General features: G+C 35.4%; 1 protein-coding gene across 1 annotated transcript; it reads left to right on the forward strand.

The window, feature by feature from the left end:
• The first annotated feature begins 9,192 nt into the window (after positions 1-9,192).
• On the forward strand, positions 9,193-59,742 carry LOC145672064 (aromatic-L-amino-acid decarboxylase-like). The gene is made up of 8 exons (XM_081741297.1): positions 9,193-9,350; positions 25,512-25,855; positions 32,655-32,706; positions 35,379-35,449; positions 38,200-38,436; positions 48,373-48,909; positions 55,672-55,837; positions 56,916-59,742. The coding sequence occupies exons 2-8, from the start codon at positions 25,541-25,543 to the stop codon at positions 57,251-57,253; spliced, it is 1,716 nt and encodes a 571-aa protein (XP_081597423.1). The 5' UTR covers positions 9,193-9,350; positions 25,512-25,540; the 3' UTR covers positions 57,254-59,742.
• The last annotated feature ends 12,347 nt before the right edge of the window (positions 59,743-72,089 follow it).

Genomic DNA, 72,089 nt, shown 5'->3' on the forward strand with positions numbered 1-72,089 from the left:
AGACTGAAATTGCAATTTGTGTTCCACAGATGCATAATGATTATAGTTAAAGACGTACCTGCGGGTAGGGAGATTTACGGAAACATTTTATCGCCCCTTTCCCACCTGAAAAATTTGACAATCTAAGTAAATAAAAAATGAAAGCGACTATGTTTGTGATTTTATAACTCTTGAACCACCCGCCCGATCTCGATTAAATTTTCAACATAGATGGGGTTCCGGCCTGGGATGGCTTTTATCATTTTACTTTGACAATGCAACAAAGGGGACGGGGAGGAGGTGATGTATAAAATGATCGAAAGAGACCGATATTAGTGTTGAATTCATAGTTTTCGGGGTCGCTGAGACGAACAGTGACACCTCCGATGCCAAAAATACATGTTTCAGAATACATGTTTCAGTGTACTATAAAGAAATACACGTTTCACAATTCTAAGGTACTCATGAAGCAATTTTTATAGAGGAAGCTTGGTTACGGTCATATAATTTGAAATACTCCCCAACTGCCTCTATAAAAATTGCTGTGGAACAATCGCAGGATTCTGAAACATGGATATTTGGATAGGGCACATATTACTTCCTAAGTAAAGTCTTTAATGACCGATTTCAGAAAGTGCTTTAGTAATAATAAAAAATGATTCACAAACGGAATATATTACTTTTTTTTTAACCCAGCGAAGAGGGAAATTAACGCTTGTGGAAATATAATAAATACAATTTTATGATATATAAATTCAGTAGATTACTAACAAAGCTAGACAGTGCATAGAATCACTGGCGTCTCTGGCATGTAAAATTTGGGGGGTTGGGGAATCGAAGAAAGTTTATTCGTTATTCTGTCGTTAGGAAATAAATTAAATTAGAATGAAATACTGAATATTTTGTACTTCAAAATATTGGGGGGGACGCGACCCCCTCGTCCCCCCGCCAGAGACGCCTATGCATAGAATCATGAATTTCGGTGTCTATAATTTACAAAATTCAATATTATCAAAATAGATTGTATCAGAAATGAAGACTGATGGAGCAATGACAAAGACATCAAAGAAGACCATAAAATTGTACATTTCTTTATAATTTACAAAATCTGTATTTATTTTTGAATTATCGAAACCGTAAATTTTTGTTTCATTTTGTGTGCTTAATACGAGCGTGCCCCCTCGTATTAATACTACAGCTTATTAATATTCACAACTAACGTTGTGGACTATGATACTGTTGTTTGGAAGTGCACCTGGTATGCTTGGATGACTGACATGGTTGCAGTAATAGGGTATTGTTTGAAATTGTTGAAATGGATAAAAGCAATGGAAGATGTTTGGTGCATCTAGCAAGAAACATATAATTTTACACAGAAATGAGTAGAATTCGTAAAGTTGAATTTAATTTAGTAAATATAATTGCAAGAATCTCAATGGTTTTGAGTCATTTTGGAAATTCTCTTCGGCGTTATTTTTTTAGAGAGGGTAAGCAAAATTTGGGGGAGCAGAGCCCCCTCTAGCCCCTCCTTGGCTACGGGGCTGAAATGTAGTGTTTCCTGGTCATGTTGCTAAACAAAATAAACAAAGAATATAGGAATGTGAGAAGCAGTTTATATAGTGGGGGAAGAATAATGTTTTAGCACTACAGCTGCAATAAGTAGGTAAACTCCATACGAGGTAATTGTTCTTACGCAATTCAGTAAGCAAATCTTTTCCGGTAGTCTAGTGCCAAACTCCCGGCTGGTCCAGTGGTTAGCGCATGGGCCTTCGTGGTGCGTGGTGGAGGGTTCGAGTCTGGATGGGAGAGCCTTTGAAATTTTAGCTGCCCTCGATGTTTCTCTGTTCTTGAAGAGTTAGTGTAAAAACTGTAAAACGAGTAATACGGCAATAGGAAAATTAAGTTTTTGAGTTAATGTAAAAACTCAAAAACGAGTAATATTGCAAATAGGAAAATTAAATTTTTGAGTTAGTGTAAAAACTGTAAAACGAGTAATACGGCAAATAGGATAATTAAATTTTTGAGTTAATGTAAAAACTGTAAAACGAGTAATATTGCAAATAAGAAAATTAAATTTTTGAGTTAATGTAAAAACTGTAAAACGAGTAATACGGCAAATAGGAAAATTAGATTTTTGAGTTAATGTAAAAACTGTAAAACGAGTAATATTGCAAATAGGAAAATTAAATTTTTGAATTAATGTAAAAACTGTAAAACGAGTAATACGGCAAATAAGAAAATTAAATTTTTGAGTTAATGTAAAAACTGTAAAACGAGTAATACGACAAATAAGAAAATTAAATTTTTGAGTTAATGTAAAAACTGGAAAACGAGAAATACGACAAATAGGAAAATTAAGTATTTGAGGAACGTTCAATAAATCGGTTATTTTTTTAAAAAAAAAAAGTGGTTAGAGCGTACGCTTTTAGTATACCTGGACTTCGGTTCGATTCTTGGTGCGAGAGCACAAAAAAATTAACTTCAGAATCATTCACTTTCATTAATCACCTGTCTCCTTTATCCTAAAGGCCGTAATCGTGGGAAGTTAAACTAAAATAAATTATATTTCATTTACTAGCCGTGACCGAGAAGAAAGACCGAGAACAGTTGGACCAGAGCATTATAGCAGTAACTGATGACATAAGCAATATGTTAAAATGTAGTATAACTTACACTATAATGGCCTACACTTCGCCTCATAGGCCTACTCAATTTGCCACCACTATTGGAACGAAGTTAGTAATTTCCACATTTCCTTTGTAATTTGCACTACACGTTAATTCCTGTACTATTTCACTTGTAACAATTAATAATAATGGAATGGACATACTGCCTGTATCAAAATATCTAAGTACCCATTAGACACCACTTGCCAAGAAAACGTAGGTTCTGGTTAAATATACTCAAGTCATTCTGTACGGATTGTAATCTAATTTCCGGCAGGAGTTCATGTAGTTCGGATGCCACGTTAAGCTGTGGGTCCACGTCTCATACAGCCTCGCTGCTGAACGGAAAGTTAAAATGAAAATCTTTTAGTTTAACGACCCACGATTATGTCCTTTATACTAAGGAAGAGGCTGATTAAAGCAAGTGAATGATGATGAAAAATTAGTGGAATGTGAATGTGGAAGGAAATGTGGGTTATCCTGAGAAAACCCACGGGCACGATATTGTCTATCACAAATTTACTTGTCCGGGGATCGAATAAGGAACTCCACGCACCATTGGTGAGCGCTCTTCCACTTAGTCACCGTGCCCCAGCTAAACTAAAATCCCAATTCGATCCAATCTAATATGTCTAAATTGGAAACACTATAACGACAAAGTTGATCAAGACTTAGGCGAGGGAGAAGTTCCCATTTGAATACAGACTTATCATTCGGTCCAGGATCAAAGGTTACAACATTTTAAGATAAGTCTCTGAACCACGAATGACCGTCGGCGTCCTTTATTTGTAACGTGCAGATTTTTGGTAAACTTAATTAAGACCACTATTTATCAATGATCCACTTTCAACTCATGTTTTGTCTGAGCAAAATAACAGAGCATAAAAACATAATTGTACACAGAAATTACACAGTTTGGAGATACTATTTTTTTTTCCTTTTTACACTCTAATTATATTTTTTTTTTTTAAAAAGGAAGACACATTGAAATACTACAGAATACAGTGGTGTATCGTGAAAACTTTTTATCTAAAATATTGCGTTTAGTATTGCCCACGAGACGAGACCAAAATAAAGGTTCCTTGCCTCGTCTTGACTCGTTCTCTCTTTAGTTCAAGCATAGCGAACATATTGTAATTTTTATCTTGGTATTGTTCATTTGACACTTCCAGCGGCCATTTTCCAATATGGCGGTGAAGGTCAGGTGGGATTTCAGGAGACTTTTAATATGTTGTTTACAACATCATTCCAAACTTCTGTACCAATTTTCAGCTTGTTACTAATTTGTTTCTTTCTTCATTAAAATTTGAGCTTCGTTTACTGGACTACACGGTAATCTCTATATGGATGACAACACTGAAAATTCTTCATGTTCATATTTTCTGGAATAACGTTTTCTATCACCATGGTAAGTTACATTTCATTATCTCCTTTCACTTACGAAAAACAAGCAAAATAGTAAATTTTGTATTATTTTTAGTATGTCAGGCTATTAACATTTGTACTACATTGAGATATGTACACAAAGATTTTCGCTTGGGACATGAACTTGGGAATTTGAACCGCTCTTGTAGAACTTGCTGCGTACGCCACTGCATACATTTAATGGTTTCTGAAAAGATATTTATAAAATCTGAGACTGAAGGAAGAGAGAAGGAAGATAAGGAGAACTTGTACAGTAGACATTTAAAAAAAAAATCCAACCATTCACGTAAAAAGCACCATCTATACTGGTTGTAAGTATCGCAAGGCGTGGTAAATTTCCTACAGGAGTACAAAAAACTCAAGGACAAAAATACGAGAAAAAGAAACAAGAAAAGCTTTAGGGAAGAATGTGGTGTAACTATAAAACATATTTGAGGTACTTATTACTAGCCGTTTTTGCTTGATGCTGTGTTAATCATTTTGCATCGTTTATCTTTTTTTTTTTTTTTTTAAAGGTGGGTCATTGTATTTTTTTGCTCTACTTGTGACCACCATAAATGGCAATTTTGCACTGGGCTCGCTCGGGCTTGCGCTCACTTCTTGCAGCTAGGCTCGAGCTCGCGATCACTTCTCGCAACTGGGGTTACACGTACTCGGGCTCGCGATCATTTCTCTCAACTGGTTTCGCCCTCACTCGGGCTCGCACTCATTAATCTTAATTGAGCTTGCACTCATTTGGGTTCGCACTCACTTCCCTCAACTGGGCTCGCGTCTCACCCAAATTACCGCTCACCTGTCTCAACTGGACTCGCGCTCATTCGAATTCCCACTCACCTGCCTCAACTGGGCTCGAATTCACTGAGACTCGGGATCACTTCTCTCAACAGGACTCGCGCTCACTTCTCAAAACTAGACTCGCGCTCACCCGCTCGCGATCACGTCTCTCAACTGAGTTCGAGCTTACTCGGGCTCGCGATTACTTCTCTCAACTGAGATCGCGATCAGTCGGGCTCATGATCGCTTCTCACAACTGGGCTCGCAATCACTTCTTACATCTGGGCTCGCTCGAGCTAGAACTCGCTTCTCTCGAGTGGGCTCGCCATCACTAATCTCAAGTGAGCTCGTGCTCACTCGAACTCTCTCACTTCTTTCAACTGGGCTCGCGCTCACTCGGGCTTGCGCTCAATTATTGAGCAAAAAACCCGGTTGAGAGCGAAGTTGGACACCTATGGTAATCACTCGTTTAGACGCGATTAGGATATTAGTAATTCTCGTGAATCAATCTAGCCCCTTAATTTTTTTGAGTGAAAAAATAATTTAAGCCATCATTTATATATTTTTGAAATTTTATAATAAACTCGTAGTGTACCTATCATAGTTTGAGTTCTGACTTTCCCTAGTGTTTACTTTATAGATCCGCCTCTGTCGTGAATGACCGTATTTCATCTGTCATACACACACAGTAACAATACGGTTAAATACGAAACGAGACATTATGTGCACGACTGTTCTCGAGATAAGCTAATCTCAAATCTTGTCTTGAAGGTAACTCAAATTTACACAGTTAACATTTTACGCCATGTTTCATCCAATAAGATACAACTGACATTTTTGTTAATTGATTAATCTTAAGTTAGCCAAGGAACTGTATGACTTAGAAAAACCCAAGGTTCATCGCCACAGAAACAAAAGCTTACCGCCCTGTGCAAATCCAATCTCATTTATAGAACCACCTACCTAAAATGCATCCCAAAACACTCAATATTGAATCGTATACTACTCATTGAAAATAAAAATCTGATATTTTATTTCTACATAAAATAAAAAAAAATAGAAAATTAAACACATTTAATTTCAGAGTATTTATCCGTGTAACACGGAATACGAATATTTTCTATGTATATTCCGAAACCTAGACTCCCTTTGGTCGAAATGTCGGGTGTTCTAAAAATGGCGTCCATGGACTACAGAGGATTATTCTACAAGTCAAAATAAAGTGAAAATATATATGTAATTGTATACCTTTGTTTTCGGGTCCTCGTCTGGAGCGCAAATTGCACAATGTGGCAACGTCGCAGATAAAGAACTATAGAGTACACAGAGATCCCACTATGTAATTCATTAAATAGTCACTTAGATTCTTTCCAGTTGGTGCACTGAGAAATATCCGGACAGTGGTATATTGTACAAATATACGGTATCCTTATGTTTACTACATAAATCAGTATGGTGCATATGTTATCCATATACTACATATGTACTGAACTTAGATGTTACATCATGGCGTGCAGGGTGTCTGACATCTAGCAGTCTTCCAGATATTACGTACATATACGTATGTTGCATATCAGCTATATGTTACATAAGTCCATCTGTATCTGAGATTCTGACCGTCGATATACAGTTTTTTCGTTCGTACGGATAGTACACTTATTCGAAACACTTATACGGAAAGCACGTATAAAATATACTTTTTCAGTTATATACGTTTGCTGTACGTTAAGTCCAAAAACTACAGGATTTACACATGTAACCTACGTTTTTAAGTATGCCACTTACAATTTTATTCTCAGTGCGGTTAAAGTCGATAGATGTTGACACTAGCACCAGTTATTAGAGTAACAATCGATGTAACTGCCTGATGGATTCGTATAACAATGCTAATGGTTCTATGTGAATCTATAACGTTGCTACATAGTGAAGTATTTTTATTCTCCTTAGCGGCTGAAGGAGGCATCAGTAGTTAAACTATCATAAAGCATTTTCGATTTATTTTGATCTGAAGAACAGCACTATGTTGTCTAAACCTCCGGTAGTATACCAAAAGTTTTAGCGTTATAACTCTGAAGAGTAGTGATCATTGCCACACTTACCAGTGGAATACACTCTACACTCCCAGGAAAGTGTAAATACATATTAAAAACTGTTTATCGACGGGCCTTTGTCATGTAGTGAACAGCACAAAAGCAGCAATGACTTGTAAAACAAAGGTTTTCTCTTTTTTGTCAAAATTTCCTGAGAAACAAATGATTATGGTGATCAATATGTTTTGTATAAGTGCTTTTGGTTGATATGTAAAATCCTCAAACGTGCACCCAAAAATATTTGCTGGGAGAGCTCCAAAGATTTTTTTGAGGGGGACGTGCATGCAATATTGAACTTTCTATATTAAGTAATTGCTATAAGAAGTCTACAAATGTTAGTAGAGTTACTAAATTTGGGGGGTCGAGCCTGGCGGCCCCCCATGGGTATGCCTCTGGAAAGTCTCCCTGTATTTATTTCACCATAGACATCGCAAAACAAAAACACAACATGCACCATAGTTGGACAAGGAAGTATACAATCGTACGTGTTTATACACGGAATACTTATATTATTCCATTATGCTCAGTTGATTCCAGTATTATTTAATTACTATGTCGTTATTGCCTCTAATTATAGAACCTTATTTTTGTATGCTCAATTTTATAGTAAAACTAGCCTTTGGTTACCTGGGGGCTTCGCTCCCAGACCACCGCATTTACTCGGCCTATGGTCTCGTATCTCTTAAGTATCAGCCTTTGCATCAATAGTGAATTTTGTGCATTCGCTCTTTACTTACATTTCCTGAATTTGGCACAGCTGGGGGTTTCTCCCCCTGACCCTTACGTTTGCTCGACATACGGCCTCGTGCCTCTTAAATCCACAATTCTACCAACTTGCAAGTTTTTTTTTTCCTATTTCAATTATCTAAAAGATAAGATATTGTATCCCCAAAAAACGCCCATTTAAATAACATGGGAATTTCTTCATTCCCCCTTTAGCATCCTTAGAAACTAAAATTATTAACTTTTGGCAATTTTCCTCTAGGTTAGTTCCGGAAGGCTACAATCATTCGAAATTTCATCATTCTAATCCTGCCGGAAGTGCCTAAACATTTTGGGGTGTAGAAGATGCTCCATATAAATAACACGGGAAAGATTTTTCAGTTCCCCATAAAACCACTTTAAAGTTGGAAATTTTTATTTTTACTTATTTACTTAGTTAACGCTAACAAAAACGTACAAGCATATTGAATTTCAAGTTTTTATTCCAATTCCAAGTACCTAAAACATGAGATTATAAGTCCAAATAAACACCCATTTAAATAACATGGGGAAATTTTTCATCCCTTCTTTAGACCCCCTAAAAATTAAAAATATTCACTTTTGTGAATATAGAATTGTCACCCTAATCACAACACGTTAACAAGGACAAATCTGGAATCCCATATGGCTCGGATTTGTCACATGAAAAACGACTTGCCACTGTCAAAATAGTTTGTCTCCCAGTGTTTGCTGTTCTTTCTATATTACAACATTCTCTCTCGCTGCCTGTCTCTCGATTTGTGTATTTAATGCGGAACTATTTCAAACAAAATCACGGAAGAAAACTGGCGTTATGCCACACTGAATCATGATTATGCTACATTGCAGACATTGCATCTGGGTGGAATCTCTCTGCGAAAGACGCATTGAATGGATGTCATGTCTCTTTATTTGATTACATAACGTTATTCCAGTGACTTCTTCTTGCCTTTTTTCCCTAACATATTTAGTGTGTGTGAGCTTGTGTGTCCGAACAGCGCTTTTGGTGCGGTGGGTTATCGCGAGCACATACATACAGACTTCGCAGAACACATTCTTTAGTTGCAACTTCAGTCCTCGCGGGCACTAACTTTCTCATAGGGAAAGAGCAAGATTTGTTACAGAAGAACATATTTAAGGTAGGCCTATTGTTTTGTGTTTACTAATTATTTGACCATTATCAAGTTCAAAAGTATGTAAGCTTCTTGGTGCTGTGTCATGCACGTGGACGCTTCGTTATTACCCAAGGTTACCACTGGCCTACGGCAAAACCTGCATCTCTCAAGACGCTGAATTTCTTTCATTTTTTCTTATTTTATTCTGTTTTTTCCTCTTATTCTCCGAAGAAAGAAAGAAAGAAAGAAAAAGAATAAGGGAACCAAAATTTACGTCAGAAGAAACAACCAAAGATCTCTCGAGGTCTGTGCGGGGCTTTCCTTACGGACAAGAACCCGTCAACCAATGAGGGCGTTTGAAAGGCGTTGATCACTGAGAGCTGTTATCTCTTTTCTTTGTATAAGTTCATTAACAATAACAGACTTCCGTGAGGTTGGTTAAGCCAGCCGGATGTCTCTAAGATCTTGTGCTCGGCTCTTATAAGTGCATCGCAAATAAACTTGCTTAATAACATTGCAAATCAGTGCCTCTAATTGAGTATCCTTTTGAACTCTATAAGGTAAGGGTTTCTTTTTTTGTTTGTCATGCTTAATTATACGTAATTAACTTCAGTAATTATTTGATCGGTGGCGCTAAAAGGGGTTAGGTAAATAATCCGGATTCGATTACAGGGTTCATTTAAAGAGACAATAAACTTCGAGACCACCGAAACCACATACGGACATCGAATACAGTCCTAGCAATTTTGGTAATTAACTTATGTAAAAATAGTTCAGAATCATAACAGTAGCTGCTTGGCTTATGTACAGGACACACTGAACCATCGACTATATTCGCCAATAAATTTAAAGACTACCCCTATGAGAGAGAAATTTTGATGTTCGATTTCACAAATCTCATTGTACTTTTTTTTGGTAAACCAAATGAAATTTCTAGTGTTACGTTCTATTTTCGGAAATATTATAAATACATTTCTGAATTGTGCTATTCTTCCTCGCGAGTAGACAACCAAAATAATTTAAGTGGTGTTGCATACAGAAAAGGGGTTATTTTTAAATACAAATACTACACTATTACTATTATTATTATTATTATTAATAATAATAATAATAATAATAATAATATCATTATTATTATTATCATTATTATTATTATTATTCCTTGCTAAACGGACATTTCAGCTCATTAGATATATTTCTGAAATTCAGAATGATATTCACATATTTCTGCAAAGGTGTTTAAGCGTAACAAACTAGTAAAAATTCCTCTCCAGCAATTAACATAATGATATCCTATACAGTTGCTGTATAGCGCTACGGCACGTATGTTTGATGAGAATTACATCTTTAAAGTGATTTTGATTTCTTGCCCGTTTTTTTAAAAAATAAAAATAACAACTAATATTCAACCTGTCTTTAGAAAGTCATATTCAACAGAAGCTGGTTATCAATGTCTCGTTGGATATTAATAATAATAATGAATATTAACATTAATAATAACAATATACTTTAATATCTTTAACGGTAGTTATCTATATCCCGTTGAATATTAATAATAACATTCCCTAGCTTTTATGCAACCTGCACAGTAGCAATGAAGTGTCGGTTGCCTATATGCAAAGATAAGCGGCCTTTCTTATTGCATTATCTCGGCCGAATTCGTTAATGGTGTCAATCTGTTAATATCTTTAACGGTTTTAACCATATCCCGTTGAATATTAATAATAAAATTCAATAGCTTCTATGCAACGTGCACAGTAGCAATGAAATGTTGGTTGCCTGCCATGTAAGGATAAGTAGCTTTTCTTATTGCCATTATCTTGGCCGAGTTCGTTAGTGGAGTCAATCCGTTAACATTTTAACGGAAGTTATCCATATTCCGTCGAATATTAATAACATCCCCTAGCTGCTATGCAACCTGCACAGTAACAAAGAAATGTTGGTTGCCTATGATGCAAGGATAAGTAAATTTTCTTAATGCAAAATAACCCTTCGAAAATCCCATTCATGGAAGCATGTGTTCCCCCGTACCGCCTTTACCAAAATTTATTGATTTCTATTTATGATCTTCAAAAGTGAGGTAATTAAGGTTAACACCTACAGTTTAAAGGTAACCATTGTAACGCGTGCTATTCTCTCCTACCAGGAAGTCGTACACCAAAAAATGCATCCACTCTAGCCACTGGACTAGCAATAATGGTTCTTGAAGCAAAAGACAGTTCGTCGAACTCCAGTTCATAATGGCTTTTGGATTTGATCCACTGACCACCCATCAGCCAGACCTCAAAATAAATTCCTCTGCTATCATTCGCGAATAGAAGCAGACAAATTTTGACTTTGGATTTTAAAGGTATGTTTTCAGCGTTGAGTTACAGTATATTAATGGCTCTGCCAAGAAGAGTTTTAAAATTATAGAAAATGTAAACATCGCGTGCCGTGACATTCCAGCTATGTCGAAAAAGTGATTAAAAAAAAAAAAGAAACGTAAATACGTATTACAGAGGTTTCTAAATTGAACTGTACGTATAACAACATTCTGCTTAACGTATTGTGTGTTGCATATCCATAAAGGGGTTTGCATTTTTAATCATTCTCTGTTAATCGCTTTGCTTGCTATGAGAGAAGAAATATTTCTCGTTGAAATTTTATCGTAAAAGAAACGATATTCTCTCTTTTATCTATACATTTTGAACGGTATAGATCTTCTATCTATTATTCTGCATCACCCATTTATTTTCAAATTGCAGAAAATATTTTCTGTGTGTTAACTACATATGAAGTAAAACTACTCCGGGTCTGTTGTAAGGATTTTACTGAAAATGCTGTTCGTATGATGTAGATATAAGTTACATTCATATGTGTACATTAAGGAAGGTTTCACTGTACATATTTTTAATGTTGAAACATTATTTTTAAAAAAATAACGTTTTCTAGTAGTTTTGTGTACCACCAAAGTATAAAAAGTTGCATCAACAAAGAATTTTAATATTATATATATAGTGCGTTCCACGAATAACACTAAGGCCTGTCTCCTGAAGAAACCAAGGTAGATAGAAACATGAAACCTTTTGTAACCTTCAAGGGACATAAAAGGCAACATTATGCTGATAAGAAGAATCCCCCATGAGGTAGATCTAAGGGAGTTATCGGGGGGGGGGCAACTATAAAACTTTAAATAACATCCCGCGACGTGTTGTACCTCGTTTGAAAGCTAATGACGTGTAGAGACCAGTTCTGGAAACTGCTTGTCGCTATCGTGTCTCTATCCACCATGGTGGCCATCCGTAAGTACGGTCGAAATACTCGTAGTTACCCTTCCTAACCCCCTTAGGCCCCCTCATGAGGGGTTCTCCTTATCAGCATAATGTTGTCTTCTATGTCCCTTCAAGGTTACAAAAGGTTTCATGCTTCTATCTGCCTTGGTATCTTCAGGAGACGGGCCTTAGTGTTATTCGTGGAACGCACTGTGTATCTATATGTATTGAAATTAAGAAATGAAATGAAATGAAAGTTTTACGTTCTACGGTTATGCCGGTTAGGCTAAAGGAGACGGTGATGATGAGTGATGAATGAAATGGTCGAATGAAGAAAGTGGGAGGAAACGGGAGAACCCCGAGAAAACCCACGCACACGGTGTTTGTCCACCACAAAGTTTACTTGGCGGGGGCTGGGATCGAACCGGGACCCCAAGCACCAGAGGTGAACTCTCTACCACTGAGCCACCGCGGCCCTGAAATTAATATATACTTCTCTTATCATTTTCAAATTGCAGAATCTCCTTTCATGTTCGCACACCCAATTATAGGATACCATAGTTTTTCTTCCATACTAATGGTTTGACCATAACATTTGATCTTCCAAAATAAAATTCTAGTATTTTTCTGTTTTTATTTTTAAACTACATAAAAATCACTTCTTCTTAATATTGTTATGCCTACTGCAAAGTTTCAATTGCAGAAATCAAGTAACACGTGCCTGTCCAACCTTGGCCTTGAACTCACAGATGCGCTTGGTATGGCAACATTTCTTTTTCAACTACAAGCATGCGGAGCAAATACCAGGAAAAACGACTAAGGAAATGATAGTCTTGAGTTACACACGTTTCAGAACCATAAAAGAACTCAGGATTACTATCTTACATACAATAAATACTAACTGCTACAAAACTATTTTGATGCGCAGAAATATTGTGTTTCTTCATACCAGTTTCTTTTTTTCTTTCGAAGTCACAATTATGCAAACAGAAACAGAATTGAGATTGCAATGAATCTACTATTCATTCCCCCCTAAGTTGATAGCTAATCAAAACAAACTTTCCTATACTCCTCCTCTTTGCAATTTCGAAAAGGAGTAAACAAATCGCTGACCTTGTCAGGGAGGAAAACATTTGGTAAGATATAGTATCGTCGTACTAAATCAAGATTTCCACTTCAATTGAGTCGTATTTGATGTTATTTAAGAAGACATTTCCTGTTCCTTTTATCCATTATCAGCAACAATCACAATATTATTAATTTTCCACGTTTTTTTTAAAAAAAAGTATTATTATTATTATCTATGTATTAAATATTTGATTTTTGTCAATTAAAATTCAATATGTAGAAAGAACAACTCATTCCATATAAATTAATTTCAACAATGCTTTCAATTAAGAATCAGAGGAAATTGTGAGGCAAACCAATCCTGTCAAGATTTTAACTTTTGTTTCAAATTTCGTAAAAGTTTATCTTCTGTACAATAGGGTAATCGAATACGTAGAGTATTAAAATAGCGTATGAATTTAGCTCTACGAATATTGTACACAATATCGTTTGTAACACACACACATAAATATATAATAGTGCATATTAATATATATTAATATATATATTATATATAATAGTGCATATTAATTCGTAGCACATTGCATATTTAATGCTTTGTGAAGCGAGAATACAACGGAACTTGTATTTGCTTCTGGATTGCATATTGATATGAATTTATCGTATGAATATACGATAGTGCCCTTTCATTTCCAAACCTTTTTCTGACTTGCGAATCCAATATCATCTCACAGTCCTCGATTATTCGCTTAAATTTATAAGTACAATTTTAAAAAAGTGTTACTTATCTTATTAATACAGATTAAGTACGCGCCTTTGGGTGGGAGTCCCGGGTTCGATTCCCAGTGGGAGCTCATGTGGTTCGGATTCCACGTTAGACAGTAGGTCCACGTCTCATATAGCCTCGCTGCTGCACGGAAAGTTAAAATGAACTCAACTCAATACAGATTAATGTAATAAAGTTATAAAAATATATACATATTATTATGGAAGCTATAGTTAACTCTGTGTACATATTTACATACATTCTATTGACGATGGAATCATCGTGTTTGGAAGTTGATGATGGAAATCGGTACAGCAAACATGGATCAAGCAAGGGAGGGGTGGGAAGAAAGTTTGTTTCGATCTACTATCAAGTTAAATGGAATAAATAATAGACGCTCCACCGTCCCAACATGTCGAAGAAGTGCTTTGTAAATTTTTTGCCTGTCTTCATTCTATACACAGCATCCCTGTGGACGACTTTGGGCGCGTCTACGACCGGTCCCACGAGTCCTGTTCTGTAAGCTAAAGTAGACAGACGATTAACGAAAGTGATTTTTTTATGAAAGAGTTAGTGAAATGAAAATGAAGAGGGAGACGGGAGAACCCCGAAGAAAACAAACCAAACAATGTTGTTCACTACAATCTCATATGGCCTGGAATCCAATCAGTGAGCCCTCGCACTAAAGGTAAGCGCTCTACCACTGAGACACAATATTCCTTTTCCACTTGAACTTGTATTTCCACGTCTCATATAGCGTCAATGTTGAAAAGGAACATTAAAGGGAAGTTTCACGCAAACGTGACTCAGCGGTAGAGCACTCACCTCTGTTGCAAGGGGTCCGATCCCAGGTACCTTGAGTTTCTGGTAGACTGCAATGTGTCTGTGTGTTTTGCTAGGAATCTACAGCTCCTCCCTCTCAGGCCTCTCTAATTTTTTCCCACTTTCTCATTCCAGACGTCATTTGGAACTTCGGGAGAAGGCAATTGCCTTATCTAAGTTTGGGATTTATATATATTTATACATTGTATATCCCACATGGTTGGGTTTACAAGCAACCGGCATGTGCTTCTAATTATAATCATCAACCATGTGCGCCTTACTACGGAATACTATACCTGCGGACTATACCTCGACACCACTGATCATGTGATGACAAAAGAACCGCAGTGCCACCGCCTCACCTGGAACACATATATAACCAAGAGGTATTCAGCGACAAGCATCAGTCTGCGACGTGTCACCCTTCCTTTAGCTTGCTTTGGAGCTCTAGGAGATACCTACCCAACGCCTCTAGTTTGCTCGGAATCTCGACTTCCTCTGTTTTCACTCAGCTTGCTCGGAACTTTGTTGGGACTTCTAAACCTTAATCACCTAGTTTGATTCAGGGCTCTGTAACTCCTAACCTCCTCTCTGATTGCATGGAGCATTGAGGATCCTAAATCTACTCCAAGTAGCTTGCTTCGGAGCTCTATAGAGATTCTGCCCTAGGCTACTCGGACCTTGGGCCACCTTTCTTTACCAGTAGAGAGAATTTACATATAGTGATATTTGTAATACACTGTTTATAGTAGATTTTGTAATAAAAGCCGGTAATGGGAAAACGGTTCCGGACTGTAATTTGTTCTACCTATTCCTGTACAAGCATATCATTTACAATATGATATAGTAATGAAATACGTAAAACTTTACGTATATCGAAAAGTCTTTCCTTGCTCTTAAGTAACAGCCGAAATGACACTGCAGTTTCATTCCGTCAATTCTTTAATACTAATCAACTTTCATTAATTATCCGCTCGTTAAGCCTAAATGACATAATCGTGGGACGTTAATGTTTTTAAAAAAAATCATTTTCAGCTTCAAGTGAATACTGACAAGCTTGTGACACAACAAAAACATGCCTCTCCTAGTAAAATGTTCTCTCTTATCATTTTAATGCCAATATAAGTATCGCGAAAAAAAAAATGTTTTTAATTTATCATTTCTAGCTCTGTGATTCCTGTTTATTAGTTGACATAAATTAAACTGTATTTAAAGGAAACCACAGATGATATCTAACATCCGCTTCCAGGAGGTACCAAGTTAACCTAATTGGCCATTTAATTTTGTTTACCTTAAGAGAAAATATTTACTAAAAGATAAGGCATTCTCCTTGCAAAAGTGAGTTTAAAACACACAGAAAACACGGTTACGGTAGGTGTTACATTTGTCTTAATAATAGGGTACTAATTACAAATTATTTATTGTAGAGTATGATAATTTTTGAAAGAAGTTCAGAATTAATTAAGTCTTTATAGTATATATTCTTTATACGTCTTAGGACAACCACACCCTTCTACACTTCTACAGTAATACTTCTTAACTTGGCCATCTTTCTAAATTGGCCAACTAATTTAGGCTTATTTCTATGAACTTACATTTTCTCATTACACATGCGTTAATGCAGTAAAATTTGTTAAATTGACCACCTACTTAATTTGGCCTCACTTCAATTAACCTGCATTTTCTCATAAAACATGCGTTAATTCAGTAAAAATTTCTTAATCTAGCAACCTTTCTAAGTTGACCGACTGCCTTTTTGTGAACTTGCATTTTTCCATTACGCGTGCATTAATTCCGTACATTTTCTCATAAGACAAACATTATTTATTACTCCTTAGTTGGCCACATTGAAGCAGTGTTATTTAGTTAGAACAAAAATGCTAATTTTATCTATGTACGTTGGACACTTGAAACTCCGACAGTAGAAGTGATCATTTTTAATTCTTCAGAAACGCTTACAGAACATCTTTGTCTGTTGTTGTGTTTTGAAATGAAATGGGGGGAGGCCCGGTGGCTCAGTGGTAGAGTGTTCACCTCCGGTACTTGGGGTCCCTGGTTCGATCCCAGTTCGCGCCATGTGGACTTTGTGGTGGATAAACACCGTGCTCGTGGGTTTTCTCGGGGTTCTCCCGTTTCCTCCCACTTTCTTCATAAAAGATTTCATTTCACTCATTTCTCATTATCATCGTCCCCTTTAGCCTAACCGGCATAACCGTGGGACGTTAAACTTACAGATTTGAGATTTCATTTCATTTTTTGAAATGAAATCTTTTAGTTTAACGTCCCACGCTTATGCCCTTTAGGCTAAGGGATACGATGATTAAAGCAAGTGAATGATAATGGAAGATTTGGTGGAAGGAGAATGTGGGAGGAAAAGGGAGAACCCCGAGAAAACACACAGACACGATGTTGTCCACCACAAAGTTACTTAGCCGGTGATCGCACTGGGAACCCCACGTGTCAGAGGTAAAAACTCTATCACTGAGCCACCGTGCCCAAGTGTTGTATGGTGGAAGGTGAACGAAAGGGACGAAAGAATGGTAAAAATATTTCCATTGAAAAGAACTTTTCCAAAGATGCAGGAGCTGGAGGTGCTGTCAGGCCGGTAGCCACCCCAAAAATGTAGGGGGGCCCAGTAGAAGTTAGGAGGGGCCCGATCCAACTATATTATAGTTCATCACCGTATTATAGTACATTTTGAAGCCTACCGTGAAAATTTTAGGAAGGGCAGCAAAATTTATGGGGGCGGCCCCCCTAGACCCCCCTGGATACGGGCCTGGGTGTTGTTTATTGTTTAAGTCTGTCGTTGGAGAGTGTTGTAAAGATATGGACGCCTTATTAAGGCTTTTGATTTATTACACTATTCCAAGACTTTGGTAGTCTAGTCCAGATGAATTAATTAAGCTGTCAATGTCTTTTGTAATCGTCACATGTTGGAAACCATTACCTTCTTGAAGAACTTGCTGAAAAGCCTATTAATGTTGCAAAGCGAAAAGAAAAAGAAACAAAACAGATCACAGCACAAGTTTCTGCTGGCCAACACTCGTGAACAAGATGAATGTAATTATCTGTAGCTATAAATCCATAATCAAGGGCTGTTTTTTTACCGTCTCGCTAGTTAAAGGAATAACAAAGGCTAGTTAGCTATAAATCCATAATCAAGGGCTGTTTTTACCGTTTCGCTAGTTAAAGGAATAACAAAGGCTAATTAGCTATAAATACATAATTAAGGGCTGTTTTTACCGTTTCGCTAGTTAAAGGAATAACAAAAGCTAGTTGAATATCTTCAGAATTTCCTTATACTGACGATACTATCTGCATCTATCGTCATAGACGGAACAAATGAAACAATCAATAAACTTTGCTAGAGACAGTACAAAGGATCACGCGAGGTTTCAATTTCGCCCAGTAGATGTCAGCTGCTGGAGGACGTTTGCTGCCATCTAACGGCACAGCGTGTAACTTCTAAATTCTACAACTATACGCCTTTGTTTCATACACAGTAGACAATAGGATGTGCATGTTCACCATCAGTGGCGGATCCAGGATATCATCAAGGGACGGGCTAAACCATAGTTTGCCGCTTTATCCAATGTAAAAGGCAGGATTTAAGCCCATTTTATCCAGTGTATACTTGAGCGTCAAGGGGGAAGCTATAGCCCCTATAGCCTCCCTTGGATCCGCCGCTATCCAGTATTAAAATCATCATTATCGTGGGGATGTTAACGGGTTTATTCCATTAACAAATTTGACCAAGATAATCGCTCTAGCTATGGCTCGCGAACAGTGTTTCTTCCAGACACTTTTTTGGAGGGGCACTGCCCCTGGGAGCTATGAAATTGCCCACAGAGGAGACCAAAATAATACGTCTATAATATAATAATAAGTAGAATAGTACCGTGTGAAAATAATATGTGTCCCTCCGAATATTAAGTGTAATATGTGCCCCCGAAAGATTTTTTCTGAAAGAAACAGTGGTCGCGAAAACAGAATTTAAAAATTCGTTCTTTCAATAATTGTTGTGTGCAGTAACGGCCACCGTTAAAGTCAAATAACCGTTAAGGTGCCAACAGATTGATTCCATTAATAAAATCGACTGAGATAATAGTTATTTCTATCTATTTCAAAAACAGAATTCAAAAATTCGCTTTCGTCCAAGAGTTATCGTGTGAAGTAACGCGCACCGTTAAAGTTATTAATACCCATTAAGGTGTTAATGGATTAACTCCAATAACAACCTCGACCGAGATTATCCGTTCTATCTATTGAAAATAACAGAATTGGACAATTCACTCTCGTTCAGGAGTAACGGACGCCCGTAAGTCACAGTTATCCTTTAAGACAGCGTTTCCGAACCTCTTTCAACTAGCGGCACATACGGGTGATACTTGCATTATCGCGGCACACTTTTAGATATTATTATTTGTAAATATAAAACACAGTGGTGTTTTTTCTGTGATTATTGATCTTCTTCTCACAGAGAAGAAAGCTTGATCACTGGTTTTTCCCCGTGCTAAATCATTATGCTTATTTTTCATTCAAATTTAAAAATAGAAAGCAATTGCAATGAAATATTGGATTCAGGTTTTTAAAAATACGCTTTTTTTAAAGAACTGTATCCAACCTTTTACTAAGAAGGAAGATCACTAAATAACGAACGAACAAACAAATCTTTTTTACTTTTAAAACACAAATGTAGGTAATTTGTCGAAAGAATTGAATGATATTTTAAATTTTCAAGTTACGAAATAGTCTACAACAATAAAGAAGCAATAATGGTCATAACAATGACAACAAATACTTTTTTCAACATTAGAAATGTACAGAAAACTAACCCGGTATGGAACTTATAATTGTAGATTCATAGTAGAGGTTCATAGTAATGTGAAATACAAATATACATTTTTCCCTACGTTTTGCAATTTGATTGCTATAAAATTAATAATTTTGTTTCGATTCCTCGCGGCACACCAGCGACCCATTCACGGCACACCGGTTGGGAAACGCTGCTTTAAGATATTAGCGGATTGACTCTAACTTTCGCTCAAGAGTAAACTTGTGAAGTAAAGGACAAAGGTAAGTCGTCGTTACTCTTTAATTTCTTAACGGATTGATTGCATTAGTGAAATTCGGCCGAGCTAATCGCTCTATCTATCTTGTGTAGAAACAGATTTCAAAAATTCGCATTCGTTCAAAATGATCTGTTATATGAGTCCCATTTACATTATCCTAATATACAGTACAGTGCGCCTTAGTGTTTTGTAGGTACATAGCGCACTAAAATTACACTTAAATCTTGGTGCGCAAATAGCCAATTAAACATGTATTACAGGCGATGTTTCTATATTCCAGAAATAATATTTATTGTGTATTATTTATAAAATACGTACTACACACGTAATTCAACAACATTGTTAGTGATTAACGAAAAAAATATCTAAAAACCAAACATATACCAATCAATTAATCTTATTGAGCTGAAGATAATGGTAAGCGTGATTTTAAAACCTCATGCGTAGTTTCTGAGAATGTGGCAAAAAAAACTAATATGTAAATCTAAAGAAAAATAATACTGTACGACAACGGTGCTTGTTGAGGGTGAAAGTGATAATTGAAATACACCCTTTCATTACACACTTTCATGCGACACCAGCAAGACGAAATGAAATGAAATACTTTAAAGTTTTACGTCCCACGGTTATGCCGGTTAGGCTAAAGGAGACGGTGATGATGAGAGATGAGTGAAATGGTGGAATGAAGAAAGTGAGAGGAAACGGGAGAACCTCGAGAACACCCACGCACACGGTGTTTGTCCACCACAAAGTTCACTTGGCGGGGGCTGGGATCTAAATCGGGACCCCAAGCACCAGAGGTGAACGCTCTACCACTGAGCCACCGCGGCCCCACCAGCAAGACGACTGGAGAGACTATTCTTAACGGGATATAGCCTAAAATTATCACTAATTCTAAAATTTTAATTTATGTTTAACTAAAGTATTGTACAGTCAGCGAAAAAAATTCTGTCCGTTTGATAAAATTATTTTCATAAATAACTTCAGAATGGAAGAACAATTTGAGTACAGTTTTCAGTAAATTAAAAAAATAATAATATAATTTTCTGTTCGTTCCAACCATACCACCATCATTCCCAAAATAATTTTACCAAACGTAAAGAATTTTTGTCGCTAACTGTACAAATAGAGGACAAATATCAATTCGTACCGAGCTGAGCAAATTAACAAAGTTGAGGGTAAATCCTCACGCGCAGTTTACGGAACGATTAGAAAACGAGTTTTTGTGGGAGCAAAAAAAAGTATGACGTTCGTTACCAATAATAATGATTGTCAGCTTGTATTAACTGACTGCAAGAAAAGATCAGATTCTGCGTATGTTGTCCCATAACTTCAACATAGGTGCGCAATCTTTGATAGGTGTTTTATTGCTTGAAAGAGTATAACTTTCTGGTGCTCTCATATAAATTTCTTTAGTATCTGATGGTAATATTTGTAGCTAGACTATAAAATACATCAACGGGTGCTGGGCTAATTAGGGCAAAGTAATATACCTGTAGGCAACCATACATTCTTTGGCGTAATTATGGTTGCATAACAACACAGGGGTTATTCTGCAAAGTTTCTCATCACTTTCATAGTACATTATACTGTTTCCGTTTTTTGTAACATTTCAAACAAGAGTCGCGGTGACTCAGTGGTAGAGCGTTCACCTCTGGTGCGTGGAGTCCCTGATTCGATCCCGGCTCGCAGCAAGTGAACTTTGTGGTGGATAAACAGGCCGTGCTTGGTTTTCCTCGGGATTCTCCTATTTCCTCCCACTTTCTTTATTACATCATTTCATTCATTTCTCATCATCACTGTATCCTTTAGCCTATCTGGCATAATCGTGGGACCTAAAACTAAAATATTCCATTTAATTTCAAACTAGTGGGTTTCTTTTGTGAAATCGGTTAAGAATTTTTTAAAACAAGTTTTGTAATGATTTGACTGGAAGAAAATGTTATTTATTTAAGTACCACATAGTGCGTATGTAGCAAAATACCATACTATAACCAGCAGATTTTATATATTGTTCATCTTCTCCCTAACGCTGTCGCACTTGTAACTACTTCCTTCATTGAAATGAATATATTTCAATGTATAATAGTTTCAAACCTAAAATACACTTATTTCCTGTAAATTGACTACTTGCCTATGTTGGCCAATTTTCAATGTGACCGATGATCGCCGACATACAGATTTCATTATATTTCCGTTAGACAACTTTAGACAACAGAATGCATAACACATTTTTCCTATTTCCAATCTTCCTCTGGTATTTGTATGGATTGAAGTAACAACTCATTGGAACTGATTTTATTTGGAACATTAAGCGTGGTCACCCAATAATCGAAATAAAGCACTTCCGATATTTGCGGAGGTTTGTTGTTCTTCCGGTAACTCATCTTGGATTGAACAACACCAAAAAATATCAACCTTTACTATTACATCCAACCAACTAGGGTGCTTATGATATAAAAATTGAGACTGTGCCCTCCCGAAAATGTATCGTGAAAGTGATATCTCATCTCGAAAGCTGTATGTTTCTATTAAAAGAGCGCAGGGACGTATTCAAGAGGTGGGTCCGATGGGTTCGGATCCTCCCTCCCCGAAATCCCTACTTTCTGTAAATGTAGTTTAATTGTAAAAGTTATTTCACGAATTTTAATATAATTTATATTCATATTCAATTTGGGCACCCCCAAAAGCTTTGGACCTCTTCCGAAATAAATTCCTGCGTACGTGCCTGGAAGAGTGCCTCGTATCGAATCTCAATGCGAAAATTTTATCTCGTCTCTTGTGCAAGCAACCATAACTCAAATTTTATGATATTTGAACCTTTCCGTTTTGAATAAATAGAAACTATTTTTTAAAAGGAGGTTTACCAATATTTCTATATTAAAAGGCACATTTTAGGCATTTCTCATGTGATACTCATACGATGGGTTCGAACCTGAGAATATTAACTTTTACTTTTGCCCGCTAAGAAAATAGTGAAAAATATGTCGTTAATTTCTGTGAACGGAACGCAGTGCCCTTCTACTAAAGGTAACTGTGCTAAAGCAGGATGTTTTCTAAGTTGTCACGTTTGGACAAACAATCGTGTTAAGGAAATATGGCAATTTCATGAATTTGTATCATTGGCAATCTGCTAACCCTTACTTACACAATCTTGTGATTTTCTCTAATTCATTAGAGCTCCCCCTTGGCTAAGTGGTTAGCGTACGCGCCTTTGGCGTGGGAGACCTGGGTTCGATTCCTGGCGGGAACTCATGTGGTTCGTACTCCACGTTAGTCCGGAGGTTCACGTCTCATATAAAGGGACACTAAACTGAAGTCAAATCAAATCAAACTCTCTAATTCATTAAGCAAAGTACAAATATATTTTCACAAACACCACCCCTAACCAGAAGAATTTGACAACACAGGAATCATTCAATCAAACTTTGTCCCGTGATAAGTTCTACTAACTAGCATAACTTGTTTCTTTATTGGTCACAGCTTCATATCAAACTTAGTGACAAAAAAAGCGATATATTTAATGATTAGATTTGGTTAATTTACGTTATGTTTGATTCCCTTTTCATTATTTCGCTCCCTACTGAGACCAAAACCTCATGTTAGACACTGCGTTACGCTATAACTAGAATTGCTTTAGTTAGAACGATAGTCTCTTATCTTATCGTTGCATTCGTTATTACACTACTCCATTTTTACGTACAAAGCAAGGTACCCCGGTGTAACACACCGTATTGTGATAAGATTGCACAGACATAGAGAACATTGAAGCGACACGTATATATATATATATATATATATATATATATATATATATATATATATATATATATATATATATATATATATATATATATATATATATATATATATATATCGGCCAACAAGCGCGTTTAAAGAGTCAAATAGGGGCACAAAAATGGGGTCAAAATGAGAGTATGGAATATACCGAGAACTAGAAGAGATATCTTAAAAGGTTAAATGTACGAAATACTACCCATAGTCGACGCAAGGCAATCATTTAGAACATACCCACACGAAGAAAGCAGAACTTCCAGAAATGGACCAATCAGTGAGTGATATTGTCATAACGTGTTACGGTAAAGAGCAAAAAGGATGATAAGGAACAAGAAGAAAGAAGAAATGAAAACAGAAAGTACGTGTTTTTGCTTTGGGTGCATACATCACCCGTATGCGAAAGAGACGCAGATTCATCTCAATGCATGAAGATGGAAGAACACGTAGGAAGGATGCAAACGCCATTCATATAGGCAGCCAGCGAGACAGTACTGCGCAGTGGGTTGCATATATCGCGCAATAAGAACAAAAATTCATAACACTGTAGGTAGAATGTAATAGCATGTGGTGCACATATGTAAGATAAACAGTAACAGTAATATCAGTACCACGCATGAGTATCAACATTACATCACTACGAAAACACGCGTACCTACGTAACAGTAATATTAACATTTTTGTTTTTGGGTTAGTACTTCTTACACACATTTTCGTTTCCAACATCCTCCTTATTGTTGTTCCCACATCTTTGTATGCTGTACGGCTGAATTTGGATCTATGCTGCATTCTAAGTATCAGTGTTTATCTTACTGACCCCGAAAAAATTATTAACACTGAGATTGCTCATTTCGATCATCTCATTCATTTTTAATGTATGTCACCCCTCCTCATCCCCCAAGAATCGGTGCTGAAAATGGATTTAAACAGCATCAGAAGTGTCACTGTTTCTCTCATCGAACCCGAAAACTATGCATTCAACACTAATATCGGTCATTTTTGATCATTTTTAAATTACTCTCCCTCTCCCCTAACCCTACGTTGCATCGTCAAAGTGAATAGCCTAAAGTAATCCCTGCTCCTAAACTCATGTATGTTGAAAATTTGATTGAGATCGGTCGGGTGGTTCAAGCGTGATGAAGTCACAAAGGCAGTCATTTTTATTTTTTTTTTTACATATATCTTCTCCTCCTCCTCCCCTACGTTGGCTCGTCAAAGTGAAACGATAAAAAACACCCAAGGCCCGACCCTCATATATGTTGAAAATTTGATCAAGATTGGTTGGGTGGTTCAAAAGTTATTAGGTTTTATTAGTTTTTATTTATATGTCCCCCTCCCCTCCTCCTCCCCTAGGATCTACCGTTAAAATGAAATTACAAAAATGTTTCCAAATCCGAACTTGAAAATTTGATTCAGATCGGTCGGATAGTTCAAGAGTTATTAGGTTACAAAAATAGTCACTTTCAGTCTTATATAAATTGATTTTTATATATCTCCCCCTCCTTCTCCTCCCCTACGTTGCTTTGTTAAATTTAAATCATAAAAACGATTCTAGGCCTGAACCTCATCTATGTTGAAAATTTGATCAAGATTGGTCGAGTGTTTCAGAAGATATTAAGTTTTATTTATTTTTATACCCCTCCCCTCCCCCAACCCTCAGTTCTACCATCAAAGTGAATAGCCTAAAACCAGCCCATCCTCAAACCTGATCCATGTTATAAATTTGATCGAGATGGGTCGGGCGGTTCAGGAGATTTAGTCACAAACATAGTGATTTTCAATTTTATATAGGTATATATAGATTATTAACACACACCATCATTCAAGTGTACAAAACAAAGTAAATATTCCAAATAATAAATTACCACATATCAAACTTTACTCTCAGTAACCTAAACATTAAGCAATAGTATTTTTGATCAAATAATAATTTTTGGATTTCAGATACGAAAGAGCTGTAGAAGTTATCAATCATGAATAGCAACGAATTCCGAGTCCGCGCCAAGGAGATGGTGGATTACATATGCGATTATTTGGACACCGTTGGATCCAGAAGGGTGGTTCCTGATGTCACTCCAGGGTACCTTCGAAAGCTTCTTCCAAAAGAAGCCCCCCAGAAAGGAGAGAACTGGGACGATATAATGAAAGACATAGATTCGAAGATCATGCCAGGAATCACTCATTGGCAACACCCGAGGTTCCATGCGTATTTTCCTTCTGGGAATTCATACCCAAGTATTCTTGGGGATTTGCTGTCTGATGCTCTTGGCTGTATTGGTTTCTCTTGGGTAAGTACAATATAAAACTAGCAATACTATGTAGTAGTAATATGTATAGTGTAGAACTATCTATCTATCTATCTATCTACCTGTATATATATATATATATATATATATATATATATATATATATATATATATATATATATATACAGGGTGGGCCATTTTAATTAATCCACGGAAATATCTGAAAAATGATAAAACATAGAAGAAATTTTTGAAGTACACGTTATATATTGCTAAGGGGAAACCCAATTCCGCCAAAAGTACCCCCTCCCCGCCCCCCTAAATGGGGGTAACGGGGGGTAACTTTGAAATGTCAAATGGGAACATGGGTCGAGTAATACCTCGTTCGAAAGGCCTTGGAAAACTAAGTAACGCTGTACCAAAAGATGTTTCATATTGTGCACCAGTTTCAAAATGGCTGCCATGATATGGTTCGGAAACTCCAGTACCCGTAGTATGAAAACCATGGAAGGTAAATGAATGGAACAAAATTGAAATACGTAAATATCATAGGACATATCGAATGATGTAATCCCTGTGATCCCAGTGGCCTCCCTGAAGGGGTCTTGTGGGCTAACTTCAAAATTTCAATGTCCGACCGGACAACGGTTTGGGCGTACGCTTGACCTACCCAATGCTGTTTGGAAGGCAGACTTCATGCATAGAGAATTGGTGCACTAAGTTAACGCGGATGGCCACAGTTACATTTTGATTAACTATTAGCATTCATGTCATATTGTGAGCTTGAGGGACGGAACGGTGTGTAATATCCCCGAAATGCTTTCTGAATAACCAGCACGCATTGCATAAAAGTTTCTCTTTTTTTAGTCACTATAGCGTCATCCTTACAAACAAATGTTTCAACCACACCATACCTATTTGTAAGGTTAGCCTTAATTTACGAATTAAAGTAGAGTTCTTATTTGAACTTTCACTTTACTTTCCACCCCACTCACATACAAAGCGCAGGGAGAGATTATTTTGCAGGACTTGGATTTCTCTCTATACATTATGGCAATTTTACTCTAATATTTTTATCTCTGTTGTATTATTATCGAGCCTTGGAACGCCTCCGTGGTTTTCCTATTTAATTTTCGTTATTTTCATTTATGTCTAACCGTATTCATACTATGGGCACTATACGTTTTCTTAGACATAGTCACCATGTCTTTGCGATCATTTTGAAAACGGTGTCTCATGTCGAAAATTTTCTTACAGAAGCTGTTTGATATTAATTTGTCTATGTAACGCGACGTTACTCGCTTCAAGATGCTTTTTGAAATTTTCAAGTTGGCCCCGGATACCTTTCAGTTGGCCCTTGGAGTCACCCCGACAAAATCTCTCGATGTGCCTTACGTCAGTTAGCTACTCCAGTTTTTCTTTTGTTGATTTATCTCCAATCTCTTTCATACTATGGATACTAAACCTTTTCTCTGACACGGATACTATATTTCGGCGGCCTTTTGAGAACACTGCCATTTCACATCAATCGTTTTCTCCTGCAATATGTTAGATTTTGTAAGATTTATCGAACGAGGTACCACTCGACTCATTAACTATTTGAAATTTTGAAGTTAGCCCCCAAGACCCCTTTAGGGAGGCCACTGGGATCACAGAGACCACACTGTTCGATATGCCCTATGATATTTACGTATTTCAATTTTGTTCCGTTCATTTACCTTCCAGGGTTTTCACACTACGGGTACTGGAGTTTCCGAACCATATTATGGCGGCCATTTTGAAACCGGTGCACAATATGGAACATCTTTTGGTACAGCGTTACTTAGTTTTCCAAGGCCTTTCGAACGAGGTATTACTCGACCCATGTTCCCATTTGACATTTCAAAGTTACCCCCCGTTACCCACATTTAGGGGGGGCGGGGAGGGGTACTTTTGGCGGAATTGGTTTCCCACTTAGCAATATATAACGTGTACTTGAAACATTTCTTCTATGTTTTATCATTTTTCAGATATTTCCGTGGATTAATTAAAATGGCCCACCCTGTATGTATGTATATATATATATGATGAAAAGGGAAGTCCAAAAACTCACGTTTCAGATGTAGGCTTTTAATGACTATTCCCTATTTTGTTAGTGGATTGTGCTGACAATACAATGTTGTTCCTTAATGTTTGAAATATAAATATTGAAGAACAGCATTCTATTGTCAACACGAGCTCCCTCGTGGCTAAGCGGTTAGCGTACACTTCTTTGGAATGGGAGATCTAGGTTCGATTTCCGGCGGGAACTCATGTGGTTCGGATCCCACATTAAACTGTATTACCATGTTTCATATAGCCTCGCTGCTGAACGGGACGCGAAACTCAAAATCAAAATCTATTGTCAGCACAAGCTATTAAGAAAATTGGCGAAAATCTATAAAACCTCTCTTTATCTGAAAATTGATATTTTGGACTTGACTCCCTCCTCCCAAACACCACATTTATGCAGTATTATACATAGTGATACTTGATAATTCGAACTTAATTCATTTTAACATTTTTTTTTCTTTAAAATAACGGGAACTGAATTAATCCCTTCCTGGGTTCCACGAATGCGAATTTTAAGATAAAACCCTCTAATCTAATTAATAGTATCTATTTAACTTAAAAAAAGAAAGATGATAGCGCGTCTGGAAGCTGAAGGAGGAAGAAAAGAAGAGATATTATTGCTGGAAAGGCAGTGACCTTCCATGATAAAGCCATGTAATTGCGATATGTGTAATAGGAAGTCAATGAATTCCTCTCTGTCATTTCTTATCACTGGAGGAGTTACACATGCTTAAGAATCAGTCCGTATTTCATGTCCGTGTTGCGTCATTGCTAAAAAGAGATGCCAATTTTCAAACACACAAATTTTCTAACTTCTTTTATCTGTCTGTAGAATTTAACCTCCTGAGATCTTTGAAGTCATCCATCTTCGAAATTATCCATTCCATGTGTTCAGAATCCTTTAAACTATAAGATTCTCTTTTCCCATTTTTCTTGGTTCTAGAATTTTCCTACCTTAAGAAATTCAACATTATTCCTGCAAGTAATTCTTTCTCGATTTCTTCTCTCTCAATTCTGGGAATTTTCCTTCAATATATCTGGAAATTTCCTTCTGCCTTTTACTTTACCTACGTATTACCCATTCTGGGAATTCGTCTTTTCCTGTCTTTTCAATATTCAATACCAGATAATTTTTGTGTTCTAGCTTAGTTCTTCTTTATCTTAAATATTACTATTCAAGTGGCTCTTTGATGGGTTTCTTGAGTACGTGATCTGCCTTAATGCTTGATTATGCACAGTAGCCTCACATATTAACCCTACAAGTGGCATGAGTCCTCCTCCCCTTAAAGGCATGTCTTGACTCATACAAGATCAGTGACGAAAACCATCAAAATCTAATGATCAGAGCAATCCATCGTCGAAACATTCTTTCTACTTTTGGACTACATGTCTCCAAGAGATTTATTCATTCTGAGAATTCCCTTTCTAAATTGCAATATACCGCACATGAATTTGTTTACAAACAACCTATACGGCTTTTATTTATAAACATGAACCATGTGCATCGTACTATGAATTACTACAGAGGCATACTACAGGAATACAGTGAGACTACTGGTCATGTAACAACGAAGGGCCCCCAGTGCCTTCGGGCCACACAGGAGCACCAATAAGACCAGAAGAATCACAGCAACTACTATTAGTCTTCGGCTAGTCATCTCCACTCTCTCAGCTTGCCTGGAGCTCTGAGAGAAACCTAACTCTAAACTTTTAGTTTGCTCAGAAATCCAGGCCTCCTTTCCCATCCACTTAGTTTGCACGGAACACTGTGGGACTCCCAAACCTCAATTACTCAGCTTGCGTAGAGTTTTGTGACTTCAACCCCCCCCCCTCCGCCTCTGCTTGCATAACTTCAAATCCTAAATCCACTACACTTAGCTTGCTCAGAGCACTGTGGAGATCCTTCCCTAAGCTGCTCGAGTCTTAAAATAAAACTTTATCGAATATTACTAAAATATTTGTACTAAAGTAAATTTGTATTACACCATTTATAATAAAAATAATTTTTAATAATAAAATTCGGTAATGAGAAAAACGTTCACATAATTTACTCAACCTGTGGTCTACCTATACCTAAGCAGGCCCGTATCTAGGGGGGTCTACGGGAGGCCCGGCCCCCCTAAATTTTTCCTGGCCCGCTCTAAAAATTTTACGGTAGGCTTGCAAATGAACTATAATATGGTGATGAACTATAATATGGTTGGATCGGGCCCCCCTAACTTCAGCCGCCCCCCCACTAAATTTTGGGGCTGGCTACCGGCCTGTACCTGAGTAAGCAGAACTTAACAATATCCTTTCACTTTCTCTAAGATTTTGCTTCTTTAGCATTTTCCTTTCGCTTGGGACATTATATAGATATATAACTATTTCTAAATTTATTTTATTCTTTAGAAAATTATGAAAATTGTATCTTCGTAAGTTTTAATTTTAGTGTATGATCCTAATACAATCTCATTTCACAAGAACTTTAAGCTCTTCACGAATGACGATACTAAGTGATGCCAAGTAACTTGGCTGAGAATATTTACTGCCCCTTGATTAAAAAAAAAAAAAGTTTCGTTCTTGCATGAAAACAGTATTAAGTGCCAATATTAACCCTTAGAACTTAGATCCTAATACAGTTAAGAGAATATTTACTCTTAACAATAATTTGTGATTATATGATGCAAGGTAATTTGTAGTAATGTATACAGGGTGTTACAAAACAACACCGACAACGTTTGGGAGATGATTCCTGACATTAAGATAAGACAAAAAGTATAGACCAACCTGGATGCACAAATATTTCCTTTCGGAGTTATAGGCTACCGAAAACATGAAAAAATGAACTCTAAAGATCCATAGCTCCAATACTAAGGAACCTACCGTAGTCGAGTCAAGACTTTATTTAGGAACTAGTATGTAACCTATTCAAATCTACACGCTTCAGAATCCTGAGGTACTTCTGCAACAATTTTTATAGAGGTAGTTGGTGAGTATTTCAAGTCATATGCCCGTAGTCAAACTCCCTCTATAAAAATTGTTGTGTGAGTACCTTAGAATTCCGAAACACATATTAGTTCCTAAATGAAATCTTTACCCTACTACGGTAGATAACATAGTTTTGCAGCTAGTGACCTTTAAAGTTCGTTCTTACGTATTTTCGGCAGCCTGTAACTCCGAAAGGAAGCATTTGTGCACTCAGGTTGATCTATACTTTTTGTCTTACCTTGGTGTTAGGAATCACTTCCCAAACGTTGTCGGTGTTGTTTTGTAACACCCTGTATATAAGTACGTTTATATTAGAAGCATATTTTGTACATAGAATATGTATTGGCAAAATTTTAGGATATTGCAGACTATAATACAGTATATTCCTACATAACATGACGTGAATGTGGTATGTTGGATAACGGGAAATATAATCCCAATAATAATCGTGGAGGCGAAGCAGCTTCAATCCTACTGAATGGGGATCAACTATCGAACATGCTGAGTTTAAGCAGAATGTAACCCATACAGTGACATCTTGAATTCCAAACTTAGTCAGGTTCAAAACTATGTTTGAGTTTCAAATCACTTTTGCACTTTTAAAATAATAGAAACTGAATTAATCTGTATCTAAGTTCCACGCAAAGGCGGCGATTGGATGTTAAAAGTGTGTGTGGGGGGGGCAAGACATGATCTGAATATTTGTATATCAGTGTTAGTTTTCCTGGTTGTTTCTAACACTTTGACGAAAGGTTGTATAACTAATAGGATACATCATTTTAAGTTAAAATATTGTATATCTTATTTCACATTTTATTAAGTAAATTGACAAGAGCAACACAAGTAGGTACTAGCCCTTTGTACTCTTAAACAAAGAAGGTGTAAGAATCGATTTGATTCCTTGCTCATGAAGATCTTAAAATTCTGTCTGGAAAATTGTGTGATGAGATTGTTTAGTAACAAATTTGCAAAACAAATAAATAAAAAGAATAATATTAATCATAGTAATGAATAATGAGGCTTGTTTTGTAGAAGGTACATTGAAACTGGGGAACTGAACAATGTATATTTTTAATTCCACACATGCCATTAAATATATGTTACTACTCTAGAAAATGAAAGATATTAAATATTACAAGCATTTAAAAGTTAAATACTACGACATTTAAAGAAATACGCAATTGCAATATTAATTGCTTTGAATTGCAATTAAAACGCATTTCTGCAGCTTTCTTAATTCCACGAGAAGACATCCAATATGTACTCACACAACGGCAAATATTATATGTTACTATTTTTTCTATGAACCAGTAATACATACAAAATCTTTATATTTCCAAATGAAAGTATATGCATTGTGGGGTCACTTCAAAAAAGTGGGGGGCAACTGCCCCCTCTTGCGTCCCCGAAACGCCGCCCCTAGTTCCACGAACTTGAATTTTCAAAATGATTCTCTGGGTAACCTTAAATAATTTTCGAATTATTTTCCTTTGTACCGAATCAAATGGAGTGCGATTGGGTTTGAGTTTAGCAATTCCTTTCAGCAGTGATGCTGTATGAGACGCGAACCTAGAGCTTAACGTGAGATCCGAACCACCTGAGCTCCAGCCGGCAGTCGAAGGCGGGTCTCCCGCAACGAAGACGCGTAGACTAGCCATGCCAACTCAAAAGTTTACTCAATCCTTACACTACTCCAGAACAGGTATACACCGTTAATTATATTGTTAGTAATAATATTAATTATATCTTTTTTCTTTTCTTTTCTTTTTTTTTTAAAAAGGTTTCCAGTCCTGCGTGTTCTGAGTTGGAGACCATAGTCTTGGATTGGTTAGGTAAGTAGTTTCTGAATTCCCAGATATCGGTAGAGTTTAAAAGTGTTTGGTAGTTAGAAGCCAATCCATATTAAGAGCTTAATTAGAGAATTAAAAAAATGTTTCATAGTTTTCGCTACAGATTGTTTTTCTAAAACGTTGCCGCCACTTCTTATTGAAGAACACTTACTAAGTAAAACATGACAGATCATACATAAGAACTAACACTATTAGATAGCATGGCGGTATAACACGAAGGGAATAACACAATTCCGATACAAACTGTAGCAAGTACACACTGTAAAAAAAATTTTCAAAGGTAAATTTGCAAAACAAAAAAGGTGGCAATCTGTTTTTTCTAGCCTCTATGTAAATCAATTTACACTTATAAAAGTAAAATTACTGATATAAACTGGTGTAAAATTACATTTTTATTGATAAAAATATCATATTTTCTTATAAATTTACTGTACATTTTTTAAAAAACAGCAAATTTTGTAATTTAATGTAAGGAAATGTATATCAACTCACAAAATGAAAGGTGAATGATTTTACATTGATGTTTGGCAATTTAATTACAGAATTTTTTTCAGTGAATACTTCCTGAAATCTGAGAAATCGTTTCTTATCTGTGCACCGAGATATCTTTTCTTAGAAACAAGAGTTTGAAACTCTCATTAATGAGAAATGAAGAAAAGTAGATGAGGTTGTTGTATAAAGCGAAATGAGAAAATATACTGTTATTTTCCTTATGAATGAGTATTGCCAAATCTTATTTCTAAGAAAATATTGTCTCGGTGCACAGATAAGAAACGGTTTCTCAAATTTAAGAAATTATTTTTAACAGTGTATAAAGAATGTAAATGATGCTACTCTGAACTGACGTTATTCTTCCTAATGTAAACAAGTGAACTGAAAAAGAACATGTATCTACTCTATTAATGTCCATTGCTTTAATAGATCATTGCCCTCTGTTTACTATTAGTTACAATAAAAATTCTTATCGTTCCTTCTGTTGCATCACTAAACCTATCGGGTGTCCTTGGCAGACGTTTGATTCCAGAGTTTTTAAACGAAAATATTTCTTCCAGCCACTAGTTTACCTTGAATTCTCGTAAGACAGGGCAGTCGGTCGTACTGACAGGGTAATTCTTCAGTCACATAACCAGAAGACTTCCAGTTCATGTTTTGTATATATATATTTGTTTTAATCAGGGATTCCACTCAAATGAAGGTTACACCCCATTTATTTTTCTTCATGATCTTTTTAAAAATTTCTTTCACTGGTATTTCATACTTCTCTGCTGTGATAATGGAATGTGCCGTAAACATGTTTGTTAAACAATTGTAAAACACCACTGGTTTGATTCTATTTTAAATAACTTATAAGCAATAAACAGGAGCGGGATTGGGACCATTGGTATTGATCTCATTTTGTAGACTTCTAATATATATAGGGAGTTTCAGAACAACACCGACAACGTTTGGAAGGTGATTCCTGACACCAAGATGAGGCAAAAAGTATAGACCAACCTGGGTGCACAAATGCTTCCTTTCGGAGTTATAGGCTGCCGAAAACTTGGAAAAATGAACTTTAAAGGTCCATAGCTCCAAAACTATGGGATCTACTGTAGTCGATTCAAGACTTCACTGAAGAACTAATATGTGCCTTATATAAAAATCCATTTTTCAGAATCCTAAGGTACTCAAGCAATAATTTTTATAGAGGCAGTTGGTGAGTACTTCAAATTATATGTCCATAATCAAACTCCATCTATAAAAATTGTTGTGTGAGTACCTTATGATTCTGAAACATGGATTTTTGGATAGGGTACATTTTAGTTTCTCAGTGAAGTCTTGATCCGACTACGGAATATCCCATAGTTTTAAAGCTATGGACCTTTAAAGTTCATTTTTTCATGTTTTCGGCAGCCTGTAACTCCGAAAGGAAGCATTTGTACACCCAGGTTGGTCTATACTTTTTGCCTCATCTTGGTGTCAGGAATCACCTCCCAAACGTTGTCGGTGTTGTTTTGAATAAGGGTGAATAAGTGTCCATAGCTTTGCACTTAGTCCATATATTGATAAACGATGTATCTAAAACAAAGTGACTATACCGTGTCGTGCACTAAGAAAAATTGTACGTGCTGGACGTAAAATCGTATGTCACATTTGTAAATCCTGTAGTTCTTGAACTTAACATACAGTAAACGTAGAACTGAAAACGCATTTTTATAGTACTTTCTGTACCTTCTGTTCCGTCTATACGTACTTTCCGTATGAAACAATATAGGCGTTCAGGATCTCACATACAAATGGACGTATGTAACATATAGCTGACGAAGATAACATACATATATGTATGTAATATAAGGAAGACTGTTAGATATCAGACATCTTGCAACGGCATGATGTAACATCTAAGGGCAGTGTGTATGTAGCATACTGATAACGTATTCTCCGTACTGATTTCTGTAGTAAGCAAGAGGATTCCATATACTTGTATATACAATATACCTCTGTCCGGAGAACAGATTTTTCTCAGTGTGAAAGATAAATTTCTCGCGTTGAATTATGTGGGCACTTGTTTTGTTGCTCCCGTGATGTTATTGTTTGTGCTTTATAATTAGGAAATTAATTGCAATTATCGTCTACTATTTTGACTCAATATATTTTCTTTTTTTAAATTTTAGGTAGAGCTATTGGCCTTCCTCCTGATTTTCTAGCCTTCACAGAAGGCAGCAAAGGAGGCGGTGTCATACAGGTAAGGATTGTTTCAATTAAAACAAAAAAGATATGAAATAATATTACAGTGTGTGTGATATTATATAAATTTATTTAGATTTTTAGTCTCTTCGTCCTTTTATGTGCTTCCCCGTATTCAGTGGCGGATCTAGAAGGTAAAAACTGGGGGGTCAGCGAGAATCCAGACAATGATAGGTGTATCATGAGTTTAGTATAAACTTTCATATATATATATATATATATATATATATATATATATATATATATATATATATATATATATATATATATAAATTTTGTCGCTCAAAACACTGGGGGGCCTAGACCGCCCGGCCCCGGGCTTGATCCGTCTCTGCATATACTCTTCTTTCTCTACGCTTAAGTATCCAAGCAGTTTAAAATTAGTTTGGTTTACCGAAAGATCTAGATTTATCTCATCTGTCCGCGTGTCCGTCCGTCCGTCCGGGAGAAGAAATCTCAAGACCTCACCTTCAATTTTAACCAGGATGGAGAGGGTCAAAAATTAGAAACAGAGTTCGATTATGGAAGTGATCCACGCACCAGCAGTGGTAGATATCGGGGTCCCTTATTATATAGACGTATTTTACTTTTAATTTTTCGACGCGATATTGATCAGAAGATATATCCAAAAGTTTGCGAAGATTTATTCCAGAAAGTTAAACCGGAATATGGTCAGCTTATGCATTTGGGGGGGAGGAGGAGGGCATATAAGGATGAAACTTAAGAAACATGCCAATGGAAGAAAGTGATGGTGTAGTGGATAGCGTACTCACCTCAGCTTGCAGGGTTCCAAGGTACGATTTCCGTCAGGACCATCTAAGACTGTTCATTTCTGACTCGGTCATTAGAGCAGTGGTTTCCAACTTTTTTCGACTGGCAACACACTTTCCTGTACGCTTACTACATTGCCACACATACTTGTTTTGGGTTTTAAAAATAATACAGATTATAAATGAAATTTTTGAGTTTTACGTCCCACGGTTATGCCGGTTAGGCTAAAGGAGACGGTGAAGATGAGAGATGAATGAAATGGTGGAATGAAGAAAGTAGGAGGAAACGGGAGAACCCCGAGAAAACCCACGCACACGGTGTTTGTCCACCACAAAGTTCACTTGGCGGGAGCAGGGTTTGAACCCGAGACCCCAAGCACCAGAGGAATACAGATTATAAAAATCAAAGACATACACAATTTTATGAAGGAGGAATTCACGTAATAAATCTCTCATGTCCTTACAGAACACACATATTTTTTTTTTCTATATATTTCTAAATCTTAATATAGTAAATGCTTATTTTTTTATATAATATCTTGCTCAAGGGAGTTAAAATTTCTAAACCCTCTTGTGTACGCCACTGGTAATATAAGTTGCTATAACATAGCGATCCTATGTTATACTGGGCATTGTTTCGGTTGGCTGCTTTGAATGGTCCAGTCTGTGCAAACAGCCCATAGCCCATCCATTAATTCCTCACTTCTACTATATCTTTCACTACCCTTCCCTAAAAGAGGGTGTAGCCCTCTGAAAGGTAGCTAGCCGATGGCTAGCCTTAAAAAAAAAATCCAGTCTGTCTGGAAATTAAATCTAACTAATTGACTTGTTAAATTCTAAACTTTCGCGATACATTTTATGGGACTTCACGACTCACCAGAGTGTCGCAACACACTGGTTGGGAACCATTGCATTAGAGGACAAAGTTATCGGAAGAATTGGATAGGCCAAGGGTCAGAGGCCTGGGCTGACCCCGCACAGTCCTGATGTATAGATAATAGTAGCACTTTAAAACCAGATGGACCTTTAGCTTTCTGTTTTATCAAATGCCTGGCTATATTCTCGCGATAAAAGTACAAAAGTAACAGCCAGGACTTTAATTTGCCAGGCAATGTTCAAACCTATTTAAAAGGGAAAATAAATTTCAAAGGGTCAAACTAGTATAATGGGGCTTATCGTTTCGACCTGGCTCTGTCCTGACTGTCATGTTTATTGACAAAGTTCTTGAATATTATTATTTTTATTAGAATTTCGTTCCGCCTTCAAATAAGAGAAAGCTCATAACAGAGGCAGGCAAGCAATGCAGGTATGTAACATATAGAACATAGGCAACATACTATTTAAATTCGCCATATTTTTCATTATACACTATATTATATTAGCTCTTAGCACCGTTCAGCGTTACTCCTGTTAATATGAATGGAAGAAAGAAATAACGAAGAGTAACATCTGTATCCTGTCCTGTTATGCAAGCATACACATTTACAATGTTATGTTGGTTGCATACAGGCAGGGCGTTCTAGATTATGTTAGATAAGTAAATTTTCAACAGAAGAAAACGTGTTTAACTTTTGATCCCCTGATATCCCCGATCTGAAATTTTTTAAAAAGAATTGACTTCGTACGTGATTAGATCTGGTAAGTTCTGTCGAAGTACAAAATGTAGTGGTCCTAGGGACTCCTTTTTATGCAAAATACTTATAACAAACACACAGATAGATACATTCATTATGTTTTTACTATTAGAGGTTGTATAGGGTCCATATGAATTAAACTGTCTCACTATTCTTTTATGAATTAGTTAAATATGACTTGCTCTTCACTATAAAGACTATATTCCCTTATTATGGATAAAATGACCAATCGTACATTTCTTTCGCCTTATCTACTTAAAGTGTCCCTACGTTTTCCTTTGGAAAGTTTGCTAATTCCTTTGTTTTTCTTCTTATTTTTATTTTAACATTTCTTTGTTTTCCAGACATCTGCCAGTGAATGCATTTTGGTGAGCATGTTAGCTGCAAGGTATCAAGCGATCCAAAAGCTAAAGAAGATTTACCCAAACGAAAAGAAAGGAGCTCTACTCGCCAAGTTGACCTGTTATTGTTCCATGGAATCACATTCATCAGTTCAAAAAGGAGCCATGATCACTTTTGTCAAGCTTAGGCTTTTGGAGGTAGACGAAAATAACAGTCTGCGAGGAGAAACGGTGCGAAAGGTAAGACCACGTTTGTTCTACATATTCTTATCAGTTCATTAAAAAAAAGTAAAAGGTATTAAAAACCTAATTTCAAGTCGGTTAGAATTGCTACTTCATACACAACTGTGAATAATTTGTTATTTACTGTTTCACATAGAACACAATCTTTCCTACAGAAATTGCTAATAATAGCAGGTTAATTCTTCCTACGGAATCGATTAATCTATGAAATTGAAATTGACTATGTTTGTGACTTAATAACTCTTAAACCACCCAACCGATCTCGATGAAATTTTCAACATGGATGAGGTGATGAGGTTCGGGCCTGTGATGGTTTTTGTCATTTCACAATGACGGTACAACATAGGGAACGGAAGGGGAAAATAAATAAAACTTGATAACTTTCGAATCACTAGACCGATCTCGATCAAATTTCCAACATAGATGTCCAAAAAGAAACATATTCTCCCTGTACGAAGAACAGGTATTCTGCTAGTCCATTCTAAACAAGAATTCGTTCCTCTAGATCAGTGGTCACCAAACTCATGGGCGTGTCTGGTGGGGACACGCGTTCCTCCCAATATTTTGAAGTACAAAATATTCAATATTTTATTCTAATTTAATTCATTTACTAACGACAGAATAACTTATAAATAATAATTATTTTTCTTTGGAATGAGGCTGTGAAAGGATTATAACAGAGTTCTTTATGTACGTTAGGGGTCTGTTAAGGTAAGCATAAAGGTAACAAATGGAATCGAATATAATAAAGAGGTTGGGCTAGGGAGTACCATTTTAATCACTTTCCTTGATGCCCCCATTTTACATGCCAGAGTGACCAAACTTATGAAGCTTCGGAGTTACCGTACCGTTTCTAAATCCTAATGTGAGCTACCAATCCAAAGATCTACCAGCTTTTTAAAAAAGATCTTACATTTGTTTATTGCCTACAAACTTACATTTCTAGAAATATGAAATAAAACTATCCAAGTTAGCCAATGTCTAATATAGACACGAAAAGCATAACGTTTAGCAAATGTCTAATATAGACACAAAAAACATAACGTTTAGCAAATGTCTAATATAGACACGAAAAACATCATTTAGCAAATGTCTAATATACACACGAAAAACATAACATTTAGCAAATGTCTAATATACACACGAAAAACATAACGTTTAGCAAATGTCTAATATACACACGAAAAACATAACGTTTAGCAAATGTCTAATATACACACGAAAAACATAACGTTTAGCGAATGTCTAATATACACACGAAAAACATAACGTTTAGCAAATGTCTAATATAGACACACAAAAATAAAACATAACGTGCACAACCCCACGCGTATACAATCAACTGAGGCATGAGGCTGATAATGGCAGTTGTACGGGAGAAACAAACAGTTTTTGTCGTCAGCGCCCCCTGTCGTTAGCATCATCGCAGTGGAGGAATCAAGGTCAGACAACTGGAGGGTTAACACGATCTACCGAAAATGTCCCAGCAATTGACGATTTGCCAAGGACTGCCTAGACTCAACAAAAAATTTACAAGTTTTAATTATAAAGTGTGTTTTCTATCAAAATTACTTCTTGCATGTATTTTGGGGCGCCTGGTACATTGCTTTGATTTTCTTATTTATGTGTAAACAGAATTACTCTTCATTAATCTTACCCCCATTTTTTTTTTTATTTTAATGAATAACATAGAAACAACGTAGAATTTTAAAATGTAGGAAGTAAGGCAGATAATATCTACAGAATGTTATTTTATGAACTAAACTATTTAGTACACAACACATTATCGGGCTTGATTTCTACATATTTAATATTTACATTGTCTTCAAATGATTCACTAAAATTTTAAAATGTGGGACTGAGCTTAGTGAAGAAAACTAATGCATTTTAATGCGTTTTACATTGTTAATTTGACACATTTTAGTTTGTGTTTTCTTTATTTTATTACGTCTTAGTATAAAATGAAATACGTCACAGTGTGTCACTGAAGACCAAAACATCTTATGTATGAAGTGAACTTGTTGCAGACAGAATACTAAGATGTGGAGTAGAATTTACGTCTGAACTTACTTTTTCTTCTGAAATTAATTTCCCAATATTATTCAGTTATGTTAGCACACATGACTTCTTTTTAAGAGGCGCTTCTTCTTGGGTAGGATAACATTCTTCCTCCGAGTTAATGTTAAGAGCTTCTATAGGTCCTATACACTATAAGCCTGTTAAATAAACGAAAAAATAAAACTAGTTCCATATAAATACTTTCATTTTTTTCCCGCCTTTAAAACGAAAGGTCATTTATTACCCAGAGAAACAAGGAAAGTGCATCGTGCGTAACGCATATCTGATCTTAAGAAGGAAAACCTTTTCCTCAGACACTGCTTGCGGTCATTTTCTTTATTTTTTTTCCTAAAAAAATAAAACAAATAAAAAAAAGTTTCGTCTTGGGATATGACTGAGGTTTGTACAGTATCTAGTTAGTTATTCATATCTTTTCCGCCTAATTGACTTCAGTGGTCCCGTCATAACGTGACCCCGACTTCATTGCTGCATTTACTTCTTAAATTAAGGCATCGTCTGGACAATGTTGCCAGAATCAAAACTGAAGATGTCAGTATTTTACTTGTTTGGACTTTAACGTGCTTGATTAACTGGAGCATCTGCCTTCCTCAGCCCATTGGTTTATATGGAACATTTGCATGTTAACGTCTCACATTTATGCCCTTTCGGCTAAAGGAGACAGATAGGTAATGAAACTGATTGGTTATGAAAGCATTTATGGAATGAAAATGTGCAAGGAAACGGGAGAACCCAGAGAAAACTCACAGACCCAAGGTGTTTTTTAAAAAAAGAAGGTATATTTTAAAAGAAAAATATCTAAAATATGAAATGTTTCTTTCAAAGAAAAGTAAAAATTGCTTCAAGAAAGGAAAACAGTTTGCTCTTTCCATTACAATAAGCGGTCTTCGCCACTGCCTCCACGTAGAAATACATAAATAAACTAGGCTAATTAGATTTAAAAGAAACCTAACACTCAGTTCTCAAGCATTATGGTTTAACATTTTCAGTCAACTTCTATCATCACAGGATTTGGTTGCGTGTTCACATGACAAAATGTTATATATGCTGGCAACACTGATTCATAAATCTTCTAAAAGTAAACAAAGTACACGTGACGAAAAGCTACTTTTATATAATATATATCTACCTGAATATATATTCTCCTCAGTCCAGAGATAATTATATATCAGAAACTTTCGACGCTTTATTTGTATGTCTTGCCTCAAAGTACTGTATTCAACTAGTGAATGAAGTATATGCTAATAACATTTCTCTCCTTGACATCAAATAAGGGGGAAAAGTTACCTACCGAGGAAGTCTCGTCAAGGAAAATTTGTTGACTATCCAAAAGGGAATTTATGTCGTGAAAAGAATGGAATTCTACGTACAACTATACAGGATTTTATTTCTTAACAATCACGAAAATATGTATATTTCCGGCCATAAGTAATACATATGTTCAGTGGAGGGGGGACGAATAAATTTTATCGCTACAGGAAGAAAGCATCATACATGATCAGAAAGCTGTATACAAAAGTTAGTATTTAGAGGCGGCTCGTGAGAGAAGTCACATTGCCACACATTAAAGTTTTTTTTTTTTGTTCAAAAATTTTTCTAATATACAATTATTGTGTACAACAATTAATTATTTGTTTGTTTATTTACGAACATAATTTCAGATACAGATAAATGCCAGTTTACATTGCAAATATCTAACAAATCTAGGAGATGAGGACATAAACGAATAATAATAATAATAATAATAATAATAATAATAATAATAATAATAATAATAATAATAATAATAATGTTTCAGTAATAATAAGAAAGGTTGACAATAGCTGACCAAAGGTTATTCACTAAAATGACGTCGTACTGCAAAGTCAAGGGCGCCCATGTTGTGGTTTCCAAGGGGGGGCAAGTATAAGCGACATTTCAAATGTAGTCTCAAATTTTGCGGTAACTATTCTAAAATATCTATTGGGTTTTCGATCTTTTGAAGCACAATTTCCTCTAAAGAAGGGGCAAGAGCCCTACCTTGCCCCCCACCCTGATGGGCGCCCTTGTGCAGAGTTAAATGCAGCTTCAGAATTAAATAAATCTACGGGTGTATGTGACATTTGGTTGTATAAATGAGAAACCTGTAGAACCGAAAGCGTTGAACTACTGACAGTCTAGGTCAGTGGTTCTCAAACTTGTTGTTATTGCGACCCACATTAACTAATAAAAAAAAAATATTCTGTGGCCTCACCTACTTTTATTCAAATACAAATTGACTTTCTTTCTCAATTCTACGCACGCTCAAGGAGGGTTGCAGTGTTTTCATAGAAAGGTAACAGAGCTAACACTACTCCCGAACGCAATGCCCTACCCGGTGACAAGTATTGACTCACCCATCGGAAAAAAAAGCAAGAAAAAAAAAGAAAAAGATAGAAATACTGTTACAAGGTATAGTCAGAATTTTAAACTAATCTTCCAGAATCGGCGTTAGTTCCTTCAGTTTACCATGATTATAACAATTGAATAGTCCTTTTAAGTGTGATCAGACGATTTGTTTTTGTTCTTCAACATTCTGCAAAACTACAAGTACCGCCATCTCGGCAAGAATATCTGTTCATTGTCCATAGCTTTGCACTTAGTCCATCTATTGATAAACGATATATCTAAAACAAAGTGACTATACCGTGTCGTGCACTGAGAAGAAAAATTGTACGTGGTGTACGTAAAATCGTATGTTACACTTATAAATTCTGTAGTTGTAGGACTTAACGTACAGCAGACGTATAACTGAAAACGCATGTTTTATAATACTTTCTGTATAAGTGTTCCATCTATACATACTTTCCGTATGAAACGATGTAGGCGGTCAGGATCTCAAATACAAATGGACGTATATAACATATAGCTTACGAAGGTAACATAAGTATATGCATGTGATATACGGAAAACTGTTAGATATCAGACATCCTGCAACGGCATGATGTAACATCCAGAGCCGTAGCTAGAGATTTCGGCGCCCGGGGCGAAGTAGAATTCGGCGCCCCCTACACTAACCAATAATTATATATATATATATATATATATATATATATATATATATATATATATATATATATATATATATATATATATATATATATATATATATATAAAGAAAAGCAGTTTTTGTTGTTATGATACGCTGAATTTTTATTAATCTTCTTGGAAAGGCATTGCCAATACAAAAACCAAAAACGATCATTATGTATCCTTTTTCAAATAAGAACTGTTTTCAAGAGTCTTATTTTGGGCTTTTTGTTAAACTTGACAAAATTACCTTTGGTTGTCTACAAATTCACTGGGAGAACAGTTATGGAAAGTTACTACTATTTACAACGTTTCATACTACATTACAATTTCAATACATTAAAAACTATGTGCTTTTAAATTGTTCGAAATGGGTGACAGTAATAATTGTAAACTTTTTAAATTTATTCTGTATGTGACCACATCAATAGCATTTTAATTTCGATCTTTTAACGGTAAAATATATTCTGTGAAGTGTAATGGAAATTCAGAAGGAGCCTTCTTTATGAATTTTTTAAATATTGATCGATGGAGCTGAAGAATATGTTCAATGTTTGTACTTAAAATCCAAAATATACTTTGGCTACTAAATGTCTGAAATTATAGTAAGTACTTAATTTCTTAATGAATGAAAGTTCCGAATTTAAGGTACCGGTACTTATTTTTCATTAACATATTAAAGTACTCTAACACGTACATATATAAAGAATGTGTGTACTTATGTTTTGTATGTATGTAGATTGATAAAAACATCACACAACTAGACACGTATGCTGCCGTCCTAAGCGAAAAGACCTTATCTCCACATTTTTCGAAAATCGAGATATTGTATGGGAATGTTCGTAGTACAATTTTGCATCTATCTAAAGTGAAATTGACGTAGTTTGACCAATAGGTAGGGGGCAATAACGTCATGACTGTTTACCTTATATTCAAAACTTAACTGAAAGTCAGCAAAAAGACCTTAAGTGGCAATTCATAAGCAAAAATATTTAACTGTATTACCACACAAATTTTAGATCGTGAATATATATTTAATAAAGTTTTACTGAAATACAACAAATTTGAACGTACAGCCTAAGCCAAAACACGTTTTGCTTATTTTCTCGAAAGTATGTGAAATGGAGTTACGGCTTTTTCGCTTAGCACGCAGTATGCACAAAATAATATGTTGGCGATACAAAAAGTTGATGAAAAATAACCCAAATAAATTCCTCCAAATTGGAAGCATTTGATATGTCAATGGAACTTAAAAATAAATCATTGGTAGTGATAAGTGTCTGAAAAAGTCGAACTTCGTTGGGCTAATTTCTGACCCCTTAAGCCCCTATCCTACAACTGTTTGAAGTTCGAAAATATTATTGTTCCCCTCGTTTACCTTTATTTTTAACATTCCCGCACAAACAGCAGCTTGAATGTGTCTCTTCACTCTTCTCACTTTCATACCTTCATTCTCACCGTCACACAATGGGGCCAGGCGTGACGTCATATTGTGTGGTGCTCTCGTTTTGTCAACTTAAGATCTCTCAGGCAATTCTTAGCAAAAACTCGAAAAATGAAGTAAAAGATTGACTCGACATAATTTGTTATAATGAAACCTTAATAGTGTACACATAAGATAGTGTACAGGAAAAGAAGTTATAGCAGTTTACAATGAACTCATGGGACGTGTAAATTTGGTTATCCGCCGAAGCCGGAGAGGCGCTGCTTAGTGACAGAAGATAGGAAATTGACTTTGAATGCAACTATTCCTATATTGCGTGTAGATATTCAGTGGCTGGTAGGGATGCGCACGAGACGAGTCGAGACAGGATTTTCCTGGCAAAATTCGAGTCGAGACACGGCTCTTCCAATAGAGAAATATACACTTTTCGAGTCGAGACATCGCTTTTACGGCACTTTTTCGAGTCGAGACAGCCACAAATCTTGTCTCATGCGCATCCCTAGTGGCTGGTAAACATAGTGGCATGGCCAACATGTATGTATCATTTTGTATATTTAGAATGTAGATGTGATATGTAGTCAATAATCATATTTGAAATGATGCTAATATTTATCATATCCCTATAATAATCCCCTACTTAATATCATATTTGGAAAATGTTGTGGTACTGAAAGCATATAACTATGGTCAAGCGATAGAATGGCATTTTAGTAGAAAATATGGCATAATATGTCTGTAATTTTTTAATATGTCGTAGCGGAAACATTGTTCTTACTGCATGCAAAGAGAAAACCTGCACATATTTGCACTTTTGAGAAATATAGCGCATGAAAATGTTTAAGGAAAACCGCATTCTGGATGCAATGCTGCTTTTGAATTGAGCTGGAATGAATGTGAGAGCAAGTGTTAGGTTATCCCCATGCACGCAGTGACAAAGTTGAATATAGGTCGATTCTGGAATTTTGAACCCAGATTTCGTTGGGGGCTTCGCCCCCAGAACCCATCTTGTTTCTAACATCTAGTCATACTTCTCTGGCATTCACTAACAGAACTAAACCCTAGTCAAACGTATTTGATTAATGGTGGCGACATTTTGAAACACCAATGCTAAACCATCTATGGCCTATAAGGTAGAACCATATTAAAAATGGTGTTGATCAATTCACTATTGTGTTTTTTGTGATGCGTGCACAGAAGTGACATTGGAATCAACTGTAATGAACCTCCGCTTGCTCCAGCTAAGAGTGTTCCGATCAAGCTCTGAAATGAGCTCACGTAATACACGATGCAATATATGAAACAACTTGAACAGGTTACTGATACTTGTAAATCATAATGGACCTTATTCAGAGTCGTTCTGACGTTTGATTAGTGCCATACTCAAGAGTTCGACTAACACATGTTTCCTGCAGTAGTCAGGCTTTTAGTATGACGCTAATCATACGTCAAAACGACTCTGCATAAGGCGGCATATGTTTAATATATCTGATAATATATTTATATCGAGAACTTGTGATGAGATAATTTTTATGTATTGAAGCGCCCTTGCATCTTCATTGTCATAACGAATCTTCCACAACTTTGAAATAATTTTGAGAAGCAAGAACTTCTCTTCAATTGTATTACTCTTCAGTTGTAAATGAATAAGTACACTTTTTCCTTTCATGCGTAAGAATGTAAGCCAATCGTGAATTGCCAAATCAAAGCATATTACCCATGCGTTTGTTTATGCCAATCATATAATCTGTTAAACAATTTAGGAGCGAATATAAGGAATATTTCCTTTTATGATGTAAAACTCTCTTTTTGATTAAATAATGTCGAAATAACATTATTGTAGCCACTGCACATACCGAAATAATTGGTTTTCTTTCAATTTTCTGCTTCATATTGCGAATTCTTATTTTTGCCAAGAATTCAGTGTTTTGGCCCCACTGTGCGTTGAGATTAATCCGATTGGGTAGAAAAACGTTTTGAACTAAGCAAACTCATTACTGTCAAAACACCGAATACGACTTCGTTCGTTTCTGATTTCGAAAATGCTCCTGCGCACACTATAAGTCATTACTCGGCAGTGGATTGCGAGCGAAGCGAGCAAGAAAATTTTTAAGAAATCTACGTATTTCATTGATAACCGACAACAATATTGATCGAATAGGGCGCCAATACTCTCTGGGGGCGACTCGTCTTTTACTCATGTCCAACACAACTTTTTCTTTCTCCTTGCTCGTTCGGCGCCCCCTTGCATCAGCGCCCGGGGCGGGCGCCCCACTGGCCCCCCCTTAGCTACGGCTCTGGTAACATCTAAGGGCAGAGTCGCCGCTACATGCGTCGTTGAAGTGAGAGTAAGTGAATGAACTTGCAGCAGTCCACTTTAACGTAAGTGTACACGTGTCTATTCCCTTGTTTGTCTCCTTGTCTGCTCCACGATTTCAATGATTACAAGTAACATGTAGGCATTGGCTTAGGAGGATAACTGTGTCTCTTAGAAGTGAAAACACAAACAACAATATATTTAGTCCGCTATACCTAACATACAGAGTGAATAAACCTAAAAACAACTACCACTGAGCTGTTCCCTAGTCGTCTTATTTGCATAGGTTTAACTAACAGTATAGAAACCTAAGCCTTCCCGATTTTTTTTTTTTTTTTTAAAAAGTGATACAATATCACATAAAACATTATATAAAAGGAACAAATTCCTTTATTCCTTCAAGAGTCTTCATCCCGGCGAAATTAAAATACCGCTAATTTTACAGTAATTATGTGATATCTTCAACTAGATAAAAGATAATCGAAATATGGAACAAGAGCGCCCTAGACAATATTATTTTACATGAGAAACCGTTATCACGACTCACTTATCTAGCCATTTATTCGATTCGATTTATTCGATTTCGAGCCATTTTGAAAATCGGCATTTATTTTCGCGTTTCTAAACAGCTGAAAACGGAAAGCCACTAGGTGACTTGTGATAACGGTACCTCACGCAAAATAATATTGTCTAGGGCGCTCTTGTTCCATATTTCAATTATCTTTTATCTAGTTGAAGATATCACATAATTACTGTAAAATTAGCGGTATTTTAATTTCGCCGGGATGAAGACTCTTAAATCATTGCGCATGTGTAAATTATTGTCGTATGTGTAACAAGATCAAAATTTACGAACAAGTGAAAATTTAGCTAAAAATGTGAAATTTTTGTGTCGTTGATGGGTATTTGTATCGGAAAACCTATGAACACCTTTGAAAGGTCTTGGACCCACAATCAGACAGTAAAATTATCTATTCAATGATTTGTTCCTCGTCTTCAATATCTATTTTAGCCTAAACTGAGGACTCTAATATTCTTCTTTCTCTTACAGGCAATGGAAGAAGACATAGCGAAAGGACTTGTTCCATTCTTTGTGTCAACTACATTGGGCACCACTTCCTGCTGTTCCTTTGACAATATTGCAGAAATTGGCCCTATTTGCCAAGAGTTCGATGTCTGGCTTCATGTAGATGGTGCTTATGCTGGCAACGCCTTCATCTGTCCAGAATTCCGTCCTCTGATGAATGGACTTGAATACGCCATGTCCTTCAATACCAATGCCAACAAATGGCTTCTGGTAAACTTTGACTGCTCCACCATGTGGACCAAAGACAGATACAAACTCACCCAGGGTATGGTCGTTGATCCCTTGTACCTACAGCACAGTAACGCTGACTTGTCCATTGATTTTCGACATTGGGGAATCCCACTGAGTAGAAGATTCAGATCACTTAAACTCTGGTTTGTCCTTCGATCTTACGGCATTGAGGGTCTTCAGAAGTATATACGAGAGCACTGCCGGTTGGCCAAGTACTTCGAATCACTCGTCAGGAAAGATGAACGATTTCAAGTTGTGAATGACGTGAAGGTAAGTTTCCAAATGAAATTTCAATCGCATATTAAAGATAAACTGATTATAGTACTGTAATTTGTAGGACAATCATACTTTCGTACTCTAGTTCCGCGCACCACAAACATTTGCAGCAGCCTTGCTAAATAAAGTTCATATTAAATAAAGATGTACAGTTAGTTTCCGATTTCTACAAATTCGACATATGTACATTCATACTCACCTAAGAATTTCCGATGTAAGTAAAATTCACAACACGGTGCTTAATCTGAGGTAAGAAGTAGTATTAAATTTATAAATTCTATTTTGATATGACACCTAGTGAATGAGGCATGAAAAACATGCTAATTTGTCTATTTTTTCACACGTACTTACGATCAGTATTTCTTCCAGATATGTTTTTTTTTGGGGGGGAGGCACTCTTCCCCGGAAGAGACCAAAATAATAGGTCTACGTTTATAATATAATAATAAATAGAATAGTACCACCAGTGCCCCCCCCCCGGAATACCAAGTGTGCCCCCGGAACATTTTTTCTGAAAGAACGACTGCTTACGATATCTTAGGTTATGGTTAAAGAAACAAACGACTTATGCAAATAATCCTGGAATGATGTATTTAAGCAGTCAGGAACCCTCTATACATAATTAGTTATTCATGGACGCATATTGAATTTTAAGAGATAAAAATACCTTACATCCCTATAATAAACGGTTTCAAGTATTGCTCACCTCTTCTTCGGTGTGACTCTTTGAGCTGAGTTGGTGAACTATGACATATTATGCAACTGTTCTTTCTGAAAGTAAAGTCAAAAGAGTCACTTAAAAAGATACGAGTGAAGCCTTGAAACTGTATGCGTTTTAATTAATTATAGGCAAGGGCGCCGATCCTGAGGGGGCCGGGGGACCCGGGCCACCCCAAAGCTCAGGTGGGCCTCCGTAGTGTATTTATGAATATACAATATTTGGCATAATTTGAATGCAATTTGTCTTAACACCCTCATATATATACCTTCTGCGTCTGAGTGCCCCCCCCCCCCAAATTTACAGAGTAATCGGCGCCCTTGATTACAGGAATGTAAAGTAGTATTTTTAAATATACATAATTATCTTGCGCCATTAAGAAATTATTGCCATATTAATCAACAGAGATGCTATAGGTATAAAAAAAATGCGTCACATATACGGGAAACAAACTATACTGTATAACGTGTTACCTGATAAATATGATAATATACCTAGGTAGTAAAATATGATAAAAATATTCTTAATTTTAAGAAACTATTCAAAAACTATCTTCTGAAAAATATATCTTCCAAGTTTTGAATTCGTGAAGTTGGCTATAATGACATGTAATTATGTCTGCAATTCGACAAATACAATATCATGTATTTGATCTAAGGGTGAAAAAAATTGAAACAAATTGATTTGGCATATTACTGAGAGCCATCTTTGTAATTATATTAAATGATGACGTAAGAGTAAGTTTATAGACACTTATTCCACTACGGAAAACAAACAAAGAATTATCGTACTGTAAATTGTAGGGGATTGCTTCTGGAATTAAAGAGTCCATCGCAACACTTGTAGCATCACCCAATAGGCGAAGTGAAATACATACCACTTGTTCCAAGTCACTAAATTAAACTCAATTTCATTCATTTATTATGTTTCTTTGTGTTTCTTTGACCTTATTTAGTACATAATGATACAAAGTATGGAACATGTCAATGTATAAGCCTTCAAAGATTTACATACAATATAAGCTACAACAAAATCGGTATGTGTGAACATTCATTTATAGTAAAACAAGAATTTTAGGAATGCTCCAAAAACTGGATCAAAAGATTGCGATCTTGACCAAGAATTTTAGGAATGATCAAAAAATGCATCAAAAGATTGCAATCTTGATCAAGAATTTTAGGAATGATCAAAAAATGCATCAAAAGATTGCAATCTTGATCAAGAATTTTAGGAATGATCAAAAAATGCATCAAAAGATTGCAATCTTGATCAAGAATTTTAGGAATGATCAAAAAATGCATCAAAAGATTGCAATCTTGATCAAGAATTTTAGGAATGATCAAAAAATGCATCAAAAGATTGCGATCTTGACCAAGAATTTTAGGAATGATCAAAAAATGCATCAAAAGATTGCAATCTTGATCAAGAATTTTAGGAATGATCAAAAAATGCATCAAAAGATTGCAATCTTGATCAAGAATTTTAGGAATGATCAAAAAATGCATCAAAAGATTGCGATCTTGATCAAGAATTTTAGGAATGATCAAAAAATGCATCAAAAGATTGCAATCTTGACCAAGAATTTTAGGAATGATCAAAAAATGCATCAAAAGATTGCAATCTTGATCAAGAATTTTAGGAATGATCAAAAAATGCATCAAAAGATTGCAATCTTGACCAAGAATTTTAGGAATGATCAAAAAATGCATCAAAAGATTGCAATCTTGATCAAGAATTTTAGGAATGATCAAAAAATGCATCAAAAGATTGCAATCTTGACCAAGAATTTTAGGAATGATCAAAAAATGCATCAAAAGATTGCGATCTTGATCAAGAATTTTAGGAATGATCAAAAAATGCATCAAAAGATTGCAATCTTGATCAAGAATTTTAGGAATGATCAAAAAATGCATCAAAAGATTGCAATCTTGATCAAGAATTTTAGGAATGATCAAAAAATGCATCAAAAGATTGCGATCTTGATCAAGAATTTTAGGAATGATCAAAAAATGCATCAAAAGATTGCAATCTTGACCAAGAATTTTAGGAATGATCAAAAAATGCATCAAAAGATTGCGATCTTGATCAAGAATTTTAGGAATGATCAAAAAATGCATCAAAAGATTGCAATCTTGACCAAGAATTTTAGGAATGGTCAAAAAATGCATCAAAAGATTGCAATCTTGACCAAGAATTTTAGGAATGATCAAAAAATGCATCAAAAGATTGCGATCTTGACCAAGAATTTTAGAAATGATCAAAAAATGCATCGAAAGATTGCGATCTTGGCCAATAATTAGATTTTCGATCGGAGGCCACAAAATTTTTGAATAGCCCCTAAATCGAGTTTTCCTATTTTCTACACTATATGTAGTTCTCCAAATATAACGCTTATAAGAAAAATTTTGATGGAAATATATTGGATCTTTTGATCCAATAAGAAAGATGAATGAAATGTACGAATTCGTTTGGTTATATCAGGACAATTACGTACAGTACAAAGTTGGTTCATATATTTTTTTTCTCTGAAATCTTCATGAATTCATTCGCTGTATAAAATGAACCTCTTAACATAATATTTCGGATTAGTTTCTTACGTTCCTTACTTTCAGCTGTCTTTTCTTTTTTTTTTTTTTATCTTAGCTGATAAAGGTTCCTTTAACTATGATAGATTTTTAGAAGTTAAAAGACTGACTACAGCCAAATTATATTTAATCTTTGTGTTATAGTCATGTCTATCAAAATTCTTTTGAGATTCATTTAAATGTTCACTAATTGTAGATAGCACTTCATATAATTTTCTTAATATATCAGCAGTATATGTAGCCTATACATAGCACTGTTAATAGTTTTTGAAAAGTTCACAACAACTTTTTCCTATGACTGAAATTGTAATAATTCTTATCAACAATTTTTACAAACGAAAAACTTTTACTTATAGGTAGGATGAGGTTCCTCAGAACACTACACCATATATAGTGTTTGAATAAAATAAGAAATAGCAAAGCTGTAGTATAGATGGTTGTCTTATATTGATACTGATGGTCTCAATACATTTTGCTTAAGCTGATTTATGTTGGTCTATACCACTTCAACATTCTATAACTACGCGAAGAAAAGTTATTCAATCACTTCCATCCGATGACGTAATTGGTTCGTATGATCATTATTTGATTGAGAACAATTCATTATTAACCGACTGATGTAAGTAAATCAATCTCCCACTGACTGGTAACCACTTTTCTAAATACAATCGTGTTGACTTCATTCTATGAGGCGATTTTAGTGTTGATTTTTTATTTCCTGATGCAATTTTATTTATTTTAGTGTTGATTGTATTCTCTGATTTAATTTTATTTATTTTAGTGTTGATTTTATTCTCTGAGACGATTTTATTGATTTTAGTGTTGATTTTTTATTCTCCGAGGCGGTTTTATTGAGTTTAGCGTTGATTGTATTCTCTGAAACTATTTTATTAATTTTAGTGTTGATTTTATTCTCTAAGGCGGTTTTATTGATTTATTTGTGTTGATTTTATTCTCTGATGCGGTTTTATTGATTTATTTGTGTTGATTTTGTTCTCTGAAGCGATTTTATTGATTTTAGTGTTGATTTTTTATTCTCTGAGTTGATTTTATTGAATTTATGACAATATTGTTATATGTACTTTTTAACTACTGTCATAAATTTGGTGCTGATTTTATTGTCTGAGGCGATTTTATTGAGTTTGGTGTTGATTTTATTCTATGAGGCAATTTTATTGCTTTTTTAAGTTTGAAACTTCCGATAGCAACAAAATACTCATATTTTTTTAGAGGTTAAATTGAATAAAATTATATTTAAAAATATATCCTTTGGTAACAAGAAGAAAGTTTAGTCCATTGATAATATTCGAATTTAGGCACTTTTGAATTGTTACTTGGATATTTTCATAAAAACGGAGTTGGTAACAGTAAATCCCTTGAAATTTAGGGTTTCCCTGATGAATAACAGCTACAGGAAGCATCCATTAAACAGAAATTCATACACATTAGGGACGAGCGGACTCTATAGTTATGCCTCGTCTCCAGCACGTAGAAATTAGGAGATTAGAAGATAAGAATTGTTAGATGGAAGTTGATCACCGATCTCTGTAAACATCGACATACATTAAGTGGTAAAATAGAAATACATTAAGAATAGTTAACATTAGTTGCACTTGAAACTTTCAAAAATTTATTAGTTAAGCACAATTTTGATATTTTTTAGAATATTTTAAGTGTGTAGGTTTTTACTTGAGGTTACCTGCGAAAATTTAAGAGCTTTTCTTAAAAGTTAGTATATTAACATCGTTGTAGATACTTTATGCTCTTATACTTAAACTGAATGTTCTGAATCCTCAGTGGTAAAGTTTGAATGAATATTCTTTCTCCTCAGTGAACAATATAATCTTCAATAAAATCGCCTCAGAGAATAAAATTAAGACTAAATTCAATAAAATCGCCTCAGAGAATAAAAAATCAACACTAAATTCAATAAAATCGCCTCAGAGAATAAAAAATCAACACTAAAATCAATAAAATCGCCTCAGAGAATAAAAAATCAACACAAATAAATCAATAAAATCGTCTGAGAATAAAGTCAATCCTAAAATCAATAAAATCGCCTTAAAGAATAAAATCAACACAATTAAATCAATAAAATTGCCTCAGAGAATAAAAATCAACACTAAAATCAATAAAATCGCCTCAGAGAATAAAATCAACACAAATAAATCAATAAAACCGCCTCAGAGAATAAAATCAACACTAAAATCAATAAAATCGCCTCAGAGAATAAAAAAATCAAAACTGAAATCAATAAAATCGCCTCAGAGAATAAAATCAACACAAATAAATCAATAAAACCGCCTCAGAGAATAAAATCAACACTAAAATCAATAAAATCGCCTCAGAGAATAAAAGAATCAAAACTGAAATCAATAAAATCTCCTCAGAGAATAAAATCAACACAAATAAATCAATAAAACCGCCTCAGAGAATAAAATCAACACTAAAATCAATAAAATCGCCTCAGAGAATAAAAAAATCAAAACTGAAATCAATAAAATCGCCTCAGAGAATAAAATCAACACAAATAAATCAATAAAATCGCGTCAGAGAATAAAATCAACACTAAAATCAATAAAATTGCCTTATATTATTATTACGAGGGTAAGTTAAAAGTTATCCGCAATGTAGCTTAAACTTTTCTTATATTGTTATGCTGTTGTGGCCATGCTATGAAAGTTTGATCCTAATTCTTCCATTTGTCTTCCTTTTGTTGCAGATAGATCATGGCCGCTCCATTAGGACTTTGCACCAAAGAGGAACAATGAGCAGTGATCCAGTTTTTGTGGTCGGAAGGTGAAATCTATCAAAGACTTTCGGCACAATCCGAGAACAGGTGTCACAATGAAGTGTTTACGAATGGATTGAAAAATTGAGAAACTGTTGCACAAGGAAGGAGCCGAACGACCATCCGTGGCCACAAATAATGACAACATTGAGCGTGCACATGATATGGTTATGTTAGACAGACGAGTGACTATTGGTGAAGTAGCACATCGTCTGAAAATTAGTCATGGTTCTGCGTACAAAATCATCCACAACAGACTTGGGTTTCATAAAGTTGCGTTCCTATTTGGTGCAAACTTCTAATGGAGCGGCCGTGCTCTATCTGCAACAAAAGGAAGACAAATATAGGAATTAGGATCAAACTTGCATAGTATGACCACAACAGCGTAACAATAAAATAAACGAGGACAGAAGTCAATATGAACAATGTAAGAAAGTTATAACTACATTGTGGATAATTTTTGACTTACCCTATTATTATTATTATTATTATTATTATTATTATTATTATTATTATTATTATTATTATTATTATTATTATTATTATTATTATTATTATTATTATTATTATTGATTTCTTGCTTGCAAGGAAGACAAGAACCTTAAGCACATAGTCATTTGTTTAAGACAAATATTTTATATACCTTTTATTTTTCTCAACAGATGGGACTGGTGTGTTTTAAATTGAAAGGCCCTGACAAAATAAACCAAGATTTACATGAATCTGTCAACCTTTCGGCAAAGCTTCATTTGACTGCAGCCCGTGTAAAAGGTGCCTTCATCATACGGTTTTGTGTATGTGCTGAACACGCAACGGACGAAGATATTGGTAAGTAAATTACAGCCTGTCTAGATAAATTCTTTCCATCATAGTAGCATTTATAGAAGTCAATTAAGACGCTACGTGCTCTGTGAAATCATAGCTTCTTCAGTCTCAGTAAACACAACAAGTATTATATGAAGCAGGTAGTACGTTGTCGAAGCAGTGTTTCCAAGCAAAAATGAACTTCGTAAGTGAAGTTGATCTTGATAGTTACTTCGCTGCCGTTCCATTTCCTCATGTATTTGGCTTTTAAGAGCTTGACTTACTAAAAATAATACAAAATGTATCATTTCTTTTTGCTTGTTTTTCATAAGTACAAGGAAATAATGAAATGCAACTTACCACATTCATATATAATGTTATTCTACAACAGAATATATGAACCTGAAAAATTTTCAGTGTTGCCATCCATAGAAATGACAGTGTTGCCAGAATAACATTTCCCCTAAAATTTAAGTTAAGGCAGTGACTAGAGGAACGAACTCAACCTCATTTGATTACGTATCATGTTGTTTTGGTATCCTGTCAACTATTTTTTAAATAATAGTTGTATAAAGTTTGTAATAAACAAAATAGTTTTAACATACAGTTATTAAAATTAAATAATAATGTTATTTAAAAATTACAATTTTCCTTTGGGTTAGTCCCGGAAAGTTACAATCATACCAAATTTCAACTTTCCAGTCAACCGGAAGTATCCCTTTATTTTATGTCAATTCATGTAGTTTTATATATAGTTAGGGTGTTATACTTCTTGTGCTTTATACACAGTCCTTCTGCAATATTCACGATCCTGAATAACAAATGAAATCTAAATTCCGAAAAACAGTGTTTCCACTTCTCAACAAATATTACTATAAAACTTCACATTTTATGATTTCTTTTATCCTATTCACCGAGGATTTTTTCTTAACAAATGAGATTTTAATATTTTCAGATATGAAAAAATAATAAAATAAAATAAAATAAAAGATTCAATAATGCAAAAATCTCTTAAATATAAAAAAAAAAGTTTTTAAAACAAGAACTTATTAATTTTCAAGTAAATGTATTTTCAAGGATATGGTTTTCTTTTCTGTTTCAGAATATGCATGGAACGTGATCCGTGAGGCAGGAACTGATATTCTCGAAGCTTACAAAGCCGCCAGCGGTAAGCCAATCAAATTATCACCACGGACCATTGCCGCCGTCAAAATAATGCTCGCACGAAGAAAGAAAGCTACTGGAAGGCGATTTACTTTCACCAGAAGTGTATCCGGTGATATGTTCCGTTCATCCAGAATGGAGTCGACTTTGGACGACGGTGTAACACCTGTTATTGTTGTGGACGATGACGACCAAACTGACTTGGATGATGTGTTTACTAACTGTCTAAACATCCAAGAGGATACCTCACAAACGAACGGTGTAAATGGCGTGTAAGAAAAGAAAGACAGTGCAAAGACAATTTCTACTAGAAATTAATTATCCCTTGTACATAAATTAGTAAGAATTCAAAGATTGGGAGCCTGAGTAAGATATTTGTCTGCATCGGTAGTTGACAATGATTTTTTTTTTTTTTTTTTTTGCTATGTTCTGTTTTATACCTGTATTATATTGTGACTCACAACTGAGAAAGGACTCAAAGTAATCCTAAAAACAAATGGGGAACGTATCAGTGTGTGTGTCACGTGTTAATTTTAATAAGAAACAGTTACTCTAATTAATCTCGCTATCTACGCTATCGCTTAACTGTATAAGGAAGTCCTTGGATCATTGCATAAATACGGTATAGGATTGGTGGGAAAACTTAAAGGTAAAAAGTCTTAAATATAAACAATCAGTTTTTAACACAGCACGATTTTAACCTGTAATAGACAGAGGGTCCAAGGATCTAGCGGAAGTATTGGTGTTTACACTAAAGATATGTATCTAAGTTTTCGCATACGTAAACAAATGAAGAATTAAAGTAAGTGTATGATGAAAGAATTAGTAATGAAGATACCGGAGAAAAAACGGAAGAGTCTAAAACAGGAAAAATCAACGTGTATTACATCGTTTACCATAGACTCATACGTCTAGAAATCGTACCAAGAGCACCTAACACAAAAGGTGAGTACTGGTAAACCGTCTTGCCCCCATAAGATAATACAATGAAAATTATGTTGTTTAGAAACATATACATTTTCAAGGTATTTTATACTCCCACTTAAAATATCACATGATCTTTCAAAATAAAGATGAAGTAACCCAAATATCACGAAACTCTCTCCAAAGCTGGATAAAAAAAAAATATAACATTTTTCTAGTGACGTTTCTCCTCAACAGTGAAATTTATCACATTATTAGAGCCTCTGTTTGAGCAGAGAATGAACATCGAAGTCATAGCTAATATCAGTTAGTAACTTACTCGCCACAAACCTGCAACAGTTTTTCTAGAATTCTGACCTATTTCAAGGTTATCAGGCGTCACTTATCTCATAATATATCCTCTCAATTGTCCAGTTCTCAGCAATAAAATTAGGTTCCATAATTTTCCTTCGTTTTACTTCGTATACATTAGTATATTCTCACTACAAATGGAGGCCATTGAAAATCTTTCTGCGAATGAACAATTTATCCAGTTTCAGTAGTACTACTATCTTCGCTATTGTTATCATTGAGACATGGTCTGAGAATTGAAGCAGAAACGTCTATGCGTGCGTTTTTCTGTCAGCCCATTTTGCTTCAATAATTTTATCCTTTGTTGTAAATCTCTTTCTTTCTTAATATTTCATTCAAATTTATCTGGCATCGATTGAAACCCCATTACGAATGGTAAAATTAGATTTTAAAAAAGCATTGCATCAGTTTTGCTATATCTAGAGCTAGTTAAATCTAACCAACCTAATCTAACTTCAAGAAATCAACAATTAGATGTGTTATTTTTCAGTTGATTTGGTAAAGTAAACCTGAACACTTCGTTTTCAACTTCTCTTTCAACTTTAGGCTAATGCACATACAGGGCAACTGAGGGACGTAAAATTAATATTTCATTTCATTTCATTTTCTTTGATTTCTACAATGTATTTTGCAGGAAAATTAGAAAGAGTATGGATCGGATTGATGAGCATTGGATCTAGAATAGTGATTCAGTGACGTATCCATGTTTGATGTACAAAGATTAATTTACTCTTAATATTAGTTTGAATATGGAATGAATGAATAGCATTAGCGGGTATAACAGGGGTGCCCACAAAGGGGGGGCTATGACGCAAACTGCGTCATTGAAATATTTGGGGGGTTAAAAATCTATATAAATATGTTTGAGAGGGTGTAAAAAATAATCGAAAAGATTTTTTTTTCATGGAAGAACCTACGGATAGACAATTGAGGGGGGTGCGTCATGGACATGAGGGGGGGCACCACTGGGTATAAGTAAACTAACTGTTCAAGAAATTGTTGGAATAGTTCCTGATAGTGTTGACTGATTGATTTGTTTTTCTTTTTCATTCGTAAGATAAATAATAATTTAGAATCTATATAACATTACAGTAAAACCTATTATTTTGGCCATCTCTTAACTTTAACTCTATGTTCGTATTCACGTTGTTGGTTTGAAGACCTATATTTTAATGTGGTATCCTAACAACATTAAGCTTCCACCGGAAATTGAACCCCAGTCCTTAGGGATACTTATGTACTATTATTTACAAGTTTGCCACTTGCGTAGGTTGGTTGTTTTGTGTACAATCGAGGATGGCCAAGCTACATGGTTATACTATATAAGAATCCAGTTAAGTGTTACTCAAACGTGATCTTTTAGAAGTAGGTGTATCAAATTCAACTGATTATTACATTTATGTTTTTGATGTAAATATTACGTATAAGATTTTACTTTCTTTCTTGTAGCTTTTTATATTGTATTTATAGTTGAAACATGAATCTTTTACAATATACTCAACTGTGGTTCATTTATTTATTTACCTGATTTACATACAATTCAATCGGTATTTGTTAAAACAATGTCAGCCAACATTTTCAAAATTTTCATTTTTTCGATCAAAAGATCCAATATGTTTCAATCAAAAACTTTCTTGTACGCCTTATGCCTGGAGAACTACATACAGTGTAACCAAACCCAAACTATCACTTAACTCAGTATGATGTGCTTATTACGTAATATATATATATATTCGAAAACTCGATTTAAAGGCTGTTCAAAAATTTTCTGGCCCCTGATCCAAAAACTACTAATATATATTTTAATCAAAAATTTTCTTTTACGCCTTATATCTGGTAAACTATATATAGTGTAGCCAAACCCAAACTACTACTTAACTCAGTCTTATGTGCTTATTATGTAAAAAAAAACTCGATTTAGGGGCCATTCAAAAATTTTGTGGCCCATGGTCCAAAAACTATTGGACAAGATCGCAATCTTTTGATGCATTTTCTGGATCATTCCTAAAATTCTTGGCCAAGATCACAATCTTTAGATCAATATTTTGGATCATTCCTAAAATTCTTATATCTGCTTTCTGGAGTCTGTATAGATGGATACAGCTATCATTTTAGAGTTGAAACAAAACTAAAATACATTTACGAATAAGAAAAACACCTTGTTTATCAGTAAATTATAACATTATCCATACAGATTCTATTAAATTAGTAAAAAACGATAATGTTAAAATACTGACTGACATTGTTTTAACAAATTAATGCCGATTCATCTGTAATTATTCCAGAGTCCATATACAGCTCCCAAGATTACAAAATAGTGATATGCATGCTTTCAATAAAAAGATTTTACAAGTACAGAACATTTTAATAAAAGTGACATATACTAACTAACTAACTAACTCTATGGCCTATGGAACCCGGAGGTTCAGTGCCGCGTTCACAAAAGCTCTCCACTGACTTCTATCCTTAGCTAATTGCATCCAGTTTCTACTTTGTATTCCTATCTCTGCGAGATCCATCTTAATATTGTCCTCCCATCTGCGCCTAGGTCTTCCTAATGGTCGTTTTCCTATGGGTCTACCAGTCAAGACTTTGAAAGCGTTTCTACTTTATTCCATTCTAGCTACATGACCTGCCCACCTAAGCCTCCTAGACTTGACGACCCTAACAATGTTGGGTAAACCGTATAAACTATGTAGTTCCTCGTTATGAAGCTTCCGCCATTCCCCATTCTCGTTCCTCTTGGGTCCGAATATTCTTCTCAGGATCCTGTTCTCAAATACTTTCAGTCTATGTTCTTCTCTCAGAGTAAGCGACCATGTTTCACAACCATACAGAACAACAGGCATGATTATCGTTTTATATATTTTAAGCTTCAAATTCCTCGACAGAATTCGCGACGACAAGAGATTTTGAACCGAATAGTAACACGAATTCCCTGCTTTTAGTCGACATTTAATTTCTTCGTGAATATGATTTTCGTCTGTTAATATTGATATGACATATACACATACTCATTAACATAATTAATACAGAAGGAAATTTATGTAATGTTTTCCTAAAACTCATTTACTAAATAATATTTATCTTAGGCTAGTTTTAGACGGAAGTATTTATCATAGCATTTCTCGTAGCAGATGTGCTGACAAAAATCTGGTATAATATTCTATGGCATCGAAAGTATGGTGCTTTTACACGGTAGCATTTTGATAAGCATCTTGTGAAGTAGCAAACAAATCACTGGAGAAGGGCGAAATTATGGCTAACTAAAGCGTGAAGTAGCTAAAGCTATAGTGGTTGTAACAACAGTTCTCGTTGGTTATATTAATATACGAAAACCACAAAGAAGTATGTGGGCAAAGAATTGGTTGTTGCGGAGGGACGATAATATTTCAGTTCTTTCTATTATAGAGAAAGAACTGAAGCCTGAGGATCCGATTGCATTCAAGAACTTCCTGCATATGGATAATGAAGCGTTCGAAAAGTTCTTTGTACAAACAAGGATGCTCCTCATATTTTTCAATCAGCAAAATAATAGCATCCCACCTTCAACTCATTTTTCTTTAATACAATTCAATTTCCCACGCAAAACAAGAGCATGGATATTTGGCACAAAATCTTTTGCTTCCTTTTAACACACCACGGAACTGCAATCGGACCAGAAATGTTGAGGAAAATGCTACGAAATAGAGCAGGTTCTTTCGACAAGAAATGCCATAGGATATGCCATGTATGGGCGGCAATTAGGGGGGGAAAGAGGGGGCAGTTGCCCCCCCACTTTTTTTGAAGAGACGCCCTAATTTATATAATTTCATTTGGAAATGTAAACAGAGTGTTCACATAATTTGGAGAAAAGATCTCTGACTTTTCCCTGACTTTCCATGACGAAAGTTCCAGATTTCCCTAACCCCTGAATAACTTAAAAATATAGAAAAAAGAAAGAAACTCCAGCCTCTACACTCCCCATAGTTGGCCTTGTTCTCTTCCGCTTCTGTCTCTTTCTTTTTTCAATTTTCTTTCCAAAGGAATGCAAATTTACAAACATATGCATTAGGCCGATATTGATTAGGCCTACATATTACACAAAATGTAAAGTTACAAACGAAAGTGTGCAGTATACAGAGTACTTAAGATATGAAAAAAATACATATTATATGCTTACACATTATAATACTAATTACACAGCATTATAATATTGCCTAAAGTAATAAAGAGTTCATACATGAGTTTACTGATTATTAAAAAAAAAAAATACACACAGACACACATACTTTTGCTGGTGCAGTTGTTAAATGCAACACATTTAGAAATTTGTTTTCATCCTTTCTCCCATAGTTTTCTTTTCATTGATCTGAATATCCTTCTTGTCTCCATCTTTTCTTCTTCCTCCAGCTCCTTTAGTTGTTGCTGAATCTTCCGTTTCTCTCTCCTCTTCTCGTCTCCAGCATTTATTTCTCTTTTCTTTTCCAGATACACATGGTATTGTCTCATTGAACTTCTCACTGAATTTATCATACCTCTTGTAATTATTAATCCTGATTATCCAAATATTTTCATCACAGAATCATATATGATCCGTTGAACCACCCGAGATTCTTCTTGTAAGTTGTCAATAATGAGAATTTTATTTATTGTGAAACCACTTTCAAAAAATGCGTTTCCGTGAAAGAAGATAAAACACAATTTCATAACTGACCATAAGTCAACGAAGTTCTTCCCATTTCCTAAGACTAAGTAAAAAACTCATCAAGTGCAATACCATCTCTATCATTGGCTATGAATTCATTCGAGTGTTCTTTAAATTCTTCAGTCTGAGCTTTTACTGTGAGCTGGAGATAATATTTCTTCGCGTTCTCAGCCACTTGTTCAGATATCCTCTTGGCACCATGCAATTCTTCTAGAACAGCGTCTACTCTTTTGAGCAAATATGCCAGGATGCAGTTAGATATGTGTTTTTCGCAAGAAAATTAGTTTCAACAACTACATCAGAGAACACTACATTTTGCATCCAGTAAGAGTAAAGAAATCAACTCTATTTCATAAATTCAGTAATTGAACAATGGACCTGAATCGATTTTTCCCTGACTTTCCCTGACCAATCTGCCATTTTCCTGACTTCACCTGACACATTTTTACTTCCCTGACCTTTCCCTGACTTTCACTTATTTACAAGAATGTGGAGACCCTGGTAAAGATTTTGTATGTATTACTGTTCCATAGGAAAAAAATGGTGCCATATGATATTTGCCGTTGCGTGAATACTTATTGGATATTTGTCTTCCTGTGGAGTTAAGAAAGCTACAGGAATTGCGTTTTAATTGCAATTCAAAGCAATTAATATTGCAATTGCATATTTCCTTAAATGTCATAGCATATGCTTGCAGTACTTACTGTATTTCATTCTCTAAGAGTAAAAACATTCATTTAATGGCATGTGTGGAATTAAAAGTATAAGTTGTTCATTAATTCCCAGTTTTAATATAACTTCTGCTAAACAAGCATCATTATTCATTACTATGATTAAAATTATCCTTTCTATTTATTTGTTTTGCAAATTTATTATTAAATAATCTGATCACACAATTTTCCAGACAGAATTGTAAGATATTCATGAGCAAGGAATCAAATCTCTTCTTACACTTTCTTTGTTTAAGAGTATAAAGGGCTAGATACCTACCTTTATTGCTCTTACGAATTTACTTAATAAAACAGAAATACGATACCGGTATACGGCATTTTAAGTTAAAAAAGACAGTATCCTATTAGTTATGCAACCTTTCATCAACCATTGTTAGAAACAACCAGGAAATCTAACATTGATATACAATTGTTTAGATCATGTCTTGCCCCCCACTTTTAACGTCCAATCGCCGCCACTGATGCCATGACATGTGAAATGCTATACCATTTGCTACTTTACACGGTAGGATATCGATGATACGATTTTTGCTACTAGAAATGTTACGATAAATGCTTCCGTCTAAAACTAGCCTTACAAATATACAGAACGGATAATTTATATTGATACACCCTCGTATTTATTAAACTAATGGACAAAAATGTACTGAAATGTTGTATGATGGAAATATCAGCAGGTGGCTGTAGCGTACGCAGGAATTTATTTCGGGGGGATCCAAACTCAATATGAGGATATTTTGTATTAAAATTCGTAAAATTGCCCCTAAAATTAGGCTAAATTTACAAAAAAAGTCGAAATTTCGGGGGAGTCCGGACCCCCAGGACCCACCCCGTGCGTACGTCCCTGGCAGGTAGACATTGTTTGGAATATTATACGATACTACAAGGTTAACAATGTTACCAACTGTTCATAAAGTTCTATTTTTTTATTATTATTATTATTATTTTTTTTAAATGACACTAAATCAGGCTATCGCATATTTCAAATTTACATGCGAAAGGAAAACACACATCGCACCTGTTATCCAGTGTTACTAACTAAGGATGCTACAGTATCACAAATACCGAAAGATAACATTTTGGAGGAATTTACATCAATAATTAAGCCAGTAACACGGGCATATCCGAAGTACCTTAATGTCGAATACTACGGTCATCATATGACGTATTTCGAAGAAGTTGAAACGAAGTTACAAGGATCTGAATCTGAAAAGTTTTACTTTTTTCAAAGAATTGTATTTAGAAAAAGTATTTAGTTAAGTATCACATTAAATTACGTACATGATTTTTCGATAAACATACAGATCATAATGCCGTTTACAACGATTTGATAACGCAAATCATTCGGAAGATATGAAAAAAAAAATAATATTTGATATATTAATTAAAATGGCGTATTTCTGGGAACTTTTTAACACAATTTTTGATTTACTTTGATTCTATTACATAACAACAATGGCCTTTGGTAGGTTTAGTTATAATAAGTTCTCGGAATTGCATAATTTTAGGCAGTGTTGCAAATTTTAATAGTTTTTACCATATCTCCAGAACAGTTTGAGATATCATATTGTTGTAAAGAGCATTGTGATTCTCGTATATTTAAACCCATCTATGCTATAGGATGAGGTACTTATCTAAGTAGTTTTTCTAAACAAAGGTTATATATATATATATATATATATATATATATATATATATATATATATATATATATATATATATATATATATATATATATATATATATATATATATTCATTAAAATATAGGAGACAACGGAAAGAAAGAATTGATTGTTGCGACTATGCAATGAAATATATGAAACAGGAGAATGGCCAAAAGATTTTCTGAAAACGATCATGATACTGATGACTAAGAAATCGAACCCAAAGAGATGTGAGGATTATAGAACTATTAGTCTCATATCTCGTGCAGCTAAAATTCTGCTCCGAATACTGAACAGAAGGTTATATGAAAGAACAAATAAAGATGTTGAGGAGGAGCAAGAGCACAAGAGATGCAATTGGATTATTAAGGGCGATCGGTGAAAGATTTATAGAAAAAGAGAAAGAGCTGTATGTGGTATTTATTGATCTAGAAAAGGCTTTTGACCGCGTGAATTGGGAATTGTTGTTGGGAGTTCTAACGAAGATAAGGTTGGAATGGAAAGATAGAAGACCCATAAGAAACTTATACATGAACCAACAAGTAGGTGTTAGGATAGGGTAAGAACTGACGGAAGAGAGTGCAATTGGAAGGGGAGTTCGACAAGGATGCTGCCTCTCGCCAACACTATTTAATGTCTATCTAGAAGAGATAGTGAAAAAGAGCCTACATGATGATGATGGCATTTCAGTAGGAGGTAGAATGATTAGATGCATAAGATTTGCAGACGATATGGCGCTTCTTACAGAATCGGAAAAGAAAATCAATAAAATGTTAGAAAAAATGAGAAAGGGCTTTGAAGAATATGGGGTGAAAATAAATGTTAGAAAGACGAAAGCCATGGTGATTGGAACGAAGGGGTCTGTGTCAAATATAAAAGTAGGAAGGGAGAAAATATAACAAGTGAATAGTTTTCGATACCTGGGTAGTATTCTTAGTAATGACATGAAGTGCGAACGTGAAATAAAAGCAAGGATAGGAATGGCGTAAGAAGCCTTTAGGAGGAAGAAAAGTCTGTTTTGTGGGACCTTGAATAAAGAGTTGAGAAAAAGACTCATAAAATGCTTCGTGTGGAGTGTTGTACTGTATGGGGCGGAAACATGGACATTACGTAAAGGTGACGAAAATCGACTGGAAGCCATCGAAATGTGGGTGTGGAGAAGAATGGAAAGAATTAGTTGGGTCGAGCGGAAAACGAATGAGAGAGTGTTAGAAATGGTGGGTGAGAAAAGAACACTTTTAGATATTATTAGGAAGAGGAAGAAAAAGTGGTTGGGACATTGCCTAAGAACAGATTGTATCATGAGGGACGTCCTAGAAGGTATGGTGGCGGGAAAGAGAGGGAGGGGACGAAGGAGACTACAATTGATGGATGATATTAAAACGGAAAGATCATACGCGAAACTGAAGAGGTTAGCGGAGGATCGTGGAGCATGGAAGCTTCTCAGCTGCGGCAAGTGACCTGCCAATAAAGGCAGAATACCTATGATGATGATGATATAAAAGTCAACTATTCAATCCCTTGTAATTTTGTTCGTATTCATTCGAAATCCGTCATATCATGACCACAGTATTAGACACTAAAGTCCTTTTGTCTCAATTGAGTTATTACTCTTGTAGAGGCCATCAAATTTTAGATGTTTATGATGCTGTAGCGTCATTAGCTTGCAACACTGCATGACAAGTCAGCCTTTTACATGTAGATTTGAAATATGTAATAATCTGATGTTGTGCTATTTAAAAATATATGTTAAAACAGTGTTGGAAAGGACCAAAATCTAATAGTTTGTATCTTCCAGACAAAAGCACATAAATTAAAAAAATGAAATAAGAAGCAAAATAAAGCCAATTTAACCTCATAAGAGACAGTCTCCGGACTCCGTGCAGCTGCCTGCAAGCCTCCTAGTAAAAAGTAAGAAGAGCTAAATTATCAACCTGTAGCCCCCGTTCTTGTACGTACAACACACACTTTGACTAGTGTTCTGTAAAATAGGTATCTTCGTGTCGCAGTGTACTATTGCATTTGATTCTAAAGAAGGGGAAGATTTTTGCCATATTCCGTTTCATAGAACTTTATATGTCATTACATCACGCTAGTGGGTCTTATAACAATGTATAATAATGTTATCAGTTTCCCTCCACACACCTAGAAGACCACTTATGAAAACATAGCCATTACCATATACATCTCGAAACAATATAATTCATACTCTAAGGCTCCCACATGTCTCCACACCATGCTGTAACCATGTGTATACTCTACGTGCTTGAAGTAAGCAAACACACTATAGACGACAGCAATGAAGAGAACATCGTTCATCATCACCAATATTCGACTTTGTGACTTAGGGTCAGCGGTCAGCAACATTATGGTATAAAAGAGGAAAAAATGAAATGAAATCTTTGAGTTTTACGTCCCACGGTTATGCCGGTGAGGCTAAAGGAGACGGTGATAATGAGTGATGAATGAAATGGTGGAATGAAGAAAGAGGGAGGAAACGGGAGAACCCCGAGGAAATCCACGCATATGGTGTTTGTCCACCACAAAGTTCACTTGGCGTGAGCAGGGTTCTAACCCGGGACCCCAAGCACCAGATGTGAACACTCTACCACTGAGCCACCGCTGTCCCGGTATAAAAGAGCAGACCACACCTTGGAAGTATCAATCTTACCCAGTCAATCACACTACCAAAAGCCCTAAGGCGACTGGCCATTGAAAACACCTTAAACTGAATATTTCATTTTATTTCACCAAGCCCAGTGGCGGCGATTGGACGTTAAAAGTGGGGGGGGGGGCAAGACATGATCTGAATATTTGTATATCAATGTTAGCTTCCCTGGTTGTTTCTAACACTTTGTTTGACGAAAGGTTGTATAATTAATAGTATACTATCTTTGTCAATTAAAATAGCGTACATCGTATTTCGTATTTTATTAGCAAATTGACAAGAGCAATGCAAGTAGGTACTAGCCCTACGAAAGTGTACGAAGAGATTTAATTCCTTGCTCAAGAACATCTTAAAATTCTGCTTGGAAAATTGTATGATCAGATTATTTAATAACAAATTTGTAAAACAGATAAATAGAAAGGATAATATCAATCATAGTAATGCATAATGAGACTTGTTTTGCAAAAGTTATATTGAAACTGGAGATTAATGAACAACTTACATTTTTAATTCCACACATGCCATTCCACACATGCCACGTAATTACTCTTAGAAGGACAGTAAATACTACAAGCATATGCTACGACATTTAAAGAAATATTTACATTTGCAGCTTCCCGAAACATTTTCGTTGTCATTAGGTATAGTTTTCACTTTCTTGGAACACATCAAAACACAACAATACTTAGAATCACTCCACACTCCAGTTATACAAAATAATCCTAAAACCTAGAATTATGTTTAATTCACTAAATTTAATTGTATATACACTCGTACACCCATAAATACACCACTTACTCATATATTACACTCCAAAACAATGGAAAAGGTAGAAGTTGTCTCTTATTACTCTCTTTTTAATCAATATTCCTTATTATTAGAAAGCAGAAAATACATTTTAGCAACTGTCGACTTCTGTGCAATTAAAAAATAACTTGTGAATTTTTTTTTTTTTTTTTTTTGAAATGTTCTCTCATTTAGTTTCAAAGCGGTTGACTAATATATCGAGCCCTTGTAAGAAGAAATGAAAGTACGCTGGAATTGTTGCACTTCAATCGGTTAATTTTTGGGCAATTTTGCGTGGCCATTAAAACCCAATTCTTGTAGCTTTCTTAACTCCACAGGAAGACAACCAATAGGTGCTCACGCAAGGCAAATATTATATAGCACCATTTTTTTCCATGAACCAGTTATAAGATACAAAAACTTTACGTTTCCAAATGAAACTATATACATTAATTGGTCACTTCGAAAAAGTGGGGGGAGCAACTGCCCCCCTTTGACCCCCCGAATCGCCGCCCATGACCATGTCCAAGGACATCGATACAAGAATAAGATAAAGATTGGATATGCAAGACGAATTGCATAGTAATCTTGCTCTTGGCCTTGTTTTGGTGATCACCAAGTAGCGATGAGCGTATTTTCTTGCTTTCCGTATAGTATGAAAGATCATAATCAAAATCACACTTGGTCTTCATTTGTACCGATGAGGCGAGCATTCTTGGCTCTTGTATAGCATGAAAGATAACCAAGACTACGAAATGCAGGACCAAGACTTGACTGCAAGACAAAGAATAAGACGCAGTATTGATGACCAAGATCCAGGGTGCGAATTGTTTGAATTTCATTTGTTGGGCTGAAAGTGATGAAATAAAATTAGTACTTTATAATTAATTATCATACTGTGTTTTTAAATTTTAAATTACAAAATTCATATTATGTATCTTCTTACTTGCAACTATATATACTGTAAAATATGTTTTAATTACCGAGAAAGAAAAATCAAAGTGGCATGGGTCCCGGAATCATAAGAACCTATTTTGGAATGAAAGTTGAAGGGTTGGAAAAAATCACAGTTGTTCTCCCGTTTCCTCAACCCTTATCATTGTAGTTAAACGATTTCCTTCTGTCTCCGCCAAGAGACTCTTGCTACTGCCTTCCGAGAAGACCCCCTGTCGTCCGAACAGGTGAGAACACTGACCGTGAAGAAAAATTTCGTCACATAGAACTAAAGCAAGAAAAAAATAAATTTCTCCCACGTCGGACACTGGTATCAGTTATAAAAAGAAATAACCAAACCTCAAAAGTGCCAAATATTCATTAAGATGCATATACAAATCCCCCGCTTGATCTAGCTAGTGGTTAACGTGTAAGTGCGTTTGCACACGGCAACGATAATATCGGTGGAGCCACCGATAATGTCGGCGGTGAAATCGACTTCAATGTATTCAAATCGTAGCTTGCACACGCCACCGATATTATCGGCCGATCCTCCGACACGCAGATGCTGTCGGCCAAACCCCCGATAATGTCGGCGGTATCGCCGACACCGATTTTGTCGGGGGCAATGTTTTCTTATGATTGGATGCACATGCGGCCGATAATGTCGGCCGGCCAGTGGGTTAGATGAAGAGAGTGAGTGAAAAGGCGCTGTGTATTTTTGTTTCGTTTCTTGTCTTTGGAATTTTGTTGTTTCCATTTTTTTCTATTACAATTGTATAATAATATTATTATTATCTTGTCCTACAAACAACTTCGGAACAACTTATTATTTTTTTACAGTTTCTGTTTTGGAGTAGCTAATTCCCTTTATTAAATAAGTATAAAATGTGGGAAGTCTGAAAAGTACTGGTTTCCCTCTAAATACCTATTACCAAATAGAATATAGGAAATTTAGATAACCAATTTCTTGATTATTTTCCACTTCCTTTTTTTACTTTTGTTCTTTCTCTCTCTTTCACACACACACACACACACACACACACTCTTTGATGGTATATTTTTTTAATCTATTAATGCAATTAAATTTAATACATTCTGAAAATTAATTTAAGCGTAATTTTCAAATTTTGATACACTGTTAACATTTTGATACACTGTAACTGTTAGCATACACTGGAAAAAATTCTGATTATTATTACTTCCTTTTATTTTCATCAGAATTGTGTGCAGTTCACTTTTTCCGGTCCCACTCAATAAGCAATGATTGAATAGAATATTTGTTGACAAGTCAAAGTAGAATTATTATTATTTTGAAACGAAACCAGCACAATCAAACACTCTTTCCAAACCTCCAAGGACAAGTTACTCATTTGGCATTTTCTTGATTGTGATCTCAACAATAGGGATGTGACTTCGTGCTTCACTTGTTGCAGATTTTTTCTCTCACTTCCAAAACTATCCCAAATCCCCCATTTTAAAAAAATAATTTCTGGAATGGCAATTGAAAACAAAGACCAAAGCTATGTATCCAAGTTTTCCCTCTCCCCTTTGTACTGTGAGGTGCTAGGTAGCCAGAGCCGAAACTACTGTTTACCTAAGAACACCAACACAAAATAAATAAAAAAATAAAGGAGAGTGGCTGGGAATATTTTAATTAACTGAAATATTTTCATAGAATGCAAATACAAATTATGAAAAGATTTATTCCCTCTTGGAGATAAGTTTCTCTCCTGTAAGGGCCGCCACTCCCTTATGAAGTCGGTAGAGCAATATTATTTATGTTTTGTGGAACAGCAGATCTCAGGGCAATCTGCATAACAGCCATGCTCAAAGATGCTACAATAGTGAGTTAGTTATATATTTCAAATAAGGTTAAAAAAAAAATTTAACTTTTTAATTTTACAGGTAGCAGCCTGTATTTGAGCTCACTATCTCATGGCTGTTATTTGGTTCCTTGGGCAGAATTCTCTCTGAGCCCCATACAGAGAGGTGGTCAAACATACACAATCAAGGGGAAAATGCCTCCTTGAATCACACTCCTGAAACAAACATATCATTAGCACAGGTACTCACCATACAGCAAATTGAATAGACAGTCGTTCTGGTAAGAGCTGGCAGTTTTATTTTCCAACATGGAATCAGGAACATAAAATAGGATGGATGTGTTGATATCCAAACTTCAATACACTAATAATTATCACCATTTCGTAGTGCACTACACACACACTTTTTTAAAAATATAGATATACTTGATAATTTTAACACACTATTTCATGATTATAAAAATAACAAAAAGGAGAAGGTAGGATAAACCTGAAGTTATAAAGGTCTGTCTGACCTTTCAAAAAAGAAAAAAAATATATA

Source organism: Thermobia domestica, chromosome 15 (assembly GCF_964235325.1).
Source record: "Thermobia domestica chromosome 15, izTheDome1.hap1.1, whole genome shotgun sequence".
Lineage (NCBI taxonomy): Eukaryota > Metazoa > Arthropoda > Insecta > Zygentoma > Lepismatidae > Thermobia > Thermobia domestica.

Bases quoted from the DNA above. Each gene is read 5' to 3' on its own strand.
- LOC145672064 (XM_081741297.1), top strand. From the start codon at position 25,541: ATGAATAGCAACGAATTCCGAGTCCGCGCCAAGGAGATGGTGGATTAC. The intron at 35,450-38,199 runs GTAAGGATTGTT...TTTGTTTTCCAG, and splicing joins AAGGAGGCGGTGTCATACAG to ACATCTGCCAGTGAATGCAT. The intron at 48,910-55,671 runs GTAAGTTTCCAA...TTTTCTCAACAG, and splicing joins AAGTTGTGAATGACGTGAAG to ATGGGACTGGTGTGTTTTAA.